Source organism: Phyllopteryx taeniolatus, chromosome 6 (assembly GCF_024500385.1).
Source record: "Phyllopteryx taeniolatus isolate TA_2022b chromosome 6, UOR_Ptae_1.2, whole genome shotgun sequence".
Taxonomy (NCBI): Eukaryota; Metazoa; Chordata; class Actinopteri; order Syngnathiformes; family Syngnathidae; genus Phyllopteryx; species Phyllopteryx taeniolatus.
In genome coordinates this window covers 10,141,068-10,202,386 of record NC_084507.1, presented here as the reverse complement: position 1 = coordinate 10,202,386, position 61,319 = coordinate 10,141,068, and the positions used below count along the sequence as shown (strand labels likewise).

Here is a 61,319-nt window from a genome sequence, read left to right as displayed (position 1 = left end):
TAAACGGTTTAGGTCCTGAATACATGTATGAAATGCTAATGGCATATAAACCCAGGAGGGCTCTGAGATCGACAGACTCAGGTCAAATAGTGGAGCACAGAGTCCAAATCAAAGATGGTGAAGCAGCATTTAGCTATTATGCTGCACACAAATGGAATAAGTTGCCAACAAAAGTGACATCAACCCCAAGTGTGCATGTTTTTAAGTCCAGGTTAAAAACTCTTCTTTTTTCCCTTGCTTTTTATAGCATTTCCACTTTTAAATCTTTCTTGCACTGTACGCTGTTTTAATTGTATTTGTATTTTTTTTCCTTCTTGTTTTAAATGTTTGTAAGCTGTTTTTTTCTTTGTTTTTAAATGCGTTTAATCATGTAAAGCACATTGAGTTACCTTGTGTATGAAATGCGCTATATAAATAAATTTGCTTTGCTTTGCTTTTGTTTTTGTTGTCTTTTTAGCAGCTTCAAACGTAAGGCCACCATAGTGTTTAAATTTGTCTGCAGATTTATACATGTTTTGGATCATCTTGATTTTATTTCAAGCAGTAAATCATGTACTAAGGTGACTATTCCAGCGTATTTTAAATGGTCTTTTGTTTTCTTCATTTTATTGTTGTTGTCTTTGTAGCTGCTTCAAGCATTTGAGAACACCATAGTATTTGCATTTGTCTGCAGATTTATTGACACGGTGGATGACTGGTTAGCACATCTCTCTCACAGTTCTGAGGACCCGGGTTCAAATCCGGCCTCGCCTGAGTTAGCATATGCTCCACATGCCTGCATGGGTTTTCTCCGGGTACTCCGGTTTCCTCCCACATCGCAAAAGCATGCATGGTAGCTTAATTGACAACTAAATTGTCCGTAGGTGTGAATGTGAGTGCGAGTGGTTGTTTGTTTATATGTGCCCTGCGATTGGCTGGCGACCAGTTCAGGGTGTACCCCGCCTCGTCAGCTGGGATGGGCTCCAGCATGCCCGTGACCCTAGTGGGAATAAGCCATACTGAAAATGGATGGATGGATTTATACGTTTTGTATGATCCTGATTTTATCATTTGAAGCAGCATATCATGTGCTATTGCGATTCTTCCAGCATAATGCCGATTAGCTAATAGGCATTAATTTCTTCCTTTTTGTCGTATTTGTAGCCATTTTAAGCATGTGATGCCGTCATAGCACCCATATTAACATATTTTGGCTCAAATTCAATCTTGGTTCTTGAAAATCTAGAGCAGTATCATTTCAAGCCTTGTATGCACTATGGTGACTATTGTGCCACTAGTACATTCGGACGAGTACAGCACGTTTGTTAACAGTTTTACCATTCACAATGAGCATAATAATAATAGATAAAATAAATTTTAGGGGTGCTATTTGTATTCCAGAGCAGGCTGTCGCGCCCCTTAGAGTCCCTCCCCTAGCAAAGGATTTTGACTGTGTGTGTGTGTAGGAGACAAAAGCTTGTTTCATGGTGCAGCGGTGCGAATGAGCTTGTTTGTGTGTGTGTGTGTTGATACTGAGAGGTCAGTGGTGGGAAAGGCCATGCTAGAGGTTCTCATCCCGTGTGTGTGTGTGTGTGTGCACACGTTACACGAGTCCTTTTCCTGAGCTCAAACAGCCCTGTCACAACACACACAGACACAACACGGCATTGTGCTGCTAAGTGAGTGTAGGTGGGAAACAAATGTGGTTGAAAGAGTCGGCTGCATATTGAGCGGAAGGCAGGCCATGAATCAAAGGGGACACTTACTATAAATGTCCCCTGAATGTAATTTTTTTTCTAATCTTCAATAGTGAATGTCAGCAAACAAGTACCTTTGAATGGTGGCTAAGATCATCTCAGTTGGTGCAAATACGTGTTTAACATGCTCATGAATTATCTTCACTTCTCTCTAAACCACAACAACAGTTAAAAAATGGTAATTAGGTCTGGTTTTAGAAAATATAACCTGGCGATGCGTAATTAGCAGGTAACCATGAACTATGACAATTAATACCCATAAATGGTATGGTAATTACAAAAAAAACACACTAGCTATATTGGTGCTAGACGTACAAGCACCATTATTGTGAGGTGGGCCCCCTCTACTGGTATGTGAAGAATCACTGAATTAAATGTTCAAACTGTGTATAAGGTTACACTAGCTTAAACGGTTTTTGTTGTTGTTTTTATGCACTGTACTGGATTACAGTGCATTTGTTAAGTAAAGTCCAGTTGTAATTAACTTTTAAACACAGTCCATTTCAATTTTATTTTTAATAAGTGTTTGGTTTTTAAACATTTACGGTATATAGGTACAATATTAATTCAACTTTTATGTGCAGTACATTTTAATTGAATCATTTAAGTGCATTTTTTAAAAAAAATTCCTATATTTAAGCACAGTGTTAAAGTACAACCTGTCTCATGTTAATGTGGCTACAATAATATTTAATATTTAATTAATAATTAACAATAATATTTAATTTTTTGGGATTAAAACGTGGAATATTTAGGCCAACTATGCTACTGTACTATAATGGTGATACTTGAAATATTTTTTAAGGTGGTATTTGGTGTAAAATTTTCCGAGAACAATAGCATTACCTATTGTAATAAATTACAAAACTATAAAGACTGTCATAGGAACAGGCAAGAAAAATGTTCAAATAAAATATTAAATTAAAGCTCAAAACAGCGTTAAGTGGGCTCTTGCGGCCCCTGTCTCATGAAATCTTCATTTAACTTCGAGATCATTCTCTATCCATAAAAAAAAAAAAAAAAAAGCTTTGCAGTTTATTGTCGCACATCTGTCAATGATAGATGCTTCTGACTGGGGGTAAAATAAGTTCATTATTTTTCATATGCCAAACATCCAAAGAAAAAGCAAATCACTCATTTTTTCGTTTTACAAGACAAAGGTTGTCGTATTCTAGAAAGTTAACTTGTAAAAATAAAATCTGATTATTTAGTAGTAATAGTAATTATATGAACTGTAATTTTCAAGAATAAAAATTTATTTTATAAAATCAAAATAATACAAAAAAAGTCTAACTTTTAATTAAAATCAGATTTTCTAAAGACAAAACTTGTAATGGTCTTAGTTGGGGGTTTTTTTGGGGGGGGGGGAGTTGTGTCTACAGAGAAAAAAAATCTGAAGAATAAGATTATGATTTTTATCTTTCACCATTAACTGTGGTTAATTTATTTTTACATTTGTATGACAGTTGAGCTCGTAAAAATGTTTCTTAAACCTGTGTCTGTACTGGGGATGTTCGATGCCACTGTTTTTCAGACGAGTATTCACTCTTGAGTACTCACTGATACCGAGTACTGGTACCACTACTACTTTAAATACATACAATTTCAATTAACACAATGACAGATAATTGTAAACAAAGACCTTTCCTTTTTTCTGAGGCATATGATGAGTCGTCAATTTGTCAAACTGCTGCAGTGTAGCGCCAACTATAGGTGAGGAGGACTTACTTGATATCAGATTTTTTTTTGCCCTAAGTATCGGTGGCTCGTATCGGCTGCCTTCATGCGTACCCGATATCTTGAAATAAGGCTGGTATCGGCACTCGCCCATCCCTAGTCTTTACGGTTAATAAATGTTTTATAATGGCAACAGTTCAACGCTGTAACACATGTATTCATTAATTTCTCTGGGGGGGAATTTGTTTTGTAAACAGAACAAATTAGGTTGCACCTCAGAGGTTTCATTGTACAAAAGCATATTAATATAACAGTGATAATTTTCATATATTTCGACAATATGGATCTCTGTGTGCACAAGAACTTCACTGTATGGAAGGTGTGAGCAGAGAGGAGGGTGAAAAGTGAGAGAAAGCACATTCCTTCATGTCGAAAACAGCAGCTGGGACAGGTGTGCTTTTACTGGGGCAGTCTATGCCTCCCTGCGTGGGTGCGCCGTGTGCTGAGTAGTGTCCGCTGACTATGTGTGTGCGTGTGTCATCACTTTGTGCAAGCTGTACAAGGTGCTTGCATGGAGAGGCCCCAAAGTGCGAGAGTCAGCTCGTGTGTGCCGAGTCTACGAGGAGGGAGGAAACAGAGGGATCCTGTTTGCATGTTCAGTTCATTGTTCAGCTGATTGTATCCCCCAACCACCACCTTCACCCTTACTCCACTATTACACACTCACACGCACCAAACAAGCCCGCTGTCGTGTTTACTCTCTTACAAGCATAGTAAACACTTCGGATAAAGACCAAAAGACCACATTGTACCTTTTAAGGCGGGGAACCTAAAGCCCGCGTGACAAAAACCTGAGATAAAGATTTCTTCTTTTGTTGTTGAAGTTTTTCATATTTAGTCCCCACTCCTGACATGTCCTTTAAGGTGTGAGCGCGCGCACGCACACACACGCACTTCTTTTTTTAGGCCAAGAAGTGCAAGTGTTTTTATTTTATTTATTATTTATGTTTTATTTTTTTAATGGGCGCTTTTATGGGGCTTTTCTTAGTATTCCCACATTGAACAGCTTCTCCACCTTGTTTTGCTCTCAGATTCAGCACTTTTTCCTCTGCATGCCTGCACAGCTGAGAGGTCACGTGTGCACATGTATACACACACACTCAGGACATCCATGCAGACATAAAAAAGGTTGTACACAAATATCCACACACACACACAGAGAAACAGTACACACACACACAGAGCGCACAAACACACATACAGTGCCTACAACATACAGTGCAAGCAGAAATGCACACCTACACTCCACACACCCAGACGCTCACCCAGTGCACACAAACACACACACACACAGTGCCACAGATACTGTAGAGTGCACATACACGTCAGTAGTGGGCACGCACACATACAGTACAGATACACACATGCAGACACGCTCATACAGTGCGCATACAGTACATGCACAGAGACTCACATACTTAAAAACAGTGTGCACAAACAAACACGTAAACATATATAGTACACACACATACAGTGCAGACACTTACTGTACACACATACTCAAAAATACTGCACACAAACACACACATGCATTTCACACATTAAATGTGTGCAAAAACTGTCAGAGCAAATGATGTCTCCCAGTACAGTTATGGACTTAAAAAAAAGTTTTGTTTTTGACTGAGTGAGTGACCCCCCCCACACACACCCACATACACGCACACAAAGTATGCCGCAGCCTTGGAGCATGCCGAAACAGGCAGAAGTAAAGTTGTCTGTGTGTGTCATAGTTTGACGTGAAAAACATTAACCTTCCATAAAGCCCACAATCATAAGTTGACAAACATGCTGCATTTTTACAGTAGAAAATATAAATAAATGAATATAATAGTGTGTGTGTGTATATATATATATATATATATATATATAGGTTACAATTACAAGTTACCATCTTGAAAATGTAATATTATAGTAACTATTTCAGTTACTTTCTTAAAGTCATATAACTAATTATTTGAACACATTTTGATTAATTAATTTTGAATGAATGTGATCAACTGTTAAACCATTTTCAAATTTTAAGACGAGTGTTAAAACCTTTCATGTTTCATAACATGATCAAATGTAAATAACTTTTTTAAAAATGTGTTTGTTGCATTATATGTACAGCATGTGGAAAACATGATACCATGTTGACCTAATGACAAATGTGCACAATCTAGACAATAGCGCTTCATATGATGACAATCAAGATAAGTGATGGCAGTAATGTTCCATCAAAAAATATAATGATGAAACTGTTCTTAAGTCAATGTTCTTTGATGTGTTTAGTAAGTTTAAGTATACATTATGAGTCTAACTCGGTCTAACTTTTTCATTATGAAAGCTCAGCTGGTTGCCATATCATTAACATTAACAAGTCCATTGAGTATAGTGGCAGAATGGCACATGACGAGAGAGACCCAATCACAAGCGGCTTCAGAAGGAGGACGGTGACATGAAAAAGATAGATTTGAGTTTTTGTGGTGATTTTTCAAATGTGACTAAAATTGTAATCATGGATATTTCCCAAAGAAACTGTGATTTGATTACACATTGTCTCGCAGTAATGTAATGGATTATAATTTTGTACGTTGTGATTAAATTACATAATGTCGTTACATGTAATTTGTGACTACCCAACACTGAAAGTGAGTATATCCAACTTGTTACCAAATAAAGTATCTTTATTGAGTCGTCTGTGTAAAATGAGATGTGCGTGCAGAGATTATTTGTATGAAATGAAGATTGGACGCATGCAGGCAAGAGAGAAGTCCTGCTCTGACAGTTTAATGAGCGTCTGTCACCTCGCCGCCGCCTGCCTCCGCTCGGAAGGGCGGCAAAACACCAGGAAGACGAGAAGGAAAGTGAAAAACAATCTGGCGTGCTATGCACCACCCTGAGGACACACACACACACACACTGAGGGTGGATTTTGCCTGTTTATCTCTGTAGCGCAAAGGGCTTTAAGTGACAACTGCTCACAGTACTGCACACAGCTGAGGACTCATGTTTCTCACTCTGTGTGTGTGTGTGTGTGTGTGTGTATTGGGGGATTCATTGCAATAACCGACAAAAACATTTCCAATGATGCTGTTTTGAAGGCCCGACCTTCAGGGGGAAATCATTTACTTGGACAGTCCTACACACGTTTTAACGGTCCCCACAAACAAGGCTAGTAATTCGCTGTGTGTGCATGTGTACGTGTCTTTGTATTATGACTGTGTACAGACATGATTGCGGACTCGCTGTTAGGGGACAGAAATTCTTTGTGGGGACCATAAACCTGGTAACAAAGCCGGTGATGCACACCAAGTGTATTTCTGTGTCCATGTGTGTGTACTTGACATTATGACCAGGTGGGAACAGGAATTGGATGGTATGCTCATTGTATGGGGACCACAATCTTTGTGTAGACCATAAACCTGGTCACCACCATACCAAACGTGATGCACATCAAGTGTACCTGTGTGTTTGTGAGTGTGTCCTTATGTGTATACTTGTTGAAATGACTAAATGGAAGCAGGAATCGGATGGCACTATGTAGTGACCATAAAGCTGGCCACCACCAAACAAAGTGAGGGTTGCACGTTAAGTGCATGTGTGTGTACTTGCAGTTATGCTGGTTTGGGGACCAAAATATTTTATGGTGATCATAAAGCTGGGCCCTCACCAAGTAGAAGAAATTATTATTAAGTGTGTGAATGTGTACGAGTCTGTACATGCATGCGCACTGGCCATTATGACAAAAAGGGAATAGCAGTGTTAGGACAAAAACCTTCGTGGGGACCCTAAAGCTGGTGACAACCAAACAAAGTGATACACTTTAAGGATGTCTGCTTCTCATTTGGACTACGTGGCAACTGCGAATCTGATTGTACATTTTTGTGGGGACCAATCAGCAGGTCCATGCTATAAATATAGTCGTAAACAAATAGCTAATCAGATGTAGCTGAGCTGTAAAAGCGGGTTTTGCTTACTGTGTTGACGTGAGTAATGGTATATGTTGTACTTTATTTGTTTTACTTTTTATTTTTTATTTTTTTAAATGAGTGGTTCGTAAGTTTTTTAATGAATGTAAGTGCATTGTCCCTACACAATAACCTTTATTGGTCTCCCTGCTGTCTAATTTTTAAATTAAATAATAACCCACATTGCTTAACTTTATTTGCTAAACTTGAATAAAATGTGTCAGTATTTTAACGTTATGTCTTGAAATGAGTGGAAGTATTGTTGTTTGGCAACCTTTCTTGAATCAAGGCACAGTTTTTACATTAGAACAATATGACAAAAAGTATATATACTTAAATCATGATGACTATACAGTGGTGCCTTGAGATGAGTTGAATTTGTTTTTTAATGCTCTAATTTGAAAGACACATCTCAAATCATGTTTACCTCTTGAAATGAATTGAAATTCCATCAATTTGTTCCAACCTCCCAAAAACATTTTGTTGTGTGTTTTGGAAAAAAAAAAAGCACTCTATATAATATTATACTTTATAAAATATACAGTAATTACATAATTAAATACAATTAAAACGATTTAAAAAGCTTTTTGTCACACTTTCTCCTTCAGTGGACATTGTGCTGCTCATTGTGCACACCTTGGCTACGTGGGGGCAGTATAAAACAGACATACAGATATACTGTACTGGAGACTATAAACTCCTCAGTCTGGTTACAGATTACAGATTAATGACATTTCCATTCACTTCAATGGGAAAAGATGATTTGAATTACGAACGTGGTCACAGAGGGAACTCAACTCGTATCTCAAGGCAGCACTGTACAATGCTGGCATACATAGATGAACAGCGGTAAATTATTGATAGAAAATAAGTAATAATTTTCAATCAATTAAGTGAAATTGCATAATTTCCCACGCCACATAGTGGTTCGCATTCGCTGTTCTCTGCCACTGTGTTAAGTGTTATAGGTGATGCAGCGTTGGCATGGCAATGGAATCCATGCTATTCTCCATATTAAAAGCCAGTCACGTGATTTTGAAGCCGCTATTTTATTAATCCAAACACTTTGGTGCCACTGTTGCAAGTGGCACCTGTTGCCAACGAACCCTTTTATAACAGCAGACAGTAGGAAAACCACTAAATCACAATCAATGTCGCCCACGAGTGGTTTATTTGAAACATTGCACTCACTAGGCAGATGGGCCATTCAATGTAGCACTAATCAGTTACTGTTTATTTTCAACAGCTGTTGAGAGGAGTGAAAAAAAAAACAAATGCAAAAACATTGTCATATTATACAATTTGACATACCGGTAATTAAAATGATGCGCTCACTTCCAGTCCAACTGGTTCACCTGCAACGTCCTCCTTAAACTTGCCTTTAAAAATGCTAACAGTCACTGTCACTGTTTAGTGTACAATCTCACAAGAAAACAGGTAATTACTTGAATTTACAAGTGCTGATCATAGACACATTAGATTATGTTTAAGCATACTGTATCGTATACAGATCAATTAAAACAATCGAAAATGCAAGAAAATAATTGCTCAAAGTCAAAAGTCAAAGTCAAACTTTAGATTCTCTCTCTTTTACAGACACTTTCCTCCTGGCTCGCGCTTACTGCAACAGTCCGTGTGGAAAAGAAAATCAGCGCAAAATTATGTGATACAACGAAAAATATGCAATATAAAATTTAGATCTGTACGATTTAAAAATCTGCAATACAATAAGACCGCAAAAAAAAAAAAGGCAAAATGGCGAGGGACAACTGTAACTCAATCCAAAAGATTTCATGATTACTGCTGAGACTTTGCGCCTGTGTGCTTTGTCTGGCTGAGATACCTGGCAGCTATTATAGATTTAATCCCTTTGACACAAATTGACCTGTCAAGTCATTCAAACAATTTAGGGAAGTCTTTCCCTCACATAAAGGTGGAGCCACTCAATCACAGTGTGTTGTTATTTAACATTCACACAAGGAGAGTGTCTATTTATTTTCCGATATAATCTCTACTTGTCTCATTAGTCAATCACAAATATTACATCATAAAAAGAACTCACTGTTTGGAACCAAAACATTCATTGTAGCTCGAAGGTGCAGACTTACCATGTTACAAAAAAAAGGATGTTCAAGTGTGTGTTTCCTCGTCCACATTTTACAACATTACATATCAGGTTACCAGTTATTCATTTATTTTCACCCTGGTGTCATGATTTTAAAAAAAACAAAACACCACAATATCTGCTCCAGTCTCAAGTCATTCCACTCAGTTTTTCGACTGCACACATTTACTAGATAAAACTTCATATACAATCAAGCCCAAAGCATGTCGAAATATTACAATAAAGACAATCTGTGCTGTCAGACATAAACAACCACTCCAACCTGCACAATAAATACAAAACACAAGAATGCTCATTTTGATTGACACTGTCACAGAGGTATTATTGGATATAGTATGTAAAGCAATTATTATTGTTTGCAGGGATTTGGTAGGGTTTGACGCTAAATTATGAGAAAATAAATGAGCCTTAATTGCCTGTGAGTGTAAGGCAACGCTTACATTTCCACACACATAAAATAAGTCATACATTCAGACTAAACATTCTATTGACAAACATACTGTATGTGCACGTTCAACACGTCCGATGAAAATAATAGTAATGAGGAAAATATGAGCGCTGAAAGACATTACAAGACCTTTCTAAAATGTAAAAATTATAGAACATATAAAATGGTCATATTTAAATTGAAAGAAATCTTGATGAGGCCAATCACTTTTCATACATTTCATTGCCTCTCCTCCTGGACATTACAAATAAAGGCTTTAAACTCTGAGAAATAGTACATCTGTGGTGCTTTTATATGACAACAGTTATAATATTAAATGTCTGAATCCGCATATAACAAATTCTTGTCACGCACACATGCATTGTTTGTCCAATATATGAGTTTTGCATAGTCTAAATTTGTTTCAGCCACAAAGTTTACATTTTTAAAAAGCATGAAAACAGGCCAGTACAGATGTTGAATGTTTCATTGTACGATAAATATGATTTGTTTTCCGGCTTCAAAGAATGTTACCAAAGTAGAAAATTAGTTGGACAATGACAGAATTTTTTATGATTATGCCTTTATACACCATCACAATCAATTTGGAATAAAACAATCAACTTGAATGAAGTGTAGACTGTCTACTTTAATTTGACAATGGGGAATTACAGACAATATATGCCACCTTCCTGGAGATGCTTTGCCAGGTTTTCATTTGCTGCTCATTTGTGGCGCTTGCTGACTTTCATTTTGTCTTCAGTGTTTGAAAAAGCATGCTCTGTTGACTCAAAATCAGGTGACTGACTTTTTAATTCCTTTGGCTTCAGAAAGTCTTCATTAAAAGGAAAATTAATGTGGGTGATGTCAAAAAATTTACTGGGGGGAATTAAAAAAAACCTAACATCAACCAAAGTCAAGAATACTCTGGAGCAGGCGTAACATTGTCAAAATACACTTTGTACAATCAAGTGATGAGTCAATGTACAAACCCCAATTCCAAACAGAATACAATGATTTGCAAATCCTTTTCAACCTATTTTTAATTGAATACGCTAAAAAGACAAGATTTTTAATGTTCAAACTGCTAAACTGTTTTTTGTTTTTTTTCAAATATTCACTAATTTTGAATTTGATGACTGCAGCATGTTCGCAAAAAGATGGCACAGGGACATGTTTACCACTGTGTTACGTAACCTTTCCTTTTAATAACTTCTCAATAAGCGTTTGAGAACTGAGGACACTAACTATTGAATATAGGTGGAATTCTTTCCCATTCTTGCTTGATGTACAACTTCAGTTGCTCAATAGTCCGGGATCTCCGTTGTGGTATTTTGCGCTTTATAAGGTGTCACACATTTTCAATGGGAGACAGGTCTGAACTGTTAACAGGCCAGTCTATTACTCATACTCTTTTACTACGAAGCCACATTGATGTGTGTAGAATGTGGCTTGGCATTGTCTGCTGAAATAAGCAGGGAAGTCCTTGCTTGGATGGCAGCATATGTTGCTCCAAAACCTGTATATACTGTAGCTTTCAGCATTAATGGTAACTTAACAGATGTGCAAGTTACCAATGCCATGGGCACTAACAAACCCCCACACCATCACAGATGCTGACTTTTGAACTTTGCGCTGATAACAATCAGGATGGTCCCTTTCCTGGTTGCCCCAGAGGACACGACTTCCATGATTTCCAAAAAGAATTAGAAATTTGGACTCATCAGACCACAGCACACTTTTCCACTTTGTGTCAGTTCAGATGAGCTCGGGCCCAGAGAAGCCAATGGTGTTTATGGGTGTTGTCAATATACTCAGATGTAGATTCACTTTGTATGATATTAACTTGCATTTTTAGATATAGCAACAAACTGTGTTAACGAAGACTGGTTTTCTGAAGTGTTCCTGAGCCCACGTAGCAATATCCTTCACACAATGATCCCCGTTTTTAATGCAGAGCCGCCTGAGTGATCAAAGGTCACCAGAGTTCAATGTTGGTTTTCGGCCTTGCCACTTACGATAAAATTCACTGTATCGTTTGATGATATTATGATAGATGATGAAATCCGCAATTTTCTTGCAATTGTGCATTGAGAAACGTTCTTATCTTGGCTGTTAGGTCAAGCAGAAAGGAGGATCTGTATCCCTTTTATGCCAGAACAGTTTCACTGTGCCACAGTGGTGTTTTTAAGTTGCCACTGTGGTTCTTTTTATTCTGATGAATTATATTATTTTTTTTAATTCAGTCGTACAGAACAAAGTTTTAAAGGGGAGTGATAGAAAAAACAAAAAGGGTGAGACAGCAAAAAGATAACGAAATATTATAGGAAGTGACATTAGCTGTAAGAAAGATGAGGAAAGTAAAACATGTGATAACCTAGACAGTGGAGAACCCAATAGGAAGCCATTAGATTGCACTCATTAGATTGGCAGCGGATGTGCTGGTCCATGAGAATGAAGAAGTTGGACAGTTTCATACTGGCCTACTAATTTTTATTCCACCGCCCCCCCCACCACACACACTAAAAAAAAGACAACCTTTCCCTGCATTAGAGACAAGCCCAGGGTTTTTTTTTTGTTTTTTTTTGCCACATACCCTGTCCAAATGACCAGCGAATCCCTACTCCATTGCTGACTAGTACCAACACATTCACTGCCTGAAGTAACCTTGTAAAGGGAGTTCAAGATGTTTGAAAAGAAATGGGGAGAGTGGGCACAAGGACAAGTTGCCTTATCTAAGTTTACTGCACCAGATTTAAGCCTGAACCGAGAAACACCATACAGAGGCTGAAATTGTGTTACAGTATGTGTCATAATCCTGTGTTTGGTTACTGATTCTGTAGTTTTTCCAGTCCCTTGGCCTACTGACTCTCAGTATTTTTTCAGTCCCTGGGCTTGGTAGATGGGCGGAGCCTCTGTCGCACAGCTGCTTGGCATCATGATCAGTTTGGTTCTTAAGCGCAAGATGGCTGGGAGCTAGCCACCGGAATATTGTTACTGCTTGTTGTTGCCCTCCTTCGTTCGTGTGCTTTTTTTTCCCCACCACCACGTTTCGTTACCTAAACTTGTGTAGTTTAGAGTCGTTTTCCTGGCTTGTACTCTTGTCTATGTCTAAACTTGTGTAGTTTAGATTCTGTTTCCGTGTTTGTGTATTTGTCTTCGTCCTTATTTAGGTGGTTTGGATTTCTCGTCTTGCACTATTTTGTTATATCTTCCTCTACTGCTGAATTCTTTTGTTTACCGTTATTGCTGTGCTTCCGTTATTTATTTTCATTTTGTATTATTCCTACTTTATGTCCTGTTCGCCATACAGCTCCATTGTACTTCACCTGTCCATTTGTTATTTAGTTTATTCTGTTCATAGTATTTTCATGTCAGCCTATTGCTGATGTAGTTTTTCGTTTGTGTATATTTCCATTGCTCATGTTGTCGTGCTCACTTGTCTCACTAAAATGATTATTTGCTCAAATTGTGTTTAGCTCTTTTGGGGTTCCGAATTCTGTACACACGATCGTAACAGTATGGACTCAGTGAAAATGGCACAAGGGAGGGCTCTGAGCGAGAGAGCACCTGCCACAGTTAGTGATGTTTGTCAGATGCTGGAATTCCTCTCCTATGCCAGCCCATTCATCCCTAGCTTCTCTTGGATTGCCCATCAACTGTACAACCTAATCACGGCAGGTAATCAGCAAAGATCCAACACAGACCAACCCGCTGAAAGCTACAGGAGACCAGCAAAGGGCAAGAAGGGTAACTTACCCTAGAGGACTCCCATGTATTGGGTAAGCTCTCACCAAGACTCACAAGAAAAGATGAGAGTGATAGTGTGTGGGTCCTGCACTCATACTTGGGCTGAAGAGGGGCACCATCTTCACTCCAGGAAACTAGAGTTTTTGGGATTGAAGTGGGCCGTTTATGTACTATGCTCGATCCTTTATGGTCTGCACGCACCACAATCCAACTCGCATATGTGCTTACTACTGTTAAACTCAATGCCATAGGCCACAGACGGGTTCCAGAGCTGGCAGAATTAAATTTCGTCACCCACAAACAATTCAGATGCTGATTGACTGTCCCACATGCCACTAGATATATATCTACATATACTACATGAGGAGATGCACTGCGAAAGGACAATCAGGAAGAAATCAGTTCATTCAAATTGATGCCCTGGAGTTGATGGGAGACTCTGGGACTGGACTACATCTCCCAGTACAAATACAAAAGGCTCAGGAAGAGGACAGCACACTGTCCTGGGTCAAAGAGTATATGCTACAGAATCAGAGGCTGTGAAAGTGCGCAGTTTTCACTACCGCAGTTTATGAGACATGATGCAACAGTCATGCTGACCTGTTTGTACTTTTTGTTGCTCTGTTAACAGGAAACCCCCACGCAAAAATCCAATTAAATGTGTAACAAAAGTAGCAGGTGAAGGTCGAGCAAAGCATCTCCACAGAGGAGACTGAATTCCTCACTTCCACACTAAGTGTTAAAATAATTGTTATATTATTTCCCTTTGTGCAAATAATTGTGTGCCCCGAAAATGGATGTATTCTGCATAAATGGTGGGCTCCAATTCCTTAGTGACAAATGGAAAATTATAGCTGAAAGTCTACACTTACCCTATGTTTTACTTTTTTTTTTTAAATGCTTTTAATCATATAAAGCACATTGAGTTACCTTGTGTAGGAAATACGCAATATAAATAAATTTGCTTTGCTGCTTACGAGCCATCATAGTAGTGTGAAAAGGCCAAATTGTAAATCGTCACCGTCTAAATGCTCCTGGACCTACAGTAACTAAGTTATTGTAACAGAGACATACATTGCTTCATTATTTACTAAGATTGGTTGCACAAGTTTTGATGATCACCCTCCGCGGTGGTGTCTCCTCCTCGATGCTGCGACTGGCCACCAGGTCTTGCAGTTGCAGGGCACCACCGCCAATAAAGCAAAAGGCAGGGCACACGGGGGCTGAGCAGTCCACGTGGCCCTCCCACAACATGCGTAAGGAGTGGGCGTCATAGAAGGCCACTCTTCCTTTGTCGCAGTCTAGGCACACGCCTAGTCTCGGCGGCAGTGGCGTCGTGTAAGGGTGGGCGAGCTTAGCATTGGTGTGTGCGTGGCCTCGGGGTAGAAGGATCTTGCCCATGCCCATGGTGAGAAAGCAGAAGGTGGGCGAGTCTTGGCCGTCCTCTGCCTCACTGTCATGGCCGCTGTCTGGGTCATACCTCAAAAGATGGGAAGAAAGTATTTGATTAAAGAGGACATATCCATCCATCCACCCACCCATCCATCTATCCATCCATTATTGCCTGTTGAGGATTGCAGGGAGCTAGAGCCTACCGTAGCTGACTTTGGGTGAAAGGTGGACTAAATCCTGGACTGGTCTCCAGTCAGTCACAGGGCACAGAGACTGAGACAGACAACCATTCAGACTCACATTTACAACGTTACTGAGTAGGAACAGAACCAATGCTGCCTGCACGGAATTCTGGCAATTGAACCAGTACACATTGTCAGTGACGAAAGGACAAAAATAAAACTTTGGTATCTGCCATTGTACTAAAGAGTTAGTTCCTTAACACCATGTAAACTCATTACATCCCATTATACACTGGACTCTACCCATCTAAACTAGGAGTCCAAGGGCCACTCTAAAATTCCTCAACTTTAATTTATTAAACACATTAAAACCAATCCATAACTTTTTGTTAAAGGTGATAAGGCAAATAGTAAAGGATTTTCCAGGAGTTTGGGGTGGCCAACAGCCCTGTATTGCCCTAAGACAGAATCACCTTTGTATTGAGCAGATCTCCACATTCAAAACCCAAAAAAGAATAATCAGTCGTAAGCTGACAATCTTTAAAGTAATGTTACACTGCCCTTTTTTTTTTTTAATTTTATTTAAATAGCATTGTGGGCCGTGTCAAATGTTATTTTTAGTTTATGCCATGGGCCACCAAAAAATGGCCATCAGGCTGCAAATCACCTGCAGGCCAGACCTTACACCAGTTTAAAAAAAAAAAAAAGACATCTGCACATTATCCATCCATCCATCCATTTTCTAAGCCGCTTCTCCTCACTTGGGTCACGGGCGTGCTGGAGCCTATCCCAGCCATCATCGGGCAGGAGGCGGGGTACACCCTGAACTGGTTGCCAGCCAATCGCAGGGCACATACAAACAAACAACCATTTGCACTCACATTCACACCTACGGGCAATTTAGAGTTGTCAATTAACCTACCATGGATGTTTTGGGATGTGGGAGGAACCCGGAGTGCCCGGAGAAAACCCACGCAGGTACAGGGAGAACATGCAAACTCCACACAGGCGGGGCCGGGGATTGAACCCCGGTCCTCAAAACTGTGAGGCAGACGCTCTAACCAGTCATCTATCGTGCCGCTCTGCACGTTAAATATTTGTAATTTATTTTTGACTAGCTGTCCATGGTCCACACAGAACCAATCTACTGATACTGATGTGTTATACATTAAGATAAATTAAATTAAATAAATAAGTTGCTTCTTATGCGTGAATGTCAACCCTACAAAAAGGATTTAAATTGACTTGATTTGACTTCATCATGGGCGGTACGGCCTAGTGGTTAGCTAATCTGTCACCGTTCTGAGGTTTCTTGGTTCAAATCACTTTGATTTGTGTGGGTTTCCACCAAAATTTTAAGTCACTGTTCATAAGAGTCATTTGGTAGTCCATGCATATGTTAGTCGTTATTCATGGCACTGCACTACCACATATCCTATTCATGGTAGTGGGGAAGCTGGAGCCTACCCTAGCTGAGAGGCAGGGTACAACCTGGACTCATCGCCTATAAATCATGAGTGGCATAGTAAAGAAGTCTTACCGTGGACTGGCCATGTCCTGTGGCTGATGGAACCACTCCTGAAGCTTCACCTCCTGTCCTACTCCAACCTTCACAATGGACGAAAGAAAAATTGTCATTAAATGCTACATCTTGACATCAGATAAATTATGCATTTTTAGGTCTCCCTTCTCAGTTATCTTAATAAGACGTGACATGTCTGACATGTTTTCGTCAGAATACGACAAGGATTTACTTACAGCATACTTTTTATCTTATTTTTTTTTGTCTCGCTGAACTCAGCTTGTTTTGAGGGGTTGGTCCCATCTCATGCAAATGAGGCACTACTCAGCCTGTCTACCTTTACGGCAGTGCCAACACAGAGTACAGCTTTTGCTTCAATGATAAACTGGGCAGAAATAGGGGGTTGCAACGAAGTCAGCAGTTCCTTCCGAAAAGCAGTAGCACAAACAAAGAAAAAAGCAAGTGCCCATAGAATCAGCGAATGAATTTTCACTTGTGGAGGTAGCAATTCATCACCAAGCCACCAAATTACACTTGTCAATGTGTGAATGCAAACAAAAACTTCCCACCTTCATGTCAACAACTTTACCAAACATTTGGGTTTGTAAAACTCAGAAGCTAACTCTGATAACCATGTTAGCTAAAGCTAATCTGTGATAAAACTATCATGCATGTTTCTCAAATGTGGGGGAGAAAACCCACACAAGCATGGGGAGAACATGCAAACTGAGACTTGATATTGGTACCTTTAATCTAAGAACTGGGAGGCAGACGTCCTAAGCACTATACCACTGTGCTGCCTGTTGTCCGGGAATCACTTGAAAATGGAGGACCTTTGCCCAGCCTAGCTTCCCAATCAAGTCTGAGAAACTCAGTGTGGGGGAGGTATTATGTAAATTAGCTCCACCGTTATGTTACAATCCTGACAAAATTCACAATAGTTCTTTTACAGACACATTTTCAGATATAGGCAGCTAATATAAGATTTACTTGGTTGTCCAATTTCCCACTTGATGAGTGGGCAGGCAGTCCAGAGACCCAACTATTTGCATACAAACATGAAAAAGATGGGAAGAAAGCATTTGATATATAAATGTCTTGATAACAATACGTCTCCTTCAACAACTCCTCGTGTGGCGATCGCTACCTTAATCAGGTAGGAGCCAGGTTCCACCGAGCACGCCCAGTAGTGCCTGCCTTGAGAGACGGCCAGGTCGGCCACCAGGAGGTCGGCGGTCAGGTGACAGGAGGTGAGCGTGCGGTCGGCAACCTTCAGCAAGGAGAGGCCCGGCACGCTGCGGGCGTATGTCTGACCCTTGCCCAGCGCCAGCCTGTCAGAATGCAAGCCCCAGCGAGAGTCCAGGGAGAAAGACAACACTGGCGAGGAAGAGAGGAGAGGACATAACAGGAAGGAGAGACAGGGAGAGGAATTCTCAAGCTGAACAAACAATGGAGAAAACAACAGGAAACAATGAAAAGAAAGGAGTGTAATAGGAAGGAGGAGGGAATGTGGAGGTAAATACAAGTGAGGGCATGTCATGACAATATTTGATCCCATTTGGCCCTTGCAAAGGAATATCGTGCATCCTAATACTACTTTGAATAATAACACTAGAAATGAGCAGCACAAAGCCCAAAAGAAAGGAAAAATGAACATAGCAGCAAATGTGGACTAAAGGGAAACAGTCAGGGCATTTGGTTCGATTTAATTTAAACTGGATTTCTTTGGGAAGAATATTATAAATACTAGTAGTAAAATTACTACAACTACTACTTCTGCTGGTACTACTACTAATAATAAATGATAATAATATGCATATGACTATATACTATTTTTATTAATTTGATTCATTTTATTTAAAAAAAATATAATCTTAATAGGACTATAGTTCATTTTATTTTGTATTTGTTTTAATGTTGGCAGTAAGTGTAAACGAGAGCATTTGAAAGAGAATTTACCAGGAGCTGGTGGCGTGTGGAGGTACACCTCCTCACTGTAGTCTCCAAAGCCGGCCTTGTTACAGCCTCGTACCCTCAGCACATAAACGCTGTCTATCTGCAGTTGGTCTACGATGGCACTCGTCCCTCGCACTTCGTCCAGTCTCCGCCACGCAATTGAAGCGTTGGGGGATCGGGTGCCGCCCCACGTGTCTCCGGACGCACCCGTCCGCCTTTGGTACTCGACAGAGAAGTGCCAGGCTGGGGCCGAGTCCTGAGGCAGGCGCCAGCACAGGAAGAGCTGGTCGTAGGCCAGTGTCTTCTGAGTGTCGATCACTGGGGCTAGAGGGGCTGCGAGACATGATGCAGAGGGTATAGTCACTAGGGTTGGGAATCTCTGGGACGAGACCGATTCGATACACATCTAGATACACAGGCAGCGATTCGATTTAAAAATGATATCATTACGGGGGGAACAATTCGATACGATTCAATTCAGTATGGGAGCGATATGATTCGGTGCAGAAAAAATGTGATAGTTAACATTTGCACATGTGTTAATCATAAAGAACCTTGACTTGACCCAATTCTATAAAATGACATTTGTCTAACCTTATTTTCAAACATGTACAGTAAAAGACTACTTCACCCTGATCATTGTTGCTTTATGGCACCGTAACAAATATATACTTTTTTCAAAATATCAAATGACTGAAATAGACCACAACAATACAACAATTAATTTTGAAGATTTTTGTGTCAGTTTCGGGACATACCTGACTTTGTGTCCTCTCGGTAGTTTCTTTTTAGGGTCGCACGGTACCAAATTGAAAGTACAAGTGGACCGCGAGTACTCGAGAAGAAGCATTTGTTTGCAGAGTTACAGCCCAAGAAAATTGCCGAGATGTACCTACCTTTGCCATATTGTCTGCATGTCTACAATCAGCGTCGCACATTTCGCCGACTTGAGATAAGGTACGCAATGTGACATCGCATTCAAAGTTTAGAACTCCTGGGGGAATATTACTTTGCTATCGCTGTGACCACGAAAGTATCTTAACTACTGAAAAGCTATTTGATGTTGAACTAGTGACACTATGGAGAAATGTAGTTAAGGTAGTAGTGTCGCTAGTATCCAGCACCGCGTTTGGTTGTAAAAATAACGCTACCTGCGGAGGACAGAGCAAGACCTCTCACGCTTGGTTTTACGAGATGAAAACCATAAACCTTCAGGCAACCAATTCCAGGCTTCGCGATTTCCGGTCCACAGCCCTACAACCGATGTATTTAAGGATTCCTGGTGGATTTTGTATCGATAACGGAGTGTGCTATCGATACAGTCTTATCTCTCGCCTTTACAAACTGATATCCGGTCACATCGGTTTATCGTTCCCAACCCTAATAGTCACTCTAACCTACTTTATATTATTATGTGCACTTATTTACCGAAAGATGAGGTACGCCTGCACAATCTAATGAGATCAGTACAAGAGCTGTATTACACATTGTGCCTTTACAAAGACAATAATACTCAGTTTTGATGATATATTCATAGTGTGAATACGAAGACAAACATTTTTAATAGCTTAGCATTTAGTTGTCAGTATTTCTGTGAATTGACTAAGCTTAAATTTGATATAATTGCCTATGAGAGCCACAAGGAGGCATCATTTGCATGGTATCGTTGGGCATTGCTATGATACGCTGATCGAACATTGTAGCCCATTTAAGCTCATCACTGGCATCTCAGCATTCACTAGCAACTTTTAATTTAAATTGTAATGCATTTCTATAGCAATTTCTGGTTTAAATATGTCAAATTTTTAATTTCTACATAGTTTTATTTTTTGAGCCAGGCATTTCAATTTTCAATAATTTAAAGTTAGATATCCATTTTATTATATTTCACCCCCTTTATATCTTAATCAATTCAAATTTTATTGAGCATCTAGTCCTTTAATTGTTTGATGTCCCCTTTAAAAAAAAGTATCTGTCTTCTGAAGCACTTTGTGGCCTTGTCTGTGAAACTGCTAAATAAATACTGTAAATTATATTTTTTAGAGTTTCGTTCCACTGCAAGCATATGACAAGCACTTATGTTGGCCTCCTCCACTGGCTGCACTTTAGAATTCATTTTAAGATTCTTTTATTTGCGCTTGTTTTAGTGTTTTTTTTTTTAGCTTTGTTGTTTTTAATTGTTTTACGTTTGTTTTATTGCTCATGCTGGATTTTTATTTACCGGTAAGTTGAGCACTTTGTCTCAGCTCTCGGTGTTTTTTAAGGGTGCTTTAAATAAAGTCCAGTTGAGTTGAGGATTGGAGAAATTTGATTTCACACGAGATTTACAAATAGGCTGTATTATCAATATGGAAACCAATTTTTTTTAAATTGCTGCTAGTTTCTTTAGTTAAGGTAACAAAAAATACTTCGCATAATACTTCCCACCACAATAATAAGATATTGTTAAATGAATAGTTTCAGAGTCGATCAAAACTGAGCATTAATATTTTTGTAAAGTTGATACTATTGGGTGTGCTTAAGTGTACCTTATGAAGTGTCCAGAACGACACCTACCACGTATGAACTCCAAGCTGTTGATAAGCTTGATCTCTTTTGTCGCGTCCAGGTGAAAGTGTCTGAACGAGGGATCGGCAGACAGGGAGAAGCATTGCAAGTTCGCGATGGCCTTCACCAGCCTGTCCAGGGAAGTCAAAACAATTACAATTTGGACAAATACAGGAAAACAATCAATGTCAACAAATGTATACAACAAGCTACCTGTTGTGAGTGACTCTGGCCGCCTGCACGAAACACGGCTGGTCTGTCTCCTTGAGGAGCTCGTGTGTGTAGGCCATCATGCCGGCGTGCTCCAGCATGTCTCGCCTGGCCGACGCTTGAGCAGACAGCGCCTCCTCCCTGCAGCCGCGTGAGCCCTCCAGGGCCACAGACAATACCCCCTGACGCTCGGCTAAAGACGCCGCCAGATCCTGCATGCAGCGGCTCACATGATTGAGAGCTACAGCACTGTTGGTCTGTAATAATTAAATTAACCATTACCAAACAAAGCTGATCACGTTCGTTGTTCAGAGATTGAGATTTGCCACTTTCCACAGTCTTGAATGCAGCATGTAGACTTAGTAGACCAGTGATTTTCGAAGTGTGGTTAGAGTACCACAAGTGCTATATGAAAGAGTCACTAAAGTACATTTCAGTTGTATTTAACTTTTAAGATAAATACATTTGCATTTAATCTTTAAGAACTGTTCGCTTTTAAACATTCAGAAACATTTGTACTTAACTTTTAGGCACTATATATTTTAATTGAATAATTATTTAAGTAAAGTTTTATTCTTATATTTAAGCAGATTGTTAATGTTCAGGCTGCACGGTGGTCGACGGGTTAGCACAGTTCTGAGGACCTGGGTTCAAATCCGGCCTCCCATGTGTGGAGTTTGCATGTTCTACCCTTGCCTGCGTGGGTTTTCTCCAGGTACTCCAGTTTCTTCCCACATCCCAAAAACATGCATGGTAGGTTGATTGAAAACTCTAAATTGTCCGTAGAAAATCGAGAAAATCCAATCAGAGTTTACATCCTTGCTTCAGCTTGCCTGTGGGTTCGCATGGGCTCCTTCAACATTCGGAAAACATGCATGCAATGTTCACAGAAGACCTGTCTCCCATTGAAAATGTGTGGCGCATTATGAAGCGTAAAATACAATACAAGTGGTTCATCCATCCATCCATTTTCCGTACCGCTTTATCCTCACAAGGGTCGCGGGCGTGCTGGAGCCTATCCCAGCCATCTTCGGGCGAGAGGCGGGGTACACCCTGAACTGGTCGCCAGCCAATCGCAGGGCACATAGAAACAAACAACCATTCACGCACACATTCGCACCTAAGGGCAATTTAGAGTCTTCAATTTAGTGTTTTTGGGATGTGGGAGGAAACCGGAGTGCCCTGAGAAAACCCACGCAGGCACGGGGAGAACATGCAATCTCCACACAGGCGGGGCTGGGATTTGATCCCCGGTCCTCTGAACTGTGAGGCAGATGTGCTAACCAGTCGGTTAGTGCCGCATCAAGTGGTACATGACTCTACTACTCACCTCCCATCCATCCATCCATTTTCTGAGCCGCTTCTCCTCACTAGGGTCGCGGGCGTGCTGGAGCCTATCCCAGCTGCCATCGGGCAGGAGGCGGGGTACACCCTGAACTGGTTGCCAGCCAATCGCAGGGCACATAGGAACAAACAACCATTCGCACTCACAGTCATGCCTACGGGCAATTTAGAGTCTCCAATTCATGCATGTTTTTTGGGATGTGGGAGGAAACCGGAGTGCCCGGAGAAAACCCACGCAGGCACGGGGAGAACATGCAAACTCCACACAGGCGGGGCCGGGGATTGAACCCGGGTCCTCAGAACTGTGAGGCTGACTCTCTAACCAGTCGGCCACCGTGCCGCGTACTCACCTCCCCTTTTTTTATTTTATTTTTTTATTTTTTTTCAAAACCGTTTCCAATATGTTACAGTAAAAACCCTAGGACTTTTAATAGTGCAGCGCTTTAAATTGGTTAACAATGCATAAAAATAACAGATGATACGGAGACAGACCAATAGTATCGATTTGGGAAAACATAAACAGCGAAAACATTTATTTCAATGCAGAAGTAAAGTCTGACCTCCATGTGTTTGATGGCTGTCTCCAACTGTGAGATCTGACTCTGTATGGTTTCCTGGTTGGCCAGGATGTAGTTGATTTCCTTGGTGAGCTGATCCTGTGAGAACAGCATCAAAGGTTATTACTGTGAGGCTGGTGCCATAAATAAACAATGTCAACGAATTATCAGGCAGGTGTTGTGAGCAGATGTGGAGCACCTTGAGGGCCTGGTAGGCTTGTGTGACCGGCAACACTTTGTGGCCCTGGTGGATGCGGCGTAGCTTACACAGCGGGCACAGCAACCTGCGGCAGGTGCAGCAGTACCACTGCAGTCGCTCCTGCTCGTGCTCCGTGCACGTCAGCACCTTGAGGGAGAAAAACAGATTAAACGGAAACTATCGTGTGGAGGAAACTGTTTAGAAAAGAGACAAACCTTTGGGCGAAAGTTGTTGGTGGGGAGGATGTGCTCGTGCTGGGCTCGGGGGGTCCCCCAGGGATGGTAGAGTTTGAAACATTCATTGCAGAAGTTGGCTTTGCAGTCGGCGCAGCCCTTGGTGGCCTCCAAAGAGTGTGGAGGCTTGCAGAAAGCACACATGATGGCTATGCTGCCCAGACTCAGCGTGTGCCTGTACCTGACATAAAACAATGAGTGATGCCTTTTATTTTGTGTGTGTGTGCATGTGTATACTACATGAGGTCAGTTATAAATAAAATAAGGTAAGATAAAGGTGCTACTCAATAAACTCAATAAACCTGAATTTATTTCCTGAGGTTAGGGGTGTCAGTAATTTCTGTCACGGGCCACATTAGGACTTCCCTCGAAGGGCTGTTTTGACTGTGAACCCATATACATTGGACCCCCCGCATACTCACGGTTCGGCAGCTGTGGAATCACCTACAGTATTCACAGATTTTTTTTTTCCCCCATTTTTTTTCCGTTTCATTTTTTTAAAATGTTGCAATTAATTTTTCAGTTTTGTGGGGAACCAATCCTGATAATTGTTGGCGGTTCATCGCAGGGATTATTCAATATTCAATAATGCAATTATAAAGGGCGTCCATTTTATGTGGATTTTTGCAATTTGTGGTCTGGCCTGATCCCCCGCAAATAGTGAAGATCCAATATAGCTCAATTATCGCCTCATATAATTACATATACACAAGAAATTGATGGATAACTACTTTTGAAATCAGAAGCCTATAAAAAACATGTTTAACAATTATAAAATTTATTTTAAAAGACAAAAATGCAATAGCTCAATGTCATTAAAAGTGAAGACAATTTGCAATTTTGGTATTTTCACAAGAAACAAAGTCGACACACATTTGCTTTCGCGGGCCAGATAAAATGATGTGGCAGGCCGGATCTGGCCTGACACCTGTGCTTTAGCTCAACACGAAACACACAGCAGTGATTCTAAAAGTATGCACCACAAGTGGAAGGTGGGCTGCTGAAGAATCACTGAATTAAATGTTCAGACTGGATAACATTATACTAGTTCAAACTGATACAGTACAGTACATTTGTTGATTACAGCCATCCATTATCTATACCGCGTATCCTCACTAGGGTCGCGGTTATGCAGTTGTATTTAACTTTTAAGTGCAATACATTTGCATTAAATCTTTGACAACTTTTGTCTTAAAACTTTTTAGGTACAATTTTATTTAACTTTAATATGTAAAACATTTTAATTGAAACATTATTTAAAGACAGTTTTCTATATTTAAGCGCAGTGCTAATGTTCACACTCTGCATAATGTTCCACTGGCTTAAAATAATAAATATACTTTTTTAGGAATGGAAACCACTGCCTCGTTTTATGACGAACACTTATGCCTACTAAATTACTCTACGGTGGTCCTTGGAGAGCTAAGTATTTTTTTAGGTGGTACTTGCTGTAAAAAGTTAAAGAACCTCTGATATACAGAATATTCTGGAGATTCACCTCAAACACGGTGAAATATTTCATATTTAAAAATACACTGAACAAAAACAGAAACGTAACACTTGTTTTTGCTCCCATTTGTTTGTGAGCTGGACTCAAAGATCTAAAACTTTTTCTACATACACAAAAGGCCATTTCCTTCAAATATTGCTCACAAATCTGTCTAAATCTGCGTTAGTGAGCATTTCTCCTTTGTCGAGCTAATCCATCCCACCTCATAGGTGTGGTATATCAAGATGATTAGACAGCATGATTATTGCACAGGTGTGCCTTAGGCTGGCCACAATAAAAGGCCACTGAAATGTGCAGTTTTGATTCATTGTGGGGATCTGGGGTTGGGGTCAGAAAACCAGTCAGTATCTGGTGTGACCTCCATTTGCCTCACACAGTGCAACACATCTCCTTTGCATAGAGTTAATCAGGTTGTTGATTGTGGCCTGTGGAATGTTGGTCCACTCCTTTTCAATGGCTGTGCGAAGTTGCTGGATATTGGCAGGAACTGGAACACGCTGTCGTATACACCGATCCAGAGCCTCCCAAACATGCTCAATGGGTGACATGTCCGGGGTGTATGCTGGCCATGCAAGAACTGGGATGTTTTCAGCTTCCAGGAATTGTGCACAGATCCTTGCAACATAGGGCCGTGCATTATCATGCTGCAACATGAGGTGATGGTCGTGGATGAATGGCACAACAATGGGCCTCAGGATCTCGTCACATTGAACATTCAATTCACGGGCAACAGCTCTGGTGGACATTCCTGGAGTCAGCATGCCAATTGCACGCTCCCTCATAACTTGCGACATCTGTGGCATTGTACTGTGTGATAAAACTGCACATTTCAGAGTGGCCTTTTATTGTGGTCAGCCTATGGCACGCCTGTGCAATAATCATGCTGTCTAATCAGCATCTTGATACGTCACACCTGTGAGGTGGGATGGATTATCTCGACAAAGGAGAAATGCTCACTAACACAGATTTAGACAGATTTGTGAACAATATTAGAGGAAAATAGCAATTTGTGTATGTAGAAAAGGTTTTAGATTTTGGAGTACAGCTCACACACAATGGGAGCAAAAACAAATGTGTTGCATTTATATTTTTGTTCAGTGTAATTTTGATGATTATACCTTACAGCGGTGGCATGGTGGCCGACTGGTTAGCACATCTGCCTGACAGTTCTGAGTATCCAGGTTCAAATCCGGCCTCGCCTGTGTGGAGTTTGCATGTTCTTCCCGTGTCTGCGTGGGTTTTCTCGGGGTACTCTGGTTTCCTCCCATATCCCAAAAACATATGTTCATTGAAGAATAAATTGCTTGTAAATTTGAATGTGAGTACGAATGGTTGTTTATGTGCCCTGCGATTAGCTGCCGACCAGTTGAGGATGTACCCTTCCTCTCACCCAGAGTCAGTTGGGATAGGCTCAGCACGCCCGCAGCCTAGTGAGGAGAAGCGGTATGGAAAATGGATGGATAGCTTACAGCTAACAAAAACCCAAATTTCATCATCTCAAGAAATTTAAATATTACATAAAAACATTCAAAATAATTTTTATAATAGAAATTAAGAAGGCGGCACGGTGAACGACTGGTTAGCACATCTGCCTCACAGTTCTGAGGACCTGGGTTCAAATCCGTCCTCCCCTGTGTGGAGTTTGCATGTTCTCCCTGTGCCTGTGTGGGTTTTCTCCGGGTACTCCGGTTTCCTCCCACATCCCAAAAACATGCATGGTAGGTCTATTGAAGACTCTAAATTGCCCGTAGGTGTGAAAGTGAGTGTGAATGGTTGTTTGTTTATATCTGCCCTGCGATTGGCTGTCTACCAGTTCAGGGTGCACCCCGTCTATCGCCCGCGATCCTAGTGAGGATAAGCAGTATGGAAAATAGATGATGGATAGAAATTAGGTAGGAATTGCCATTGTGGTCAACAAATCTACATCATATACTACTTAAATTTTAAAAAATCTATGCCATATTCTAATTTATTGAGATGCACTTGTATAAATATTAATATACATTTTTACTTAAATATAATAAATAAATGTGTAGCAAAAGTGTGACACCAGCCACCATGTTAGTCAGACGATGATGTCAACTGTATGTCTCCTATAAACTAAAAAGACCACCCTTGGTAATTCCACAGTTTTATTTCCTTTTCCTTTTATTTCCTGGAGTTACCTTTCCACAATGCGCTCCAGAGTGAGGTTGCGGGGACAGTCCATCAGGCCTTTCTCACCCAGCTCGACATCCTCCTGACAGGAAGGACACGGAAACATCATGGGGGGAGTGGCCGTGTCCTTACGCCGCCGCCCAGGGTATGTGCTGCATGCTTGGGGGAGAACAGGTGTGGAGGGATGCAGGAAGGCAGATGGAATATGTGATAAACAATCTCAATCAGATGGAAAAAAGAAAAAAGAAAAAGAAAGACTGCCATCATGGGTGACTTCACACAAGATGTTCATGTACGTTACGAGCAGTGTTAGGAATATTACTTTGGAAATGTAGTTGGTTACAATTACAAGGTACTTTGTTGAAAATGTAATAATAGTGTAACTATTTCACTTACTTTCTCAAAGTAATATAACTAATTGCATTTGATTACATTTCAATTACTTTTCTTAACTTTAAATGAATGTATCAACACCTTGGATGTTTCATCTAAAAAAAAGTGGATTAAAAGCGTAAACAATTATTTTGGATTAAGTACATATTTGTTCTTTACATGAATAATAAACTGAAAACAAAACAAATGTAAATACATAATACATGTTTGTTGCATTATGTGTACTGCATGTGGAATACCAACATACCATACCATTTTGACGCTTCATATGACAACCCAGATAAGTGAATGTTCCATTAAAAAAAACTCAAAAATTATAAAGATGAAACTGTTCAAAAGTCAATGTTATTTTATGTGTTCAAGTGTAACTATGAGCCTAACCTTTTCAAAATCTCAGACAAACTAAGGGATTGCACCACAAGGTGGTCCATCAAGGTCATATTTGGAAAAATATGTCAGCAGAATGGTACATGACTGGAAAGAGAGCCAATCACAAACATCGGCTTGAGAAAGAGGAAGTGATTTTTGCAGCTGTTTTTCAAATGTAACTAAAATTGTATTCATGGAAATTTCCAAAAGCAACTATTTCAACTGGCGGCACGGTGGGCGACTGGTTAGAGCGTCAGCCTCACAGTTCTGAGGACCTGGGTTCAATCCCCGGCCCCGCCTGTGTGGAGTTTGCATGTTCTCCCCGTGCCTGCGTGGGTTTTCTCCGGGCACTCCGGTTTCCTCCCACATCCCAAAAACATGCATTAACTGGAGACTCTAAATTGCCCGTAGGCATGACTGTGAGTGCAAATGGTTGTTTGTTTCTATGTGCCCTGCAATTGGCTGGCAACCAGTTCAGGGTGTACTCCGCCTCCTGCCCGATGACAGCTGGGATAGGCTCCAGCACGCCTGCGACCCTAGTGAGGAGAAGCGGCTCAGAAAATGGAAATATTTCAACTATACATTTTCTTCTAGTAATTTATTAGATTACATAAATTTTGGACGAGTGGTTAGCACATTCACCTCATAATGCTTCTCTAATGAACGTTCTCTCCACGATTGCGTGGGTTTGCTCCAGGTACTCTGGTTTCCACCCACATCCCCGTAGGTTAACTGAAGACTCTCAATTGTTCAACCGTGGGATTGTGAGTGTGCATGGTTGTTCGTCTATGTGTGCCCTGCGATTGGGTATTGAGCTTTGATACGTTTGAGCTAGATTTACATGTCATTAATTACTGCCCAACACTGGTTACAAGTCCTCAGTTTAGTGAATGCGTCCCCCGGATACTTATTCCAAAATATGGACCTCCTTCATGGATGATGTCACGGAAGATGTCAAGAGGTGTCTGTCTGCAGCGTGACGGGAGGAGGCGTAACTTTGGAAGAAGGCGTACCAGAGGGAAGAGGCGTTATTACTTGATTCCGCAAGAAAGACCGCCATCATGGATGGTGTCACGAGACTTCACCTCAGAAAACAAAAAAGGATTTTGCCGGATGTTTTCATTTTTCTTTGGCTTTTTCCAGCTTTTTCCTGACATTTATTTAAAAATGAAGGACCGCCCTCATGGATGGGTGGTATGTAAGATTTCAGCGTACCTCACAAAACTTAGTTTTGCGAGTGTGTTTTGCTTTTTCTGTGGCTTTTTGCAACTTATTCCAAAATAAGGCCTGGCCTCAACGATGTCGTAACATAGGATGTCCACATATCTGACAAGACCTCAGTTCACCAAGTGTGTGTTTGGCTTTTTGCAGATTATTCCAAAAAGAGAACAGCCTTTTTGGATACAACACGTGAGATCTTCGTATGCATCCATCCATCCATTTTCAAAACCGCTTATGCTGTTCAGAGTCGCAAGGTGCGGGCGTCTATCCCGGATTACTTCGGGCAAAAATTGGACTACACCCTGGACTGATCGCCACTTCGTCGCAGCCTCCCAGGGCACATATTGTCATGTTCCTGTTTGTTGCTGCTGCTGGTACACTTTGTATCTGTATTGCATTGGTAGGCGGAGTCTGTGGCACAGCACCTGCTGCCCATTGTCATCGACTGGGTACTTAGGATCTGACATTTGAACTGGGGTGTGTCGACTTTTTACATCTACTTTATATCATGAGAGCTCAGCTCAGCAAGGATTTGGGCGTGTTTTGCTTTTTGCAATTTTTTTTTCTTGGTACTTTTTCCAAAAGAAAGAACGCAATCATGTATGATATCATGTGAGATGTCTGCACATTGCACAATAACTCAGTTCAACGGATGCTGTACTTTTTCTTTGACGTTTTGTGGCTTTTGCCTGACGCTAATTCCGAAACAAGGACTGCCTTCGTGGATGATGTCACGCATTTGAATTTCCTTCAGCACTATAGCTTATTGACCTCATCTCTCAGCACTCAATTTCGGAATGTTCACGCTCTAATATAAATGATGATGTCACTCATGACTCACATAAATGCTGACAACATCATCACACACATTGGACCTTTAACACATATACTCACACATAAACATGTTCATCCTCCCTTACCGGTTCTGAGAACGCGCTCCAGCCGGTCCGGTGTCCGAGGCATGGGTCTGCGTGGCTGGCGCGGGGAGCGAGTGTTGGGCGTGGAGGCCGGCGACCGCGGTTCAGGGGGGAGGTCAGGCGGAGGGAAGCCCCTCTGTATCAACACGTCGGCCGCACACAGCAAGCATACGCTGTGCTGGCACGGCAGCAGGATGGGCTGCTTCACGATTTCATCGCACACGGGACAACGCAGCTCCCGCTCCATGCGCTTCATGTTGGACTGGAATGGGAAAATTATACTGTCATATCATTCAAATAAACATAGCTCATCTATTTTCTGTCATGTAAAGCACACACTAGAAGCAGCATCCCGTTTCTATGACAACGTGCATCACCGCCACTTTCAGCTTACTGCTATCTGCTATATTTAAACATATTTGTGTCACGTTTGGACGCACATGAGTTATTATGTATGTTTTCTATCTATTAGAAACCTTCTGTTAGCAGTAGATGGCTAAAGAAAATGCTATGTGCATGAGCAATTAAAGCTATTTTTGGTTGAAATGTCATAATACAGCGATGAAGGTGGACGTTCCTTGAGGGAATAAATATGTGAGGAATATTATACTCACGCTAATACGAAGCAAAGCGTCCATGATGGAAGTGAAGCTTTTTAATTCCGTGTCTGCCATGCCTGCGTGAAGCAAAGCCGGTGCCAAGGATCCCTTTTAATGTCTGTGCTAGCAAAGTAGGGCCGCACACGGACCACTGACGTGCTGCTATGAGCGTCTACACTGTCATGTGCTCTATGCTGGTGAGGTACAGAAAGGAAAGATGGGAAACGTAGGGGGTGGATTGGGCCAGTCTAGAGAGGACAGGACGCATTCTTCGAACGAGCATTTATAGACCGTCTATTTTTGGGAGGTTACATCGTCAATATTATTATTATTATTATTATTATTATTATATTTAAACAACAATGCAAGTGTATTCGAGTTTGTTTCCCTGAAAATAAATTAATATGTGCCCTGCGATTGGCTGGCGACCAGTTCAGGGTGTACCCCGCCTCTCGCCCAGAGTCAGCTGGGATAGGTTCCAGCACGCCGGTGACCCTCGTGAGGATCAGCAGTACGGAAAATTGATGGATAAAAACATTTTCCCTTTTTTTTTTTTTTTTTTTTTTACTGAATACAAACATCTCGTGGCCAAGTTTCTCACGTCGCCAGTAGACGGCAGCATTGCACATTACATGAACATAAAAAACACTTCCCCTAGCAATTGTCGTCCGGTAGGAACCCTTAATGTGACTCTGTAGTTGGTGTTTTCATCCGGTTGGTAATCAAAAACGCACCCACACCTGAGTTGCTGTAGCAACTGGTGCTGCTTCTGGTTGTAGCTGAGGAATTAAACACGTTAACGCGGCGAAAGATGGACTAAACTTACTTTGTGTGTGTTTTTCTAGTCTGCTGCGCTCTTTGACAAGGTGAACTAACTGTAGTTAGTAGAAAAGGGGATGCATGTAGTGTTATTTTGTTGGCTAACAATTGATACTGACTAATCCACAAAACGAGACAACTACTGTTAAAAGTGTGTTGTAAATGCCTTGTCGCGCTTAAGGCGTGTTTCGACGACAAACATCTTGAAGCTGCTTTCTATTTTGCTGGGAAATATTAAAACACTCGTTGTTATTTTAATTTCAAATAGGAAGTTATCGAGTTAAGATGTCGCCCATCAGCAGTCTTGTGCCTGCACGGTTCCTGACCATCATTGCCCACCTTGTTATTGTCATCACCATCTTTTGGACGAGGGTGAGTTCATTAATACTCAGGGTTCGTTCGTTAAAACATTGCAACCAGTTTTCTTTTAAATCAGAAAGCTCCTTAAACAAACATATGCAGTGGAATTTTGAGCTGGCAGTAATCACAAGGCTCTACCTAATACATTCTAGTTGGCTATATTCAAGCGTTTTTTTTCCAGCTGAAGCACAGTATCCATGTGTTAGCCATTCCTGCTTGAGTCAGAGATGATTGACACCACGTCTGTTGGTTTCACAGGAATATAACGTGAAGGCCTGCCTGCCTTTGGAGTTCACACAAGAGCAATACAACAGTGAAGACTTAAAGTAAGGACAATACTGTAGATTACATGCACATTGACATACTTACATCGTGTACTCGCGTGTGTGTGTGTGTGTGTGTGTTTTGCAGGTTGGTGGTGGCGCTGTCAGTCACACTTGTGCTGTTCGCGATCGAGCTAGCTGGGTTCTTCTCAGGAGTGTCCATGTTCAACGGCAGCCAAGGCTTACTGTGTATCCTTCATCCACTTTTACATGTTCATGTACATATGACGTACATATGCGCCGGAAAAGTGGCCCTTTTTTTTTTTTTTTTAAAGTCTTTATATTACTTATGCTCTTTTTTTAACACCTGATAAAAATATATATATATATTTTAACAAGGTTGTTCACTTCCTATACCTACTGTAACTCACTGTAGCAAGATTAGCTATTGAGGAAATACATGTAGATTTTAAATGATAATACGGAGGGGGGGGATCAGATTTCAATTAAATGATATGCAGTGCTCACTGTCATCAGTTGTACAATAATTCCATGACTCTTGCACTAGCAACAGGAGCCCATGCCAGTGGCTCGGTGGCTCTGCTTTTCTTTCTATTTGAACAATGGGATTGCGCCATCTACTGGTGGATTGTTGCCTTCTGCAGGTTAGTTTTCCAAAAGGTTTTTTTTCCCCTGACATTAGCTTCACCCAGCACTGACAGTCCACTGCAGCGCATCCGTCTCCTTGTCTTTTTTTGTGTTTGAGAAGTGGGAGTGCTGGACATATTGGATTATTTTTGCCCCCTGCAGGTTGGTGCACGTGATCTGATTTATTTTTATTTTTATGTACAATTCTTACTTTTTGGGATAGACTACAAAAGGAAAATAATATTTGTCTGTGATTCTATGTCGATCTCTGTGTTTTCTTTTAGTGTGCTGCCTGCCTTAATGGAGATTGTTCTGTTCATTGCTGTTTTTGGACTGGCGAAGAAGCCATTATGAAAGGCTGCCCTAGTGTGAAATCCCACAAACTAATGTGGATGTGTGACCACATGGATGAATATAATGTAGAAAAGGCATTTGTTGTATTAGGTTTATCGTGTTCACATGTAGGCAACTTGGTAGCCTAGTGGTTACCACGTCTGCCTCACAGTCGATAGATTCTGGGTTTGAATTTCATTTTGGGCCCCTCTGTGTGGAGTTTGGCTGTTCCCCTTGTGCTCGTGTGTACTCTGAATTCCTCCCACACTTCCAAAAACATGCATCTTAGGTTCACTGAAGATTCAAAATTGTCCTTAGGTGTAAATGTGTGTGTGAATGGTTGTCTAAAGGTCCCCTGCGATTGGCTGGTGGCTTGTCCACGGTGTACCCATCTGCCACCCAAAATCAACTGGTAAAAGCTCCATCGCACTTGCAACACAAATGCTATAGAAAATGGATGGATGGATGTTCACATGTATTGCTTTTGTATTGTCTGGTAGAAGTCTATCACTGCAGCTGTGAATGTATCAGACGTAAAATCCATCCATCCATTTTCAGAGCCGCTTCACCTCACTAGGGTCGCGGGCGTGCTGGAGCCTATCCCAGCCATCATCGGGCAGGAGGCGGGGTACACCCTGAACTGGTTGCCAGCCAATCGCAGGACACAAACAAACAACCATTCGCACTCACAGTCACACCTACGGGCAATTCAGAGTTGTCGATTAACCTACCATGCATGTTTTTGGGATGTGGGAGGAAACTGGAGTGCCCGGAGAAAACCCACGCAGGCACGGGGAGAACATGCAAACTCCACACAGGCGGGGCCGGGGATTGAACCCCGGTCCTCAGAACTGTGAGGCAGACGCTCTAACCAGTTATTCACCGTCCCGCCCAGATGTAAAATGATAAATAAAATATGTATTTATATTTGACTCCTTTCTTTACTGTTTCAACATGTCTTGTTTTTAATACAAGTATCTATTATTAGTTAGAAATACAGTGGAGAGAGACAGGACCCGACCGCGAATAATGAAAATCTGTGAAGAATTTACGGCCATTATGATTGCATTGAGAAAAAAGTTTTAACCCAAAATAATTCTTGAATAAACAGGCATATACTGCCAATAAGAATTGTCTATGAAAAATGGGGGGTGGTTCACCCTCCTGCCCTCTTCCCCCAGAACAAAACATATAAACAAGTTTAAAAAATAATAATTTTAAAAAGAAATCCATGGGTGCCGAACTGAATATGCACAGAGCTCTAGTGTATTTTATTATGATGGTATTTTTATATTTAGGTTTTGATTTTATTTTAATGCAATTACATATTGTTTTTACTAATATCCTTATACAAAGATTCATTATTGTATTACATATAATTGTATAGATATTAGTTTTTATTTTTCCATTTCATGTATTTTAGAGGTTATAAATATGATTACGCCAGGATTTATTTTTATAGCTATTATTATTATTATTGTTTTTAATTGTTATAGACCTGTTGTTATAGCTTATTTCCGTTTTTGTATATTATTTTCAGTACTGTTAACTGTTTTTCTCTTTGTACTATTTTTACAGATCTGTAATGTTATGTTATGTTTACTATGGCCTAGACTCCTCGTCCCACCTGTAATTATTTCCGGGTGAAGGTTTCTTCGTTTCCTAGAGGCAAAGTGTTAGCCCTTCCGTCTTGTTCGGCGAAGTTAAATTGGACCTTTTTAAAAAATATAAATACAATAAAATAAAAAAATAAAAACACTGTTACGAGATAACCTGGAACCATGGGTATGTATGTATTCCACTCTTAATGATTATTTATTTATTTGGGTATGCAGACATCCAGTCCCGTTGCTCCGCATAAGTAGTAGCTAGCTCATCCAGGGCGGCGGTTAGCTAACTAGCCCTGATTTATAACATTTTTAGCACTTAATCTTTGATCGATTATAATAAGATTTAATCTAAATACGCACCTTTGTATTAACGTTACTGGCTACTCTGTGGACTTGACGTTAGCATTAGCTTAGCATTTGTAAGGCTTCCGCTTGAGCACTGACGTGTCAGTCGGGAAGGCGTTAAATTGAAGTTAAATCACAATGAGAACAGTTTTAAAACATGAATTGCATACAGCGCCATTATTGTATTTAGATAACGGCACGAGTTGTTCTGAAACTGGGAAAACTAGGTCAATAAAAGAAGTGTACTTAAAAAAATGCCTGTGCAACCTATTAGTGTATTGCTTTGTTTTGCATTTACACTGTTTCAAATTATTAGGCATATAAGATTTGAATTAATAAACATAAAACGTTATGTTTTATGGGGAAGTTTTTGCTTGTTTCGCCTGTTGATTTAGTTCACTGATATAAATGTGAAACGGAAAACTATGCCTTATATTTTCGTCCGAGCTGTTAATTAGCTAAAGTAGGAAAGAGTAATGTGTTTAGCGTGTTTGTTTTACTGCAAGTATGCACTTTTTTAAACAAAATGATATGACATTATTCATTGCAATTTTTGTGTATACCTCCAAGCTATGGTTCGCGGAACCCCAGGGGTTCCCGGACCCAGGTTCGAGAACCACTGTGTTATAGAAGCTAATATGTAAGCAATAACATCCATCCATCCATTCATCCATTTTCTGAGCCGCTTCTCCTCACTAGGGTCGCGGGCGTGCTGGAGCCTATCCCAGCTATCATCGGGCAGGAGGCGGGGTACACCCTGAACTGGTTGCCAGCCAATCGCAGGGCACATACAAACAAACAACCATTCGCACTCACAGTCACACCTACGGGCAATTTAGAGTCTTCAATTAATGCATGTTTTTGGGATGTGGGAGGAAACCGGAGTGCCCAGAGAAAACCCACGCAGGCACGGGGAGAACATGCAAACTCCACACAGGCGGGGCCGGGGATTGAACCCGGGTCCTCAGAACTGTGAGGCTGACGCTCTAACCAGTCGCCCACCGTGCCGCCGTAAGCAATAACATTCACTGTAAATTGGATTGACTAGTTAGGAATGTCATATGCTCAATAATTTGGGAGATAGTGTATTCACTTTTTTATGCAGAGAGATGTTTAATCTTTTCCCCCTTGTGTAGCTAATTGCTCTAACTAGACTATTAGTCAATATGTCACCAGTGTCGTGCACTAGCGGACTAACTTATTTGTTTTTGTCCTGGCAGCAGTGAACACAGGCACGTCTCTGGTGCTATCCAGTCTGCTTTCGGTGCTCGTGTTTGCCGGCATGCAGATGTTCAGTAAGCAGTTGGCCTCCACCGAGTGGCTCACCATCCTGGGGGGTTTCCTGGGCTCAATCCTCTTCATTTGCTCCCTCACTGTATCCTTTATGTTCATGGGACTGATCACTTGACTTATTTATATTTTTTCTCTCTCTCTCCAATTATGTAACATTCGCCACTACAAATGCTTAACCTTAACTCAAGTTTCTTCAGGCATTTAGTAATCTGGAAAATCTGTTCTTTGGGAAAGGGTTCCAAGCCAAGATCTTCCCAGAAAGTAAGCAAGAAATAAAGTAATGCAGGATGAAGTTATATTGGATTTATGTCTATTTATTATATTTATTTACTTTGTCGTAGATTCAATGTTAACTGTTTGATTTCATCTTAATCTACTAGTGGAACCTGGTTGTGTTGAGCATCTTTGATGGTACATACCGTATTTCCTCGAACAAGAAGGAGAAAACATACTAAACGTTAGCGTGTACTAGGCTTTTATTGGAGTGGAGGTCTGTATTTGTACAAATGCTTTTAAAAATGATAATATTTGGAAGCTTATATTTTATCATATATTTTTCCATATAATGATTCTAAATTAATGGCGTTTTTCTTACAATACAATATTTATTCATCATATAATGCATCAATACAGTAAATTATATATACAGGGTATCAGAAAAGACACTGTACTCTTCCTTTTTTCAATTTCATTTCAGATGTAATTCCGAAAGACGTGAGACCATCACCATTTAACAGCTTAGGCTTTACAGTTTTTGTAAGGATATCATTCCCTTGCCCATGACTCGCCAATTGACATTGAAAAACTGTAAAATTGCACCCTGGCAAAACGTTTTCCTGTCCCCGACTGTAGTTCAGCATCAGTTTGAGAAACCTCATGGCCGTAACACTGCTCCGTTTAGTACAATTTACGCTATCCATGGCAGGTTTCTCAAAACATGATCTGTTTTTGACAAACCAAGCAGCAGTAGGCTTTTTATTATCACCACTGAGGAATACACGAAACTCATAGAGCAGGCGTTCGCGCAAAGCCAAAGGTTTCAAACAGTTTCAAGTAAAAGATTATGATGCTTAAACAATATGAATTCAGTACTGGTAAACTTTTATCACTCGCCTAGCCATCCGCTGAATCGAGATTTTGTTGATGCTAAGTTCCAGTGCAGCCCTCCGCATAGACTTTCCCTGCCTTTGCGCAAATGCCTACACAAAGAGTTTGGCCTTTTCATCAGTATTTGTAGCAGCAGGCCCTTCGCTGCATGGTTTGTCAAGAACTGATCCTATTTAGAGAAACTTGCTATGGATAGTGTAAATTGTACAATGCGACAACTGCAAAGCCTACTGTAAGCTGTCAAGTGCGGATGACCTCACATATATCCAAATACCTGAAACAAAATAGAAAAAGGGAAGTGTATAGTGTTTGTTTTTGGGCGAGATGTGGGGTATACCCTGTACTGGTCACTAGCCAATCGCAGGGCACATATAGACAAACAGCCATCTACACACATTCACACATCTTCAATGAACCTAACATGTTTTTGAAATGTGGGAGGAAGCTCAGATCCCAACCAGAACCTCTCAACTGTGAGAGCTGAGATTCCAAGACGTGCTAACTACTTCATTAGGGTGATACCGAGTATGACTGAATTAGATTACTCTCAGGAATAGGGTCTCAGCCCTGCTGCGACAAAGTGTAAGTAATTGACTCCCCTCCACAAAATGTTTTGTAGCTGCCTATATTAATAGATTAAACTGTAACTATAATATAAACTATGATCCCAAAACACTTTAATATAATGTCAAACTCGTCTTACATTGACCTTAAAAAGAAAATCCCAAAAGATGATTTTGGGGAAAAAAATGAAGTGCATGTGCTGCTACGAAGACTTTTTCATAACTTCTTCCACTAACAACTCGGGCAAACCTTACTTCCTCCCTGACATCGGTCAGTCGAGATGTATGACTTCAACACCGCACTGTGCTTCTTTCCTATTAGACAGGCCTTTGACACCATCTTGTGCATTGCTTTCACAGAAAAAAAATCCCCAAAAAACATGAATGATTACTGTAATATGAATACCATAATGTAACAGTAGCACAAAAATGTATTGTACAAATGGTTCAGAATGAATTAGATTACATGAAATGAGTTTAATGCCTGGAGAGCTATGCTATACGGACAAAGTTTTATATATAATTTTATATCACAATATACATCTTGATATAGTAGTTTTCCTCTAAATTAAATGACATTCATGGCAATTTTATGGAATCCTTTCTCCATTTATGTATAAAACACTTTTTTAAAATAGAATACACAATATAATGAAGAAAGGACAAATAAAATTCAATAAAACACAAATATCCAGTGGAAAAATACCATTCAAAATGTCTGGTAGCAACTGTGACATCAGCAAGGTGAAAAATTGGTTAGTACGTGTGCCCTGGGTTTGAATCTCTGTTGGACATCTCTGTGTGGAGTTAATTTTCTCTCAGGCTTGCGTGGGTTTTCTCCAGGTACTCTGTCTTCCTCCCGCATTCCAAAAACATGATGGGTGCATTGAAGTGTGGTTGTGAGGGTGCGTTGGGTTTTGCTGGCAATTAGTCCAGGGTGTACCCCGCCCAAAGTCAGCTGGGATAGGCTCCAGCTCACCTGGCACCCTAATGAGGATAAATGCTACAGAAAATTGATGGATGAAGATGATCAATTTAAGTAACTCAGCAAAGGTAGAATGTTTGTTCACTCTATTTTTTTAATTAGCACTCAATAGATTTTGCAAATGTACCCAACAAAATGAGCATAATGTGTTCTCCTTGAATAACGTTGAACTTTCAGTTCTGCTGTGCCTGTGCCTGTCCTTGTTTGCATCCGGTCTGGTTCATCGTGTGTGTGTCACCACATGGTAAGTCCTCCTCTTCACTTTACTACGCTCCACATATACTTCTGTTTTTGTTTTCCTGAATATATCACCATTCCCTCCACACAGCCTGATCTTCTCCCTCTTCGCCCTGTACTACATCAACAAAATATCCGCCGCCCTCTACCAGGCTGCCGCACCCTCAGCGGCACCCACCAAGGTCGCCACCAAGGGCAAGAGGAAGAACTGATAAAGAACTGATGAATGAAAACAAACATCGTGATTCTGACATAAACTTTTATTGGCCAGCTCCACATTCCATTAAAGAGATTACTTCATCCCATCCAGTTACTATTTGTTTAACACGTTTTCATTTTGTAATTAAAAGCAATGAGAACCATTCAATATGTCTTGTCTCATTTAGACTGGTAATAACATTTGTTTGTTTAGCAGGGGGCGGCACGGTGACTGACTTGTTAGCACATCTGCCTCACAGTTGAAAAAAGCAAACGGCCATAAAAACAGTAAAAACATTTTTACTTGTGGAGGCAGCACTTCATACACTACACAGCGTGCATGTGGTGTATAGACACGTCACCACACAAATAGTGTCACCACATTGACAAGTTTACCAAGCAATCCCCAAGAAGCTAATGCTAACGATAATGTTTCAGATTTTGTGTTCCAGCCAATATCTGAAAGTGGCTCCATATCTTCACCGAACCTAGCTCGCTGTGCCATGGGAAGAAAAAAATGGTGTTGGGGGATTTTCCACTGTTATCTAACAGTGAGGGTAGATAACAAAAAGATTTACTTGGTTGCTTAATTTCACACTTGATGGGTGGTCAGGCACTACACCAACCCAACTTGTATACAATTTACCCTATTTATATACAAGCCATTAAAAAAAAATCCATCCAGCCATTTAGTAAAGTGCTTATGGAGCCTATCACAATTGACTTTGGGTGAGAGACGAGATACACCCTTGACTGGTTGCCAGCCAATCGCAGGGCACAAATGGACAAACAACTATTCACAGTCACATTCACACCTATGGACAAGGAGTCTTCAATGATTTAACATGATGTTTTAGAATGTGGAAATAACCAGAGACAAACCGCACACAAAGCACAGGGAGAACATGCAAACTCTACATAGGAAGGCCACAGTCTAAATTTGAACCTGAACCTCAGAACTTTGAGGCAGACAGTCACCATCACCACGCTGCCCATTTAAAATTACATTCATAAATTCCATATCTCCTTTAATATTGCCCTTATGCCTGGATCAGACTACAAGACAAATCTGGTCTTTCATGATTGCACTACGTCAGACTACTGCTATATAATCTTGCTGTAACTCGGTCAGAGAGTGTTACCACTACACGACTATGTAACTATTCCGTCTTTTACATGACTGGGCTTTAAGCTTGTCGTATCAAAAACTGTTGGGGAGGTGTGACTAGAAAAAATGTCACCGGCAACACGAACTGATACAACCGTATAGTATAGTAAGTCTTTGATTATGTATCCTGTATTATATTGTCTTGTAGATGTATTTTACTGCTTTTTTACATCATGGCCAGGGGACTACAGATGAAAACTAGCCTTCTGGCTTTTTTAACCATGTGTACTTCATGTGTTTTATGAAATTGCATTGTCCCCTTTCAAATAAACTGATTTTTTTTTTTAAAGTGACAAGTTGGGCATGTTGGGGGAAAAAAAGAACAAAAAGAAGAAGAAAAAATGTGCTCAGAGGATGATGTTTTGGGCTGTCCATTCAAGGATTGCTTGAGGTATGTTCATGTACTTTTAATACGAGATGGCTCGCAAGCAAGCAACAAAACGTTCTGTAGCCTAGCAAGCTAGTGCTATCTCTAAAGTTTGTAGTAAACATGCCGACGTTCTATCTTATCATGCTCTAAAGCTTCGGTAAACATGGGTTTGTACCTGTAAATAAATGTTGACAACAGCAACCAAGTATGTTGACAATGGGAAGCACGGGAGGCAAGTCACAATACGCAATCCTATTGGTCGACGTCAAGGTGTGCTGTCGGAGAGTTGTCGTTGATATGTCACACTATACCTAAGATATAAAAAAAAATAATCAAACATCCTATACCTTTCATTTTAGGGCTATCGTAGGGCCAAATCATTGGTCGTGGATTATCTCACGCTACAAGTAGTTTTGTCGTTCCCGAAAGGCCCGATCTGGGAAATCGCTCGCGAATATGGGGTGCCGTTTTGTAAAGCTGCTCACACCAAAAATAACAGCAACATTTTGTCACGTTTAGCTTCAAAACGTGTTTAAAAAAAGAAATAAACTAGTTTGAATTTTCGAGGGTCACTTTTCTGCACATTGAGAACAATATTTGTCAACTTTATAGTTAAATACAAATATTAAATGTTACACCTAACCTAATGTTAGTGCTATCCAAATCCCTCATTTGCCAATTATTGGGCATGAGACAATCAAACGGAAACAAAGCGAAGAGACCTCAGGCAGCCAAGAGGATTCAGAAGGAATGTGGTATTAGCAATATTTCTGCAGTTTTAACACTTCAAATTGTGCATGTTACTGTGGCTTTTAGTGATGGTAAATACACTTTTTAGCAATTAAAAAACTGCTTTGTTTTTTTTATGAACACTCGGGCCTACTACGTTACTGTATTTCATTGTTTTCATTCTGGCAGCACTTGAGAGCTAAGTATTTTTTGAGGTGGTACTTGGTGTAAAAGGTTTAGAGAATCGCTGTTTTAGACTAGAGTAAACGTTTTGAACCCACCCTCTCATTTAACAGCACGAGAAATGTCAATTCAAATTACGATTATAGAGTGTAAATTCCTCTCTGCGCTTCAGTAGGAAAAAGTCAGCTCTGTGCTTTAGAATATTGGAGAGAGAAAAACACATCTTGGCAGTTGTGTTCAAATGGGTGTGTGGAGAATGAGGTCATTATTTGCTCTCACTCCCTCCCACTACTTCTTTCTTCATCTCTATCCCGGGGCGTTGCCCGGCTGACTATATATACTCAAATAAACTCCTAGTGAACTGCTGCTTTTCTTTCAAACACATCCTGCACACTCAGCCTCCTCCGAGTTTGGTAAGTCCCTGCTTATTCATTGGGCACTTTTTGGGCAGATTGCACTAATTTTACGCTACTACTGTCCCGGAAGCTGTAATTCAATATGGATAATAGGAAGACACACTTGCAGAAGCCTAAAATGTCAAATATGCAGTCAAGTGACTTGTTTTTCTCTGTCCTTCAACATTTATTCTCGGTTTCACGCAAAAGGTCGCACGTTGGCCACTGGGGTTGTTTGCCATGCGTCATTGGGTGGTCTTCTGTGGTTTGGGCGCATTGCACTTCTCCGTGTGACAAGTAGCTGCTGGCCTGCTTCCTGTCCTTTTGTTAAAAGTTATTCCATTATTCTCTGTCTTTTTTAACGACCTTTTTTGTCTCGCTGAAATCCAGTAGGAAAAAGGCGGATGTGGAGCAAAAGGCAGCAGCCACGAGATAAGGATGTCTGTTTGTTACGGAACATTTGGTCTAATATTAAAAGAATTTGCTCTGAGTGCCAGTGAAAGCAACACCCGTATCCTCCCTTAGTGCTACACTATTTGTATTGGCTGTGGATGATATAATGAGCTGTTTGTCTTTATGAGACCATAGCAATGGACAGCTTTTGAAATATACATATATCATACTATCATACCAAAACATCATGAATCATAGCTTTCTTACAATACATAGTCGATATACAACTGGCTCTAATATTGCTATTGTCACTGTGACAATACACTTATCAAAAAAATAAATAATAATAATATTTGTGATTTTTAGATATGCTGTAAATCTCCGTATTGACCCAACTCAGTTATCAAATGATTACGTTTTACCTTAATCAGTTACATGGCTACCTTTATACATGGTTTTATTCCCATATATCATCAATCATATTATCGCACCATTGCAGGAAAGTGATACTATCAGTATCATTGGGCAATAATATAGTATCGTGACCTATTCTGCCATTTCCACCCTTAATAATAATAATTCCTGTCATTCCTGTCATTTCTCCATTTACAGCACCTACCTGTCTCTGCAGCCATGACTGACTTGGAGAAATGCATGGAGAACCTCATTGTCATATTCCATCGCTACGCCAAAGACGACGGCGATGGGAAAACGCTGAGCAAAAAAGAACTGAAAAAACTGTTGGAGACTGAGTTACCCACATTCCTCACGGTGAGAACGTGCTCTCTCGATGCAATGTTGGGCAAGCTACTTACAAAATATTGAATATTACTAGCCACTCAAATTTAAATATAAATAATTGTATTGCAACATTACTAACTCTGAATTGCAATGTCTTAAACTACTTCTGTGTTACTTTTGAGTTTCTCTCACCAACAACTGCTGAGTTCAAGGGTATGGGGAGCATGTCGGACAGATGGTTAGCACTGCTGCCTCACAGTCCTAAGGTTGGGTTTCGACTCTCGGCTTTGCAAACTGTGCACAGAAACGCACAGTTTGCATGTTCCCCCCATGCTTGCTCTGGCTTCCTCCCACATTCCAAAAACATGCATGTTAATCATTGAAGATTTTAAATTGTCCGTAGGGGTAAATGTGAGCGTGAATGGTTGTTGTTGGTTGTCTATATGTGCCCTGTAAATGGTTGGCAACCACTTCAGGTTGTACCCCACCTCAGCTCACCAATGACTCTAATGAGAAGTCAGGAAAAGTTATCGATGGGACAAGTTACAGCACAGATGGCTGGACAGACACTGATGGCCTTTTTAAGACAGCAATGCCAGACTGAAATAAAAAGTCACGATCAAAATATTATTGCAATTCTGTATAGTTGCAAGTTCAACAAAAGTTTAAGATATACTAGTGAAGCCTTCCATTACTGCCTTACAACAAAAAGCTATAATGCCTACTGTTTGTGAGGTGCTATTGTCATATAAAAGAGCCGCCAAAACAATTAACAATTTTCCGTTCAAAATGGTCTTGTGTAAATGGCCCCTAGTGGTCTTCAGTTTAAAACAAATAAAAAATACAGCCCCATATGTAATCTAATGCAGCATTAACCTATACCAAATGAATTTTGAGCCGAACAAAATAGAAATTCCTACAATGCTAAATATTAGCATGCTAACAACCTGCACCCACCCAAAATGTTAATTCTGGAACATCTTTTTTCTCAATGGACAAAAGCCCACTTACTGTATATAGGTAGAAAGCTAACATGGTACAAATAGCCATATAGCGACAGGAGTACAAAAAGCAGTAAGGATTTCACCCCATGTCCTGTGGGCAGGTACTGTTTTCCAATGGTGGAAAAAAAGCTTCCAAATCCGACCGATCCAGACCAGTCCAGATCCGATCTGGCCCGGATAGTGTTTTACTGTCATCTGCCTTATTCATTGCGCCAAAAAGCATGACTGTGTCTCTTCTTTTTCCTTTTTTTTTGCAGACTCAAAAGAACCCCAAAACGGTGGACTGCATCTTGCAGGACCTGGACCACAACAAAGACGACAAGTTGGACTTTGAAGAGTTTCTCCCCCTGGTCGCGGGCATCTCCATGGCCTGTGAGAAGTGTTACATGCTGCGTCAGAAGAAGGGAAAACAATAGAGGAACCAGACACTTCTGTTCTGGAGAGTCTGTTCCACAAGTATAAGCAAAGCTTTGATTGAATATCACCACGAAAGGCTGTTTTTGTATTTTTATTCTGCATGATGTGAACACATGGAATCATTTTAGTCCAAAGACCTCCACCCTGCTCTTACTGCCTCTGAAACACAGCTGGTGGCCTCAGAATTCTTCGGCACTACTATCTTATTTTACTTACAATTTTTTCTTCTAACCCCTGTGTACTAAACCACAAAGCTAAATACTGTACGCCTAAGTAAGTGATTATAATTATAACTTTCACGGCTGAAATAAAATGTTAGCCAGCAGAATTTCTTCTCTTCTTTTTCTTAGGTTACAGTTGCATGGCCAGTTGTTGCTATGCAGACTTTGACAGGGGTTCCAAAAATGCATGCTTTCCAGTTGGATTTAAAACACAGCAAAACACTAAAGCTGTAAGCAGCGATGATCGGACCCTCCACCTTGTTTTCATGGCAAAATGATCAACTTCTGATCCCATGTTCCGCCCATATTCAATGGCGTGAGAAAAAAAACGTAACAATTTAGCACCACCTATATGTTTATAGAAATCTAAGATATTATTATTAAGATGGCTATTCTGATTGACGCTTGTTTAGGCGTATCCCCATTCCCTCGGACTTCCTTAAAGCATGATCCCTTCAAACCAAAATGGTTGATTTACTGTTCTATTTCAGGCATGGGTCCTGAAGACTTTTTCGTGCATCCCTTGATGATATACATCCATCCATTTTCTGAGCCGCTTCTCCTCACTAGGGTCGCGGGTGTGCTGGAGCCTATCCCAGCTGTCATCGGGCAGGAGGCGGGGTACACCCTGAACTGGTTGCCAGCCAATCGCAGGGCACATAGAAACAAACAACCATTCACACTCACAGTCACACCTACGGGCAATTTAGAGTCTCCAATTAATGCATGTTTTTGGGATGTGGGAGGAAACCGGAGTGCCCGGAGAAAACCCACGCAGACACGGGGAGAACATGCAAACTCCACACAGGTGGGGCCGGAGATTGAACCAGGGTCCTCAGAACTGTGAGGCTGACGCTCTAACCAGTCACCCACCGTGCCGCCTGATGATATACATGTCTGAAAATTTCCAGGCGGCACTATTGTGTTAAGGTTCAGGTTTGAGACCCCCAGAGCAGTGACTACCAACCACTGTTCCGTGAGAGACCATCACGTGTGCTGTGGGAAAGTAGTGGTCTGAACATTATATGTTTACAGCAAAAAATGTATCTTTGTTCATCTATCTGTGCCATTGACGTATAGTGACAGGCAAAACAATTAAATGGCAATTAACGTGTGTATCTGCTTTTTGTGCCATGGGAGTTTTTTCTACTGTAAAAAATGTGCCTTGGCTCAATAAAGGTTGTGAAACACTGACCGAGACTAAAAAAATATTTCACCAGGATACAAGCACTCGCTAAAATTGGTGAGGTTTCGGACACATTGAGGCCCCCCAAAAGGTGATTAATTCATCCATCCATCCATTTTCTGACCTGCTTCTCTTCACTAGGGTCGCAGGCGTGCTGGAGCCAATCCCAGCTATCATCGGGCAGGAGGCGGTGTACACCCTGAACTGGTTGCCAGCCAATCGCAGGACACATACAAACAAACAACCATTCACACTCGCATTCACACCTACGGGCAATTTAGAGTTGTCAATTAACCTACCATGCATGTTTTTGGGATGTGGGAGGAAACCGGAGTGCCCTGAGAAAACCCACGCAGGCATGGGGAGAACATGTAAACTCCACACAGGCGGAGCCGGGGATTGAACACCGGTCCTCAGAACTGTGAGGCAGACGCTCTAACCAGTCGTCCACCGTGCCACCTGATTAATCCATCTTAATAATAATAATCATTAACAGCACTACCAAGGGGGCTAAATACAATGAAAAGCAATACCCTGCTACACACAGGAGAGAAAGGACAGGAAGGCTTGGCATGAACACAACAGAATCATTCCAAAGACATACCAATAAGAATTATAGAAAGTTTCTTCATGGTATACGCATATATACAGGCCTGCGATTGGCTGGATACTGGTCCAGGGTGTACTCTCCTCTTGCTCAAAGTCAGCCAGGATAGAATCCAGCTGACCCTAATAAGGACAAGCGCTATAGAAAATGGATGGATAAAATACATACAATGTCCTGATACTGCACTGGTGGGGCACTGCCCCGCTTGCCCCTATATTACAAACACCATACAGCTTGAATGTCCAACAGGGCTGTCAGGATGATACATGATTTGGCACCAGAGGTTTGTAAGTGGTTTATATCACGCCCTTAGAACACAGCATAGTTGTATCTGAGGAATTTAAAGCATGTGCTGCGTTGCCATGTTAACGTTGCTTGTGAGTATACAGTGTCTGCACTGTTAGTCCACACTAGGATCCTTTCATTTCCATTGGATTACATTACTTAGAGTGCCAAATCTAACCAAAGGCAATTTATTTATCAATATAACAACACTAATACACCGAACAAAACAAAATGCATACTCCCTCGTAATTTTGATTGCTACATTTTAAATGGGCCTCTTTTAACTTGAAACTTAAATGGAGATTCTTATAATGCTAAAGGTTAGCATGCTAACAAAAAGCAATGCTAACTCTGGAATGTCTTGTTCCTTAAAGGATGTAAAATGCTAACATGCTAACATCTACTATGCTAACATATCCTTAACCTCCATAAATTTAGTACAAAAAGTGCTAAAGAAGCAGGTATGGATTTTACATCTTTCCCGTCGGGTTCTATTTCTAATGAGAATTGCCGAAATGGTAACATGCTACCAGTTATCCAAACATATAGCATAATAGCAATATCATACCTTAATACAAAAGCTGCCAAGGCAGATCGATAAGGATTTTACCCATGCTGCGTTGTCAGGTACTATTTCTAATGAAATGCTAACAGCTTGTGTGATAGCTTAGGCGGACTCAAGGTACCAGCTAATGAGACTTGATAGAATGCTAACATGCTAGCACTTGGTATGCTAACATGCTAGCACTTGGTATGCTACCATACAGCATGGTAGCAACTTAAGTATAAAAAAGTGCTAAGGAAGATAGATGAGGATTTTACATGTTGCCCTGTAGTCTTGTCCTAATTAGGATTGAGAAAATGCTAACATGCTAATAGTTATATGCTTGTAAGCAAAATAGCAAGTTGACTAAAAAAAAAAGTGCTAAGGGTGATAGACCGTCCCTGTAGTCAGGTACTAATGCTAACATGCTAAGTTGGTATTTTTGCATACAGTGAGATAGCAACATGAGTATAAAATGCGCTACGGAAGATAGATAAGGATTTTCCTGGAGTAAGGTACTAATGAGAACTGATAAAATATACTAACAGTTGGTATGCTAACATATTGCAAGATTACAACATGAGTCTTTATAGTTACTAAAGAAAATGGATAGAGATTTTACATCATCTGGGGAACAAAAACTAAACACGAGGTGGCAGCATTGATCTAAACTGAAATGGTGAGTATCCCATGGGTTAAAGTAACAGTGGATTGATGAATTGTCACCAAATGGAAAATTATAATTACAATATTGCAGTGTCACAATTTATTCCTTTACAAAAGTTACAGTAGGTTTTCTTCACACTGTTAGAGGCCACCTATGAAAATTATATATATATATATACATATATATATCCCTTGATGATATACATCCATCCAGCCATCCATTTTCTGAGCCACTTCTCCTCACTAAGGTCGCGGGCGCGCTGGAGCCTATCCCAGCTGTCATCGGGGTACACGCTGAACTGGTTGCCAGCCAATCGCAGCGCACATACAAACAAACAACCATTCGCACTCACAGTCACACCTACGGGCAATTTTAGAGTCTCCAATTAATGCATGTTTTTGGAATGTTCACACATCCCAAAAACATGCGCGGTTGGTTGATTGACAACTCTAAATTGCTCGTAGGTGTGAATGTGAGTGCGAATGGTTGTTTGTTTGTATGTGCCCTGCGATTGGCTGGCAACCAGTTCAGGGTGTACCTCCTGCCCGATGATAGCTGGGATAGGCTCCAGCACACCCGCGACCCTAGTGAGGAGAAGTGGCTCAGAAAATGGATGGATGGATGGATATATATATATATATTAGGGAGGTGTTACATTTATTTTTAATTAAAAAAAAACAAGTGAGTATCAATATATATATATATATATATATATATATATATCAAGTGACACCCTCACTCTTAGACATAGGATTTTTACAGTAATTTGAATGGCAACACTGTTGCCAGTAAATTGAATTACAGTAATTTAGTTTTTATTGTCACTGATGGTGTAGTGGTACACTTGCCTGACTTTGGTGCAGGCAGCGTGGGTTCAGTTCCCACTCAGTGACGGTGTGAATGTGAGTGCGAATGGTTGTCTGTGTCTATATGTGCCCTGCGACTGACTGGCGACCAGTTCAGGGTGTAGTCCGCCTTTCGCCCGAAGTCAGCTGGGATAGGCTCCAGTGTCCCGCGACCCTAACCAGGATAAGCGGTGTTGAAAATGGATGGATGGATAGTTTCTATTGTGTTGCTGATGAGTCACACAAGATAAACAGAAACTCTTTTGGCTTGCAGAAGAAGTCAGCCAATTTGATCAATCATGAGAAAGTACATGCTTGTATTTGATACAGCTGATAAGTCATCAGGTAAATCTTATTGTAGCTTTATTTAACATAACAGCAGAACTGACCGGGCACATAACCCACAGTCAAGGTTTCATGTAAAAAAGTGCAACATAAATGTAACGCTAGAGTTTGATAAGACACACTTTCAACGAACTACAGTTAACATGAACACACATGATTAATGTTACGTTTATCCTTATCGTTCTTGAACATTAACAATTAACACCTTTATTACGACAACAGTTCAACATTTTATGGTGCAATAAATTCTGGGAGCCACACAGCTTCACAATTCTGCTGCATGCAAAATACAGTATCTCTCTGTGTGATGTAAACCAAAATCCTATGATGCAGTGGAAAGTAGAAACTGTGGTTAATTATTGTAAAATCACTTCAAAGTATTTTACTGTAAGGTATGTGGGAAATAACTGTCGAATTTAGAGGAATGTCTAACACTGCTGGAGAATAAAAAGGTTTAATAAGACAGGATGTTGCCAACTTGCCACACATCTTTTGCTATGTTACGAAGCTTTAAACCGAAAGTAATGTGCTTTAGAAATGGCAAACTCCCTCAGAAAACAAAATTGTAAAAAAAAAAAAAAAAAAAAAAAGGGCTCAAATTACTGCACAGTGTAGGTAAATGGAGGTGCTACGTTCCTTTCAAACATAATGGGGCTTGTCACACATGCTGACTTGGCTTTGATTCACTTCACGTAATGCTAAAAACAACAAGTGCGTGTGTGTGCGCGCACGTGTGTGTGGATGTCCGTGTGTGCGTGCGCTAACAAGTTCTACAGGCCTTGCACTAATTATTACCCTGGTAGCGAACATAAAAAGCAAAAGAAGGCTTTCCTGAAAGCAAAGGTGATATAGGTGTTTTGTTCAAACTTTATTTGCTTTAATTATTGCATACAACACATTTTTCAGACCCACAATAGTAACTAAAATAAGTTGGAACTGACACACGTTCTTGATTTGATTCTCAGCTCAGGCCTCCCTATGTACATGTCCCCTCTGTTCTTGCTTGCATTTTCTATGGGCACTCCAACAAACATGCATGTTATGTTAATTGAAAATTAAATCTTTCCTACGTGTGTATAAGAGTGCGAATGGTTGTTTGTCTGTGCCCTACGATTGGCTGGCAACCACTCAGGAGTGCACCCTACCTATAGTTCAATGTCAGCTAGGATAGGTCCAACCTTAGAATTTGTCCTAAAAATGTTGAATTATAAATCGCATAACATCTAGGACATTCAACTTCAAAAGTTATACTTCTACTCAAATGTTGTTTGTTTATTTGCTTCAGATGACAATAATTGTTCAACAGCTCACTCACGACTTTTGTGGCATAAATCCCTCACTTACAGTGTCAATCATTATGTTTAAAATTGGGAAAGGTGTTTTGGATGGTGTTAGACTATAAAATTATCCTACAGATGGGATTCGATTATAAAAACAAATTAGAGGCTTTGTAATTAATTAATCTCAATTAATCACATTTTACTTGGATAACAATTTTGTCACAAAATGTATTTTAGTGGACAAATTAATCAAATCATTGACAAAGACAGGAATAAAAACAAAAACACGAGTGTGAAGAGTCATTGAGCAATGGAAGTTTACCACTAGTGTGGTGATGCTGCCATAATGGCAATTGTGCAAAATGATGCAGTCCTCAATTAATTTAGGGCAATTTAAAGTGACTAATAGTTCTACGATCTGATACAGTGACGAATGTGCAAATGGTGCAGAAAATTCTCAAACACGAGTAGCCAGAAGTAATCAACATCACAAACCAAACAGTGCACCGTGATAAAACAGTGAGTGTACGAATAATGTAGACGTGTCCTGACAGAGATGTGAAAATTTGGCAGCATGTTGCAATGAAATTGTAATTTAACTGTTTAAGAAAGTAATGGCAAGCGCAAAGAAGCTGTTAGAATGTCTGGTTAGGTTTTTAGGCTTCATTCATGTTTACATGTCTCAGATCATATTTATATGAATAAATGAGGTGGTTAAAAAGTTCCTCGATGGCAAGGCCCTGGGTGTGGATCAGATTCTCCAAAAGATTCTGGATGTTTTGGGGCTGTCCTGGTTGACACGCCTCTGCAACATCGCATGGACATCGGAAACAGTGCCTCTGGATTGGCAAACTGGGGTGGTGGTCCCCCTTTTTAAGAAGGGGGACCGAAGGGTGTGTTCCAACTATTGGGGGATAACACTCCTCAGCCTCCCTGGTAAGGTCTATTCAGGGGTGCTGGAGAGGAGGGTCCGTCGGGAAGTCGAATCACAGAATCATGAGGATCAGTGTGGTTTTCGTCCTGGCCGTGGAACAGTATACCAGCTCTACACCTTCAGCAGGGTCCTCAAGGGTGCATGGGAGTTCGCCCAACCAGTCTACATGTGTTTTGTGGACTTGGAGAAGGCGTTCGACCATGTCCCTCGGGGAGTCCTGCGGGGGGTGTTTCAGGAGTATGGCGTATTGCAGCTCTGCTTTTGGCAGATGTGGTTCTGTTGGCTTCATTAAACTGTGATCTCCAACTCTCACTGCAGCGGTTCGCAGCCAAGTGTGAAGCGGTTGGGATGAAAATCAGCACCTCCAAATCTGAGACCATGGTCCCCACTTGGAAAAGGGCGGCGTGCCCTCTCCAGGTTGGGGATGAGATCCTTCCCCAAGTGGAGGAGTTCAAGTATCTTGGGGTTGTGACCACTTCTTGAGCTTTTTTTTTTTTTTTTTTTTTGATCATTCTAGAGTTTCTTGCCATCCACACACATGGAATGCGCTGACGACTTTGACCTCCCTAGCTTAGCGTCACTGTCAGCACGGAGCTCAAAATGGGCGTGTCATATTACGTATACATATCTGTGACCCTCCATTTTGGTAGCTGAGCTCTGACATATGCCTCAGTGTAATCGGTGTACCAGGAAATTTTGCACTGACAAAGGTTTTGCGTTGTTTGGAACACAAAATGTGATTAAAATGTGTTAATGTTTTTGTAATTAATTAATCGTGATTAATGTGTTAAAGTTATTATGTGCAGCATTGTCAAATCTTCAGTAGCTTGAACAAAAGTCAGGGTTGTCCAACTTTCCATCCATCCAACCATCCATCCACCCATCCATCTATTCTCAATACCGCTTATCCTGTTCAGGGTCGTGGGACGCTGGAGCCTATCCCAGCTGACTTCGGGCGTAAGGCGGACTACACCCTGAACTGGTTGCCAGTCAGCCGCAAGGCACATAAAGACACGGACAACAGTTCACACTCACATTCACACCATCACTCAGTGGGAACTGAACACACACTGCTCGCACTGAAGTCAGGCAAATATAGCACTACACAATCAGTGACTATACAACTCTCATTTACTGTAATTAGTTTACATGTAACTTGAGAAGAGGAGCCTACTGTAACTACTACTACTGTAAAGGCTACTGTATCACAAAAATACATTGCTTTCTTTCACAATGTTTTTCTTATATGCAAAAAGCACACAGAGAGAAACTTCTGGACCAGTAAGACCTGTCTGGGCGTATGATAAGACCATGAGTCATTGTTTGCATGCTAAAGTGACTTTGAGAGTCAGACTGCAGAGTTTGCAGTACAAGAGGAGGATTCCATTTCAGTAGAACACCCACATTGCTGTCCATACCGTGAGTATCTATCTATCTATCTATCTATCTATCTATCTATCTATCTATCTATCTATCTATCTATCTATCTATCTATCTATCTATCTATCTATCTATCTATCTATCTATCTATCTCTCTCTCTCTCTCTCTCTCTCTCTCTCTCTATATATATATATATATATATATATATATATATATATATCACCGTTAACCCTAACCCCTAATGCTATCCCATTAACACCAACCCCTTTATCCTAAGACATTTTGCCACCACAAAGACATTTTAAAGTAGTTATCATGTCAACAAAGATTATTATTTTTCAAAGGCATTTTTTTCCTGTTCTTCCGCAACAATTGCCAGGAGGAGACTTTTAGCTTCCCCGAGTAGCCATGGGCGATCTGGATCAGGCCATCAAAAGTTGCGTGGATGTCTTTGTGAAGTATAGCGGCGAGGACAGCGACTGTTTGAATGGTGATGAGTTTAAGGCAATGGTGGAGAAAGAGCTCACCACCTCTGATTTTAAGGTACATAAGTGCTCAGGGCACTGTTAATTGTTGTGTTTGTGCAATAGTCATTTTAAGTTTACTTAAATTTGTGTTTTGCAGGGGAAACTCAGTCTAAGCGATGTCGACGAGGCCTTTAACAAGGTGGACAGGAATGACAATGGCGAAATCAACATCCAAGAGTATGCCAGATGCATTTCTCTGCTGATAAAAGCTTACCACCGCAAAACTACTAAACCCAAAAAGAGTGGCAGGGGAGGCCGGGGTGGCAGACGGGACGACAAGGGGGAGGGTGACATTGAAGATTAGCGTTTTTATTCAGGAAGTGTTCCACCTATTTGTCTTGTTTCTCCCAATATTGTTTTTCAAGCATTGTCTGTAAACATTGGCACTAAATAAAAAACAATAAAGATTGATCATTTTCACACAGTTTAATCCTGTCTGTTTATTATTATTACTGAGACAAAGTGACATGAGATGTTGTTTGACTTTATTGCTAATATCGATAAACAATAAGCCAGTAGAGCACTCACCTCATCGTCTCTTCCTATCTTATGTGATATTGTAACATATATTAAAACATATCATGATCATTTTACTTATTCCATGTATTTCACTTTTTTATCATGTCATATAATCTCATGTCATATTTTATCATATCATCTTTTGTAATTACTTTAAAAAATGTGTTCCAAAACAGTTACTAGTTAGCTGTTACCTGTTGAAAAATGAATTCAGTAATGTCAACCAAGGACCATAATATTAAAATAATATAATCTGATTTACCTAATATGACAGAGATGGTGCCCTGAAGATGATAGCGGTCTTTAAAAGCTCCGCTGTTTGTTCGTTTTGTTTGTTGTTTTTTGTCATTTGGTGTTTGATATCCCTAGTGTGGAACTGTGGTAGACTGTTTACAGCAGCAGCGGGACATTCATTGGAGATGATTGTCTGTGCCTGCGCCAGGTTGCATCTTCTCGGCAGCAGGCTTGCAGCACCATTCCTAAGTCAAAGTGATCAACTTTATTGTTTTTAGCAAATAATCATTAAGTTAGAATTTTATGGCTGCAACATGTTCCACAAAAGCTGGGACAGGTGGCAAAAAAGACTAAGAAAGTTGAGGAATGCTCATCAAACACCTGTTTGGAACATCCCAGCTAATTGGGAATAGTTGGGTGCCATGATTGGGTATAAAAGGAGCTTCCCTGAATTGCTCAGTCATTCACAAGCAAAGATGGGGCGAGGTTCACCTCTTTGTGAATAAGTGGGTGAGAAAATAGTCGAACAGTTTAAGGACAATGTTCCTCAACGTACAATTGCAAGGAATTTAGGGATTTCATCATCTACGGTCCATAATATCATCAAAAGGTTCAGAGAATCTGGAGAAATCACTGCATGTAAGCGGCAAGGCCGAAAACCAACATTGAATGCCCGTGACCTTCAACCCCTCAGGCGGCACAGCATCAAAAACCAACATCAATGTGTAAAGGATATCACCACAGGAACACTTCAGAAAACCATTGTCAGTAAATACAGTTCGGCGCTACATCCGTAAGTGCAACTTGAAACTCTACTATGCAAATCAAAATCCATGATAACAACAACACCCAGAAACCCCGCCGGCTTCTCTGGGCCCGAGCTCATCTAAGATGAACTTATGCAAAGTGGAAAAGTGTTCTGTGGTCCGACAAGTCCACATTTCAAATTGTTTTTGGAAATTGTGGACGTCGTGTACTCCGGGCCAAAGAGGAAAAGAACCATCCGGACCGTTATGGATGTAAAGTTCAAAAGCCAGCATCTGTGATGGTATGGGGCTGTGGTAGTGCCAATGGCATGGGTAACTTACACATCTGTGAAGGCACCATTAATGCTCAAAGGTACATACAGGTTTTGGAGAAACATATGCTGCCATCCAAGCAATGTTTTTTTCATGGACACCCCTGGTTATTTCAGCAAGACAATGCCAAACCAAATTGTTTGTGAACAAACAGCCAGCTAAAATTTGTTTATTCACATAGGAATGGCTAATTTGAATGAGAAAATCCCACCCAGAATGTAAATCCATCCATCCATCCATTTTCTGAGCCACTTCTCTCACTAGGGTCGTGGGCGTGCTGGAGCCCATCCCAGCCATCATCGGGCAGGAGGCTGAGTACCCCCTGAACTGATTGCCAGCCAATTGCAGGGCACATACAAACAAACAACCATTCGCACTCACATTCACATTCACATTCACAGTCTGTGCCGTCTAAACAGCTTTGAAGTTCTATCTTTGCTTCGTTGGTCCATTTGTTCACTGTTTTCACCGTAGGCTTCGTGCATTTAAGTTTTTGGCTGTATGTTGGTATTAAGTGAATTAAGCAGTGATCTGACGAGCCCAGAGCTCACTTATTCTCAAACATCCATCCATCTATTTTCCGTACTCCTTATCGTCACTAGGGTTCGGGGTGTGCTGGCGCATATCTTAGCAGACTTCGGGCGGGGTACACCCTGAACTGGTCGCCAGCCTATCGCAGGGCATATTCTTAAACATCCATCCATAAAAAATATAATCTTGATAAAATAACATGAATTAAGTCAAATTCAGCCCAAGAAATGGCCTTGTATTATTTTGTTTCTACTTGTTAAACAGCACAATAGGCTCACCAGACAAAAATTACAAAACCTGGAACAAGGCTATAGTCGAAATAAAAAGTCTACACACCCCTGTTCAATTACCAGGTATTTGTTATGTAAAAATAATGGGACAAAGATAAATCATTTAAAAACTTTTTCCACTATTAATGTGACCTAGAACCTGTAAAACTCGATTTTTGGGAGGTAAAAATAAACAACTGAAAAAATGCGGCTGCACAAGAGTCCACACACTTGAATAACTGGCATGTGCCTGCGTTCAAAAGTAACCAATCACATTCAAACTCATGTTAAAAAGGAGTCCAAACACATCTACCACTTTTCAAGTACTACAAATAAAACAAAACAATACATGCATAGGGCCTTACAGAAACACTATTTGCTCTATTCACTAAAACGACTGAATGAAAAAGCTGCTTATTGACCAGATGTATTGATAAAGTATAGACTTTTTAGTAGATGGCCTATGGTACTTGGACTACAATTTAGTTAATGTGTGTGCATGTGTGTGTGTGTGTGTGTGTGTGTGTGTGCGTGCCTGTGTTTGTGTGTGTGAGTGTGAGCAAGAGAGCAAGAATACAGCATGTACCCCAAAGGATGCACATTTTACAGTTGCTTTTTATGACCAAATAGGGCTAATGTTGCCGTGTGCACAGCCAAAGCAAGAACAAACATCTGTAACTTACCATAAGGTGTTTTATCAAGTTAAAAGTGGGTTGATATTTCCACATTTGGCCAGACACAGACAACAACGCATGACAAAGCTGTTGTTTTTTGTAATCTTAAATGTTAACACGAGTTGCAAGCTGCTGAGTCATCCATTTCTTTCTACCACTCTGCACATAAATGAGTCACTTTGGCAAGCCCGCGAAGACTGTGTGCAGCCATGTGATTGCCTCGCCTCATTTGACTTGTGGAGTGCAATAGAGGTGCGACAATTAATCAATTAATCGAGCACTAATCGAGTATTAAATTAATTGACAATTTTGATAATCGACAGTTAAGCGGCAGTGTCTAACTTAAAATTGCCCAAATCCTCAGAATTTCAGCCTCTCAACAGTTATTATTCTTAGATTTCCGTAGTCCTCCATGAAAGCAGACTGATTATCTTCGTGATTAATAAAAATCTGACATTTTTCAACATCTGCTTTTACTTTGGAAAAGAATGATCAACATTTATGCCTATTTTCGTAAATATTACGGACCAATACAGTAACTGAATCATGATCAATTAATGTTGATGCATTTTTCTATACTGTCAATTTGAAATATGCGGTTTTTGAATAAAGGGATATATTTTTAAAATAAGATTAATACAAAAATAATTGACAGATTATAATTTATCGATTATTAAAATAATCATTAATTGCAGCCCTAAAATGGAGTCGAACGCCACTAGTGGTTACATTGGATTGGTGAAACAGTATCCGATGAGGAAGTCTGGCTGATGAATATAAATAGATCTACACAAGCGATTATCAATAAATAAAAGTAGCAAGCACAAAGTAGCCCAATGTAATGGCGTAAATTAAAGTACTGTTGTTTAAAAGTAAAAAGTATGTTCCATTAAAACCACTCTGGCAAATACAATTTATCTCAAATGTTACTTAAGTAACCGTAATGGAGTAAAAGTAAAAGTACTACCACCTCTGATTACACTATCTACTCCAAGCCCCATTATACTGTACTGGCTAGCTCTTTATAATATAAAAGTTATACACTAATGTAGGCGGCATGGTAGGTTAATTGACAACTCTAAATTGCCCGTAGGTCTGAATGTGAGTGCAAATGGTTATTTGTTTGTATGTGCCCTGCGATTGGCTGGAAACCAGTTCAGGGTGTACCCCGCCTCCTGCCCGATGATAGCTGGGCTAGGCTCCAGCGCGCCCGCGACCCTAGTGAGGAGAAGCGGCTCAGAAAATGAATGGATGGATGGATACACTAATGTACCATTTATCCAGCAGCACAGTCGTGGTTTCACAACATTACAATTTGGCAGCAAACAGGCAAATGACTACATCTTTAAAGGAAATCTCTGTTAAGGAACAGTAAGTCAAAATCATAACTCCCATAAGTCTGTCTTCAAAATGCAACGTCAAAGGACTTCAGAGGGAAGTGCAGCAGCACGAGAAAAATAAAGAAAAAGAAAAATTGATGCTGTGAAATAAAGGCAACGTGGCTAAATTACGCTATTTTAGGAGGGGAATCCAGGCTGTTTGCTATCTGCTCAGTCATACATCGTAAAGCTGAAGGGGCAACCCTGGAAAAAAACAACCAATGGTTGGTCTCTTTAATTTTAATGAATTCATTTATTTTTATCTACAGAAAGTAATCATCTTACGTGGCTTGAACCCACAACCATTGATTCGGGAAGTTAAATAAAGCATGGGAGACACCGAGCATGTTTTAACACAAGTGTGTTTTATTTAGATGACAGTAAGTGTACACCTCCAACAAAATCAGCTAGAGAAACTCCCTTTATGTTCAACATTCATGACTCATGCAAATGGATTCCCTGTCAAATTGGACTGAAAACATAATGTACTTGAAGCAAAACAAGAATGTTAAAACCAGTCTAGGTGGCGTGTGAAACATTTTACTTTAATCACATTTAAATATGTGTGTATGTGCGTCATGAAATGAATTAGCCATCTATTCCAATATAAGAAGATGAACCTCGCTTGAGTCCGTCTGACATCTGCGGAGAGTCACACAGCTCATCTTGCCTACTGAACATACTGTGAGTGGTCAAGGAAGTTGTGTTATGGAATTTAGAGAGGATATGCTGGATGTGTTTTGGGCTAAAAATATGTTTAAATCAATTCTGTTGTATTTCTTTTTTCAAGAGAATGTCTCTTGTTTGTCCAAAACAATTACAGGAACAGACATTTCCCCAACCTGAGGAATCATGGGTCGCCTGGATGAAGTCATTATAAAGTTGTCCGACGTCTTTGAGGAATACAACACTGACGATGGCAAAAAACGTTTGGACAAGGAGGAGTTTGACGCCTTGGTGCAGAATGAAGTCAATGTTGACAACTTTCAAGTGAGGCCCTTTTGCCAACACAATGAACACATTCACAACATGGGACACATTTACATGCATGTGCAATATTATGTGTGACTTAATGTTTTCTTGATTTTGGGTTTGACAGGGAAACATCACTCTGCAGAATATCATGACCATATTTAAGCAGATGGACAGGAACAATGATGGCGAGCTCAAACTCCTTGAGTTCTGCAGAGCTGTTTCTCAGCTGGTGGTTTTGTACCACCGCAAGAAACACGGGCATGAAAATTAAAAAAAGTACAGTCATATGATCAGGGATAACTATGTTGTTATTATCATACTGCTGTAATTGACTACATATACATTCCTTCATTTGGGTTTAGTACAAAGTTGCTTGTCTTTCTGTATGCTTCTTTTCTTTTCAGGGAGTGAATAAAAAATAAATAAATAAAAAAGTCTTTGGAGTTTCTGGGACTTTATTGTAGTGGTTCTCAAACCTTTTTTTGACATGCATTGGAAGAAAGGAAGAAAACAATTCACAATCCCTCAACACCAAAAATGGTTTAACTTATTGGGAAAAAAAACAATTAGATCAACATTAAAAAAAAGCAAACAAACAAAAAATAACCTAAAAGTAATAATCCATCCATTTTCTGAGCCGCTTCTCCTCACTTGGGTCGCGGGTGTGCTGGAGCCTATCCCAGCTATCATGGGGCAGGAGGTGGGGTACACCCTGAACTGGTTGCCAGCCAATCGCAGAGCACATACAAACAAACAACCATTCGCACTCACATTCACATTCACTTTCACACGTCCGGGCAATTTAGAGTCGTCAATCAACCTACCATGCATGTTTTTTGGGATGTGGGAGGAAACTGGAGGGCCCGGAGACAACCCACGCAGGCACAGGGAGAACATGCAAATTCCACACAGGCGGGGCCGGGGATTGAACCCCGCTCCTCAGAACTGTGAGGCTGACGCTCTAACCAGTCGTCCACCGTGCCATAATACTCCTAGTATTAGTTTTACTATGTTTTTTGTACAAATAAACAAAATAAATACAAGTCATCTTTGTAAATCAGTTTCGTGGCATATTTGCACATTTTGCTCCATCACCAACCAACATCCAACTGTGCTTTTAATAAAGTGTAGTCACACTTGGCCATTTTAACGACACTGGCCTTGGCCTTGGGCAAGATTTCCCCTTTCTCTCCTGTCCCAATGCTACCCGCTACAAACAAGCTGCCGTATAAAGGGGGGGAAAAGCTACAAATTTGACTGTGTATATACCAGGGTTATAATAGTTTAGGATTTTCCACTATAGTTAGTTTTTAATTCGTTTTGACTTTTCTTTTTCAAATTCAGTTTGTTTAAATTATTTTGTTAGTTTTTATTAGTTTTTGTTTTTCAAAAATGCTTTGTTTTAGTTTATTTTTATTAGTTTCAGTGTTAGTTTTATTTTTTTTATTCAGGGTATTTGTCAAGTGTGAGATAAAAAAAAGATCACAATAAGTATTGTCATAAAAATTCAACAAAAAATACCATTTAAAAAAATATATATTAACTTGATGAACAACCATCCACAAATCAAATACATGTACTATATAGCAGCCCAGAGAATTTGAAGTGCAATAAATGCAGTGCATAATCCTGCTTGTAAAGTT

At 40.4% G+C, this 61,319-nt stretch overlaps 6 protein-coding genes across 15 annotated transcripts; 5 read left to right on the top strand and 1 right to left on the bottom strand.

Moving 5' to 3' along the window:
• Positions 1-8,571: 8,571 nt before the first annotated feature.
• Positions 8,572-31,250, bottom strand: trim46a (tripartite motif containing 46a). 3 transcript variants are annotated; one of them, XM_061776404.1, is made up of 12 exons: positions 31,049-31,250; positions 30,438-30,696; positions 27,543-27,693; positions 23,850-24,048; positions 23,635-23,781; positions 23,439-23,534; positions 21,538-21,791; positions 21,334-21,455; positions 18,781-19,110; positions 17,969-18,198; positions 16,840-16,907; positions 8,572-15,205 (listed from the first exon to the last, which is right to left on the bottom strand). In XM_061776404.1, the coding sequence occupies exons 1-12, from the start codon at positions 31,106-31,108 to the stop codon at positions 14,809-14,811; spliced, it is 2,313 nt and encodes a 770-aa protein (XP_061632388.1). In that variant the 5' UTR covers positions 31,109-31,250; the 3' UTR covers positions 8,572-14,808. The 3 variants fall into 3 exon arrangements, with proteins under 3 accessions (XP_061632388.1, XP_061632389.1, XP_061632390.1); XM_061776405.1 differs by lacking the exon at positions 17,969-18,198 and having other exon boundaries at positions 15,065-15,205; XM_061776406.1 differs by lacking the exons at positions 8,572-15,205; positions 16,840-16,907 and having other exon boundaries at positions 18,122-18,259.
• A 463-nt stretch (positions 31,251-31,713) lies between these two features.
• Positions 31,714-34,388, top strand: LOC133479417 (transmembrane protein 107-like). 5 transcript variants are annotated; one of them, XM_061776416.1, is made up of 7 exons: positions 31,714-31,899; positions 32,121-32,224; positions 32,471-32,538; positions 32,624-32,724; positions 33,044-33,140; positions 33,245-33,285; positions 33,408-34,388. In XM_061776416.1, exons 2-7 carry the CDS (start codon positions 32,138-32,140, stop codon positions 33,422-33,424), a joined length of 411 nt encoding a protein of 136 aa, XP_061632400.1. In that variant the 5' UTR covers positions 31,714-31,899; positions 32,121-32,137; the 3' UTR covers positions 33,425-34,388. The 5 variants fall into 5 exon arrangements, with proteins under 5 accessions (XP_061632400.1, XP_061632399.1, XP_061632398.1 ...); XM_061776415.1 differs by having other exon boundaries at positions 33,242-33,285; XM_061776414.1 differs by lacking the exon at positions 33,044-33,140 and having other exon boundaries at positions 33,189-33,285.
• Positions 34,389-35,080: 692 nt separating this feature from the next.
• Positions 35,081-39,963, top strand: krtcap2 (keratinocyte associated protein 2). 4 transcript variants are annotated; one of them, XM_061776408.1, is made up of 6 exons: positions 35,088-35,241; positions 36,111-36,422; positions 36,635-36,786; positions 36,902-36,965; positions 39,537-39,603; positions 39,688-39,963. In XM_061776408.1, the coding sequence occupies exons 2-6, from the start codon at positions 36,263-36,265 to the stop codon at positions 39,806-39,808; spliced, it is 564 nt and encodes a 187-aa protein (XP_061632392.1). In that variant the 5' UTR covers positions 35,088-35,241; positions 36,111-36,262; the 3' UTR covers positions 39,809-39,963. The 4 variants fall into 4 exon arrangements, with proteins under 4 accessions (XP_061632393.1, XP_061632395.1, XP_061632392.1 ...); XM_061776407.1 differs by having other exon boundaries at positions 36,632-36,786; XM_061776409.1 differs by lacking the exon at positions 36,111-36,422 and having other exon boundaries at positions 35,081-35,241; positions 36,632-36,786.
• A 2,537-nt stretch (positions 39,964-42,500) lies between these two features.
• s100a10b (S100 calcium binding protein A10b) lies at positions 42,501-45,522 on the top strand. The gene is made up of 3 exons (XM_061777138.1): positions 42,501-42,657; positions 43,645-43,803; positions 45,035-45,522. The coding sequence occupies exons 2-3, from the start codon at positions 43,666-43,668 to the stop codon at positions 45,191-45,193; spliced, it is 297 nt and encodes a 98-aa protein (XP_061633122.1). The 5' UTR covers positions 42,501-42,657; positions 43,645-43,665; the 3' UTR covers positions 45,194-45,522.
• Positions 45,523-53,369: 7,847 nt separating this feature from the next.
• Positions 53,370-54,446, top strand: LOC133479500 (protein S100-A6-like). Its single transcript, XM_061776591.1, has 3 exons — positions 53,370-53,527; positions 53,869-54,032; positions 54,114-54,446. Exons 2-3 carry the CDS (start codon positions 53,898-53,900, stop codon positions 54,318-54,320), a joined length of 342 nt encoding a protein of 113 aa, XP_061632575.1. The 5' UTR covers positions 53,370-53,527; positions 53,869-53,897; the 3' UTR covers positions 54,321-54,446.
• Positions 54,447-59,229: 4,783 nt separating this feature from the next.
• Positions 59,230-60,113, top strand: LOC133479531 (protein S100-G-like). Its single transcript, XM_061776652.1, has 3 exons — positions 59,230-59,385; positions 59,525-59,691; positions 59,801-60,113. The coding sequence occupies exons 2-3, from the start codon at positions 59,554-59,556 to the stop codon at positions 59,945-59,947; spliced, it is 285 nt and encodes a 94-aa protein (XP_061632636.1). The 5' UTR covers positions 59,230-59,385; positions 59,525-59,553; the 3' UTR covers positions 59,948-60,113.
• The last annotated feature ends 1,206 nt before the right edge of the window (positions 60,114-61,319 follow it).

Bases quoted from the DNA above. Each gene is read 5' to 3' on its own strand.
- trim46a (XM_061776404.1), bottom strand. From the start codon at position 31,108: ATGGCAGACACGGAATTAAAAAGCTTCACTTCCATCATGGACGCTTTG. The intron at 23,782-23,849 runs GTTTGTCTCTTT...TTCTCCCTCAAG, and splicing joins CCAACAACTTTCGCCCAAAG to GTGCTGACGTGCACGGAGCA. The intron at 16,908-17,968 runs GTAGCGATCGCC...TCCATTGTGAAG, and splicing joins CTGGCTCCTACCTGATTAAG to GTTGGAGTAGGACAGGAGGT.
- LOC133479417 (XM_061776412.1), top strand. From the start codon at position 32,138: ATGTCGCCCATCAGCAGTCTTGTGCCTGCACGGTTCCTGACCATCATT. The intron at 32,539-32,623 runs GTAAGGACAATA...TGTGTTTTGCAG, and splicing joins TACAACAGTGAAGACTTAAA to GTTGGTGGTGGCGCTGTCAG. The intron at 32,725-33,043 runs GTATCCTTCATC...CTCTTGCACTAG, and splicing joins CGGCAGCCAAGGCTTACTGT to CAACAGGAGCCCATGCCAGT.
- krtcap2 (XM_061776407.1), top strand. From the start codon at position 36,263: ATGCATGTTTTTGGGATGTGGGAGGAAACCGGAGTGCCCAGAGAAAAC. The intron at 36,423-36,631 runs GTAAGCAATAAC...TTGTCCTGGCAG, and splicing joins CAGTCGCCCACCGTGCCGCC to CAGTGAACACAGGCACGTCT. The intron at 39,604-39,687 runs GTAAGTCCTCCT...CCCTCCACACAG, and splicing joins CGTGTGTGTGTCACCACATG to CCTGATCTTCTCCCTCTTCG.
- s100a10b (XM_061777138.1), top strand. From the start codon at position 43,666: ATGACTGACTTGGAGAAATGCATGGAGAACCTCATTGTCATATTCCAT. The intron at 43,804-45,034 runs GTGAGAACGTGC...TTTTTTTTGCAG, and splicing joins AGTTACCCACATTCCTCACG to ACTCAAAAGAACCCCAAAAC.
- LOC133479500 (XM_061776591.1), top strand. From the start codon at position 53,898: ATGGGCGATCTGGATCAGGCCATCAAAAGTTGCGTGGATGTCTTTGTG. The intron at 54,033-54,113 runs GTACATAAGTGC...TGTGTTTTGCAG, and splicing joins TCACCACCTCTGATTTTAAG to GGGAAACTCAGTCTAAGCGA.
- LOC133479531 (XM_061776652.1), top strand. From the start codon at position 59,554: ATGGGTCGCCTGGATGAAGTCATTATAAAGTTGTCCGACGTCTTTGAG. The intron at 59,692-59,800 runs GTGAGGCCCTTT...TGGGTTTGACAG, and splicing joins TCAATGTTGACAACTTTCAA to GGAAACATCACTCTGCAGAA.